Source organism: Panicum virgatum, chromosome 2N (assembly GCF_016808335.1).
Source record: "Panicum virgatum strain AP13 chromosome 2N, P.virgatum_v5, whole genome shotgun sequence".
Lineage (NCBI taxonomy): Eukaryota > Viridiplantae > Streptophyta > Magnoliopsida > Poales > Poaceae > Panicum > Panicum virgatum.
The window spans coordinates 23,955,429-24,027,517 of record NC_053146.1 but is presented as its reverse complement, the minus strand read 5'-3'; the positions used below and the strand labels follow the sequence as shown (position 1 = coordinate 24,027,517).

The 72,089-nt window shown below is 46.1% G+C and overlaps 2 protein-coding genes across 3 annotated transcripts; one reads left to right on the top strand and one right to left on the bottom strand.

Annotated features, from left to right (window-relative positions):
- The first annotated feature begins 31,089 nt into the window (after positions 1-31,089).
- On the top strand, positions 31,090-36,268 carry LOC120660097. 2 transcript variants are annotated; one of them, XM_039938446.1, is made up of 2 exons: positions 31,090-31,292; positions 33,922-36,268. In XM_039938446.1, exon 2 carries the CDS (start codon positions 34,156-34,158, stop codon positions 35,800-35,802), a length of 1,647 nt encoding a protein of 548 aa, XP_039794380.1. In that variant the 5' UTR covers positions 31,090-31,292; positions 33,922-34,155; the 3' UTR covers positions 35,803-36,268. The 2 variants fall into 2 exon arrangements, with proteins under 2 accessions (XP_039794380.1, XP_039794379.1); XM_039938445.1 differs by having other exon boundaries at positions 31,101-31,292; positions 33,909-36,268.
- Positions 36,269-57,445: 21,177 nt separating this feature from the next.
- LOC120660096 (probable LRR receptor-like serine/threonine-protein kinase At4g37250) lies at positions 57,446-60,590 on the bottom strand. The gene is made up of 2 exons (XM_039938443.1): positions 58,532-60,590; positions 57,446-58,442 (listed from the first exon to the last, which is right to left on the bottom strand). Exons 1-2 carry the CDS (start codon positions 60,270-60,272, stop codon positions 57,724-57,726), a joined length of 2,460 nt encoding a protein of 819 aa, XP_039794377.1. The 5' UTR covers positions 60,273-60,590; the 3' UTR covers positions 57,446-57,723.
- Positions 60,591-72,089: the final 11,499 nt, after the last annotated feature.

The following is a 72,089-nucleotide window of genomic DNA, read 5'->3' as shown; positions in this document are numbered from 1 at the left end:
TCAAGGATTGGATTCACTCAACCCAACTCAAGGATTCAATTTGAATCAAGCAACTCTCATAAAGAGAGGTTGGGGGGGACTCTCCAAGTGCTCACAAAGCTCTCTAATGTGTTCTGAGTGTAATGGCATCAACACCCACGAATGGGTGAAGTCATGGGGTATAAATACCCCTCTCTCAAAATTAGTCGTTGCCCCTATCAGTGTTAGACAGGTCAGATCGGTCCCCTAGACCGATCTGACCGGTCGGTTTAAAATTATAGCCGTTGGAGGCTCTGACTGCTCAAACCGGTCAGACCGGTCCCTCACTGACTTTTGCAATATTAGCTCTCTCTTAGGCTATTCTCTCTAGGGACTTGCTATGAGCACTTTTGGTGTTGTCTAAACCCACTGATGTTGCATCCCTCTTGATACTACGGCATACATATACTCAAGTGCATAAATAAAATATACAATTACCACAATCACCACTTGAGCTTCGCATTATGATCATGCTGTCCTTTCTTCGATCAATACCGTGAGGGCATCAACATCTTCATTCTTTGAGCATACCCGCTTTGAGCTAGTGACTTTGAATCTTCAATTTCATAAGCATGAAATCCATCTTGATTCACAAGTCACTTTCTTCACTTGAATAATGAAACTCTTCAACATATAGAGCTCTCCATGACTCTAGGATCTCCGGCCTTTGACCCATATCGGTTTCTTTGCTCCCCCCAAGCCGTCGCTTGCGTAGCCTCTTGAAACACGCATCTCGATCCTCTACCTTTATCCTAGCCATCCATCTTGAACTCATGTTGATTTATGTCATGCATGAAATCTTCTTTATCAATTTGAATTTCCAATTCAATCTCATATGCAAGCTTTCCAATTTGAGACATCATCTTTGCATAAACTCATGTCTCATTCTCTTTTGTCTTGCTTGCTTTTTTTGTTAACAACCATTGATCACAAGTGACAAGTTCTTCCATATTTGAGACTATGCATAAGCATATCTCATCTCATTCACAAAACCTTTACTTGTCATTTTGAATCCCATTATAAATTGAAGAAGCCTTCGCAAATATTAGAGACTTTATATCAACCATGAATACCTTGCTCTATCCTTTCTTTTCTTGTTTTGCTTGTCACATATATATTATGCCAATGGGATAATCACACTTGCTTGCAACACATGAGCCATCTCATTTAATACCAATTTCACAGTTAAATTTCTGCTCATAATCTCATGCAAACAAGTTAGCCCTTTAATCGTGTTGTCAATCAATGCTCCAAAACCCACTAGTGGCCTAGATGCTTTCAATCTCCCCCTTTTTGGTGTTGATGACAACCCGATTAAAGCTTACAAAAAGATATTCAATAAAGCTTTTGAATTCTCAGATTTAGTTGGAGCTCCCCCTCAATATGTGTAAATGAGTTGAATTCATCACAAGTTGGCCTCACATGCTGAATTACACATATTGAGCACAAATGAGACTCCCCCTAAATCTCAGCATCCGTGGGGTGCAACAAGTGTGTGTGAACATCATAAAATAACCCGTGATGCAATATGACATGTAAAGCACATAAGTAAGTCAACATGCAGTGCTGCTGCCACAGACCGGTCAGACCGGTCCACACCAGCCAGCACACCACACGGTTTAGACTGGTCAGACCGGTCCCTCTAACCGGTTAGACCGGTCAGAGACAGCCAACATAGCCCAAAGCTGAAACAAAAGCACCACATCATATAAAAATTTCACACTACCACAAATGTCTCTTATGTATTTAAAACATGATAAATACACTCAGTAGCACACAATACACATGTTCTCAAGTCCACAAGTCCTTAACTTAAAAGAGATGAATGTGTTTTTACAAGATGAGACAAGAATGACACAAACACATCCATACACCTCATTTCTTCTCTCCCAAACCATAATATCCATATATCCAGTGATAACCATACATGATAAGATCTAGATACAAGATGATCACACAACACATCACATCTACTCTCAACACAGCACACATACATAATGTCTCTAAGCTTTAATCTCATCTTCTCTCCCTTTGTCATCCATCAACAAAAAGCGCACAAGAGGAGAAGAGTGTGCTGCTGTCAGAACTCACTGTCCACCCGAAGAGAAGCCACCAGAACTACCCGGATAAGCAAAGATGGAATCACTCCAGCTGGCCATGATCGCCTCAACAGAGTCAGGAGCTGGAGAAGGTGAAAGTGTTGTCCCTGCATATCCCGTATCCGGTGAAGACAAAGTCCCTCCAACCCCAAAGTGAAGTGGAGGTGCAGAAGCTATATGAAGTGTCGCCGACGATCCTGGAACTGTCGATGAGCTGACAAGAGTCCCAAACTGAGCTCCTGCACTGAACGGTGGAATCTGCCCCATAAAACTGGAAGTGAACGGTGGGGGTCCTGAGTACGGTTCTGCAAACTGAGATCCCACAAATTGTCCTACAAACATATATGGGCCTGTAGCAAAAAGCTATGGACCTGGACGGTACTGTGGTGCAAAGTGTGGTGGAGGTCCGTGAGGAAACTGGTGAGCTAAAGAAGATCCACCTGGCTGACTCTGCTGCTCAAAGAACATCCTCTCGCCCAGGTGGTCATACTGCCCAAAGTCCACGACCTGGAAGCTCTCAATCATCTGCTCAACTGAAGGAATCACATCTACCTCGGGCTCTGGAGAGATAGGTGAGAGCGGTGGCTGGAGCTGCATAGCAGTGTGCATCCTCTTCTAGTTATCCCTCAATTTCTTGTTATTCTTCCTCTCCCCCTCCTGATTAACCAAAATGTCTCTCTGGTTCTTTATCATGATAGCAAAGGTCCGAAACATACATCTAAAGGAAGAAGAAGATTTGCGAGGAGGGGATGCATCTCTCCCCTCGTGAGGCACATAGCCTCCGTCTGGGTCCTGCTGCTGAGGCACACCCTCAGCGGTATGCTGTGCATCTGTACCCTGGTCATCCTATGGACCCTGATCCTCCTGATTCTCCTCCTGAACCTCATCATATCTGCCATCGGATGGAACTCTCACATGCTTAGGATGCTTAATCCTAAGCGGCTCATGTTTCACATCCATCCCGAAGTTCCTCCTAGTGACCTTCAGTATCACTCTCATAATATATGGTGCATACCCACATGTCTTCAAGGGAGTCTCTGATATGTCCTTGATCTCCTCCCAAATGAAGTCACTGACACTGAAGTCACTGCCCCTCGGATCTGGCTGCATTCGGCTCATCAGATTCTTGGCATGCGCTAATATGTCGCTAGGATTCCCATCTCGGGGTGTAAGTGTCTTCCTGAACAGCTTGTTCAGGACAGAGTAGTAGGTGTACAACCCCGTGACCTTGCCTGCTGTGACACCTCAGGTGTCAGTACACTTAAATACAGATCACTATACCCCATTTAAACTTAAAAGAAAAATGTGGGAAATTAAGTCAATGAGGAGAGGTCAAATAAAAGTCAAAGTATATAAAAGAAATTAAAGGAGAAAGAAAAAGGAATGAAAAGCTACTCAAATTTCAATTCAAAAATGTGCACAAAATTTTAGTTGGCTCATGAGAGGTACTTCAATTGACATGTGCTCAATTGAACTTCAGCCAAAAACCAACCAAAAACTGAGTAAACCAAAGCCTTTTTGTGCAAGTTTGAAAATTTACCAATAGTTCAAAATGTGAGTTTCAAATGAAAATTTTCATAACACAAAAGTTGTAGATCTTAAAAAGTTATGAAAAATTGGTATTCAACACTTTTTCAATTGATCCATCTAAGAAGGAGATATTTTTAGTTTACCGAGAGGTCCCTGAATTTTCAGAAATCACAAAAAGGCCATCACCTCCATCTCTCTCCTCTCGGCTGCTCTGTTTCGCCCGCCGCCCGCCGTACGCCGCTGGTGGACCTCGTCCACGGCACGTCCGCGGCCAAGTGGACCCAGGGAAGCCCTCCAGCGCCACCTAGCCTGCCCCTTGGCACCTCCCCACGCTAACACGCGTCCTTGAGGCCCTCCCGAGTCGCCGTGGACCCAATCAACCTCCCCCAGATGCCACTCCCCTCGCCCAATTGCTCTCCGGCCTATAAGTAGCCCCAGAGCCCCGCCGTCGCGCGACTTCCCCTTCTTCTCCCTCCTTCCACCGTCCGCCATGGCCGACGAGATCTAGCTCGCGTGGACCGGCCACCACAGCCCCGCATTGCTCCATCCATCCACCCCAGCAGCTTCGCCACCCTCTAGTTAAGCTCAACGCGCGCGGAATCGTGCCCAAACGCATCCCCGTCGCCGTTCCCCTTCCGCGCCGCCGCCGGCGAGCTCGGGCTCGCCGTGGACCGGCCAACCCAGAGGGAGACCGTGCACGAGAGCTACCCCAGGAGCTTCCTCATGCTCTCGCGGTGCTCGTGCGTGCGACGTTCCTCTACCCCGAGCCCTCCTTCGCCTACAATGCCGGCGGCCCGAACTTCACCTCCTCCATTGACGCCGACGAGCTTGTTTCGGTCACCGTGCACTCGAACGCCGACCTGGGTAGGTGTTCCTCGACCTCCTCTCTCTCACGCGCCTCCCCGTTGCAGCCTTGGTAAGCCCTGCCTAGCAGAACACCACCGGCAAGATGCAACGGCGGAGAAAGCCGGCGAAGGACCCGGTTGTAATTTATTTATTTTTGCTCAAGGGTGTGTTTGCAAGATTTCCAGTGTTTGTCTGTGAACTTCTAAAATGCTAAACAAATCACAGAAAAATCGTAAAAATGCAAACTCAACTGATCTGGAATCCTTGTAACAGGATCTACAAGTTTTGTAACAGTTAAATCTGCAGAAATTCTACCAAATTTAATCTAGAAAAAAGAATACGAAAATCAACCCATGCATGTTCAGGAAGTTCCACTCAACAAACGACCTTGATTTTTGAATATGTTGTCACTGATGGAATATTAAGCTCACAGTAAAAAGATGGCCCCCAACCAAACCAGTTATCATGTTGGAACAATCAAGATTCTCTAATCTATTGTTGAATTTCAAGATTTAATACTGGAAAACATATACCTAAACTTTCTCTGGAATTTCTACTGCATGCATGTGTAACTGAAACCTTGTTTATCCGAAAATTTCAGATTTATTAGAGTTCATTTGCTATATACCATGTGTAATGCTTGTTTAATAAACTTAATTCATCATATATAGTTTTTATGCTCAGAAAAATCTATATTTATTTCTAAAGTCTCACTTTAGTTCTGTGATCCTGCCTGAAAATTTTGAGCTACAGTTATTGAGTTTTGCTTTAGTTAAAAATCATGCTTCGCATCTCATGGTTAGATTTACCATTTTTGTTCTCAGTAAACTAGGCCGTATCTGATCAAGATTTTGGGACATGTTATTAGTTAGAGTTTATGCTCACTATAATAAAAAGTTCACATGCAGTACTGATCAAATGAACTTTGAAAATTTTATGCTAACTCATGATAAGTTAACTGCATAACTAATTTATCTTGATTATATAAAGCTTGATAATTTTTGTGGAATATGTTTAGCTTATGACTAGGATCTGGTAAAAATTTGAGGATCATATCCCTAGTATAACTCTCTGTAGAATTAATCTTAGTTATTGTCTTGCTAAATTTGTTCATTTTGTCACCTCTGCTGTATAAGTGAATAAAATTTGGAAAAATTACATTACTGAGTCGATGCTTTATAGATGCTCCCGTAAAATTTGTAGCACCAGAACCCATGTCAAACGTTCTGTCCAAAAAGGTGAAGTAACTAGAGTAATCTACTTACATGTTTTGTTATGGTTAATTGCTTTATGGTTAGATGCTGAAATTTATGCCATATATGCTAGAGTATCTAATCTGTGTTACTTTAATTTTTTTCTTCACTAGCTCATGAGTAGATTGTTGTTATGAAATAGTAAAAGCATGCTATGTCTAAATGATAACAATGAAAACCAAACCCACACACTCATTCATGAAGAAACATAGTTGTGTTTACTACTCCATAAATGACTGCCCATGAAATTAAATATTGAGATCATCACTGAATTAACTTTTGTTGAACTACAACTTTATCGTGAAGGAAAGAAATCGTTATCCATGAGTAACTCATAATCTTGCATTGCATATAGAAACGGTTAATCTTGCTGACGGAGAATACGAGCTGGTGCCCGTGGACTCTCGTGTTGATCAGGAAGTTAATTTGAACTGTACTAGCGTAGCTCAAGACCTGGGCCAAGCCCCAGAGGTTTTTCTGCCTGACAGTGCCCAAGAAGGCAAGCCCCGGTGCATAATCCCACAATTTTCCGAGTTATTATTCATCTAGCTTTTTATAATGTGTTGTAATAATCTTATTCCTGCATTTAAGTTTTCTAGGCGTTGATCGAAAACCATAGATGCATGATCCCTATGTACCTATGTTTGATACCCGGATCTTTTTATTGACTAGTCGCCATGCTAATTAGGTATGGTAGAAGTCGAGGGGTTTCCTGCCTCTCGCGAGCAAATAGGAATTTTACAGACTTTAATTCCTGTTGAAATATAAGGACAACGGGCGGGGTTGTGTAGTTGTGATACCCCGCTGGTGTAGTCAAAAATGGTTAAGGTCGCGGTGTGTGGCTCATTTCGTTAAGCGTTTGAAAGTACTAGCCACATGCCGAGAAAAATGGTAATCGGTAAGCTTAAGTACCTGATTGGACCGGCGAGTGGAACGACCATTCACCCTCTTGGTAGAAGTAGGTTTTATTTTTGTCCGGACGTACGGGTGCAGAGTGGTCGGACTCTGTAGTCGGGGAGGGTGACCCGGATCCACGGACTGGGCGAAAGCGGCATCGATCCCCATGCGTGTGTGTTAGGTTCCCCTGGCCAGGTTGAAATTCGATTCAGAATCGTCCGCCTCTCACGGCATGAGATTGCTTAATGTTTTCGGTCACACAGAGTAACAAGTGGAACATGATGATGATAATACTGCTGGTTGATTAAATGGTTGCTCTACCATGTTTGTGTAGAGTTAGATGCAAACTTAGAACGGTTAATCTAACTAGAAGATGGCTAGATAAAATCTGCAAATAAGGACCAACTCTTAGTGCCATGTTTTTGGCAAACAAACCCCACCAACCAAAAAGCCTTGCATGTCTAGTTATCGGACTATGTTATATCCGGTGACGGGTCAGTCTTGCTGAGTATTAGTATACTCAACCTTGCTTGTGGCACTGTTTTTCAGGTACTAACTTCGAAGATCTGTTTGTAAGTCTTACTTGGCCGTGTACCTTGCCTCCGGGCTGGTCTGTTGAGTGGGATGGCCCTTCAGCTGGTGCTGACCACCCTCCCGCTGAGTGACGTGTTTCGTATGGGCTTTATCGATACATCACTTCCTTTCGTTAGATGTTTTATTGCTTCCGCTGAGACTATGACACTTGAATAATTTGTGTAGTTTGGAACTCTGTAGTACTTCGCTACTCTGAATATGGTTTGTAATAAATTTCCTTTCTGCTGTAAACTCTGAGTTGTATGAGATGATCTGTGTTGTAATCTCTGGGCTCACCTTCGTGTGAGTGTTGTCTGCTGATCCTGAAATAGCGTGGCTTTTATCGAGGCTTCACTCGAGGAACTACCGGGGAGTGCCAAATTGGGTCAGAGATGCTTAGCAACAAAGATCAGTGCACCTGGGCCCAGTAGTTTTGGGTGGTTCCGCCACACCTGCACTACCAACCCTATCCCTCGGATACATGAATCTCACCTGATCAGCTGTCAAGGGTAGATCAAAGTGAATCTTAGGACGATCAACGTCCTGAGCATTAAGTCTCAAGTACCGACAGAAGGAAGTGTAGGAACACTGGTAGCGGTGTCCCTCTGTCATCCAGTAGATAGTCCTCTCATTGTCATTCTGTGGATCATGCCCAAAATATATTGTCACATAGAACTAGGCTATCACCTCCTTGTTCCAATCATGCTGGAACCCCATGATGTCCTTGATGTGCTTGTCCTGACACATCTGAGCCACCTCATCTCAAATTTGCCATGTGGTTCCAATCAACCCACTGAGCCTCCAAAGCAATGCCTACCTTGGCTAAGATGACTGACTGATAAAAGTCCTGCTGAAAGCGTGTATGGAATATGTAGTCAACTGTGTCCTTTGGGACATCCAAAGGACTCTGCCGCCTCAGCAAACGTGCAGCCGCTGTCATCTCGGTGTTATAGTAAATGACTAACTCAACATCAACCTGCCTAACAGGTACCTGAATAGCAGGGGTCACTAGAGGACCCTCCAAATCATCACTGTCATCATCACCATCACCACCATCATCATCTTCCTCATCCTCAACTATGTCTTTTCTCTCACTCTCATCATCACTGCCATCTCTAGGATCCCTCAGGTAAGGCTCGTCCTCCTCTGTGTTGTTACTGGACGACTCATCAACATCCATTGGCTGAGCATCTGTCCTGGCCCTTCTAGGCCTCAACTCACGCTGACTCGGACCTGCTGCAAGAGACTGTGAAGCTGACACAACTGCAGCTGCCTCGGTACCACTGCTGCTCGAGGCCCCTCCAGCTACTCATGTACCTCGATCCTCATTGAGTTTGCTTCTCTTCTCATGATTTCTCACGTATCGATTCATCATCCCAGACCAGAGATATGAAGCATTTATGCTGGGATTAGATCATGAGAAACAAACCACAAGATCTGGATAGAAAGAATTTGAAATGCACTTGAAATAGGAAATTTGAGTTTTATCAGTCACAAACCGGTCAGACCAGTCGGATGGACCGGTCAGACCGGTCCCTGACAGAATCAGCACAAGACTCGGATTTAGAAGATTGATACTAGAATGATTGCTAGATAAAGATGATGAGCAATGTAATTACCATCTAGCAACATTTAGGAACAGAGACAGACTTTAATCTGAATATTTTGGTTCTGGCCAGACCGACCGGTCTGACCGCTCGGGCGGACCGGTCAGACCGGTCGAACAGCGCCCGAACCCTAGAATTCGATTTCGAGCAATGCCGTTCATGAAACTTGTTGATCTCTTAGAGGATGGTTCCTAGGCCTAGCAGGAACTACTTGACCAAAGGAATTGAAAAGATATGCTCGGTGCTAAGCGATCGGGCAAAGGGAGCATTTGATACCTTGGGAAGAGGATGAACTCGTGAAGAACTTCAAATCCAGCCGCACAACTGGATGATTTTGCCCCTCCAAGACCCACTACATGTGAAGGAGCGATCAAATCGGACGATGAACTCAAATCTCCAAGGAAGTGGAGGATGGAGAGGGGGCGTACGGGAGAAGGAAGAGGAATGGTGCTGTCGGTGGCAAGACTGTAAAATGGTGAAGAGTTTTGACTGTTTACCCTATGGAGGAGGTAAATGAGAAGTTACCTGGTTAGACCGGTCAGACCGGTCGGGCAGACCGGTCAGACCGGTCGGCCCCTGGCAGCTGGAAAAGTGTGTTTTCTGGTGGTTCCCGAATCATCTGGAGGAACCTCGGATCATCCGGACCAAGGCCGGATCATCCGGACTTACTCAGTGTTGAAAATCATTGTTTGGCCGGATCATCTGGGGTAACCCAGGATGATCTGACCCTATACAGAAAGATTGTGCAAGAGTATTTTGTGAGTGAAAAATGTGTCTCTCAAGTATGTCATCTCAAAAGAATGTTTCTCTTAGAAGAATGGATGAGGAATAATTTTCGAGTGAGAGCTCCTTGTTACTTCCAAGGAAGATAGGATGTTTACAATATAACCAGTCTTTGGATGAGAAAAGTGATATGGATAGGGATCTATGGACTTGAGAAAATCTCACTACTTGTGACTAGCCATCAAGCAATCAATGAGAACAATAGTCACAAGTGGCTTTATACGGTCACGAAGACCAAGATCCAAATATTTCAAATTTGACACACAACCTATCATGCTAGTTGAGTTTTGGAAAATATCTATCCTTTAACACTCATAGCATGCAACAAGTCAAAGCTATCACCACACTAGAGGATTTAGCACAAACCTTACACAAATTTACATATGGTTGACACTTAGTCACAATTAGGAAGATTTTAGCTAAAAACTAGATGACAAGATGACTTGAGCTTGATGCACACAAGTGCACACACTAGCATGACAATATGGCCTAGATGCTCAAAGGTAAAACATAAGTGAGTACAAAACATACCTTTGCCATTTAGCCACTTAAACTTGTGCATAAGAAATTTCAACACAACACTAACTCTCAAGAATGAGATATAGTGTTCAATATAGCACAAGTACTAATGATTATGCTTTGTCAAATCAATATTTAATCCATGAGATGAATAGACTCTGATTAATTCACATAGGATCCATAAAGAGCATAATCTATACCATGAGAGACTATAAATTCACTCAAAGAAAATGTCAGTCCCAAAGACACAAATTGTAAAGTAATCTCCCCCTAAATAAGTGCATAAGAGTTTTAAATTTCTTTTAGATGCATTTTATCCATTTTAAAGGACTAAAAGAGATTACTTTGACAATTTGGTCACAAAGCACATAAAAAAATATTTAAGTGAAATTATGCTAGATTTTCTTACTGCCTATAGTACATGACCCCATGAGATGCTTCTTGAACATATGTACTGAGAAAGAGCCTTTGTGGATAGCTTCTTTCTCCTTTCTTCTGACTATTGCAGTTTTTCTGGTTCAGACCGGTCAGACCAGTCACACCAAGCAAAACTACAGTAGGTCTCAATTTGTCCATATCTTGTACCCTTAAATGATTTACTAGATAGATTTGCTTATCCGCACTAAAACAAGACATTTCTCTACACAAGAGCCATTAAATGCATCTCACGGCATACGAGGAGTAACTCAACAGTATAAAGTCTTAGTCACCACCTAGAGTGTCACAAGATCAACACAAGTGACATACTTGTACTCACAAGAGTTAAGTGACTAATACAATTAGAGTTTGGAAACAAGTTACCGAGATGACATTGGATGAAGATATGCAAGATTATTCCATGAACTTGGTCAATAACATTAATACACAATAAACTTCAATGAACCAAGCTCTCCAATGCATCTCCATGTATCTGTGATTCATTTAAACTTTATTTGGTGCCCAATTCTTGTTGGGCCCTACAATGTTAGCCACAATATGGTTCTCTCCTCCTAGATCTCCTCTGGGATTAACTCCTCATGGAAGGCCACGAGGATCTGCTCTGCAAGAAATTGGATTTCTCTCCTGGCAAGGCTTTTCAGGAGGATGTTCGGATCCAATTTGGCAAGTCGGTACATCATCCCTCCTCCACCCCCGATGGTTCTTTCTTTCTTCTGGCTACTTTTCGCCGTTTCACTATTCGGTTAACAGAAGATTCAGTTGCTCTCATGCTGCAATCATGTTTGGGTGGTTCGGCGGCTGGTTTTCATGTCTCTTTTCAAAGTGATAGGCATTTCCGGTTCTCTGTCTCGTGCAAAGCAGTGGGTTTTAAAGTCTATAATTTACGGCGTTTCATTGGCACCTGCTTTGAAGTCTACTTTCACCTTTGGAGCAATGGTGCTCCACGTTGGGAACGTGAAAAATTTCTCTGGGAGCAAGAACAACAGCGTGAGTGGATCACTATTCGGTCTCAGAAACAAAAGAAATCTTGTCCTGCTGGTTCTTCGCGAATTTCTCACCATGTTCATTTCTCTGAAAAATTGGTGCAAGAATCACCGATGCCGAAGCACCGCCCACAAACTCTCCCGGATTCCATTCGTATTGGAGATTTCTTGGTACCCACTACTGTTAAAATTTCTAAAGTTTTTGGGCAGATTCATTCGGATCTTGGGTCTTCTGCAATTCATTCTTCAGATCCGAAGTTCATGGGCGCTCATCCCTTCATTGATTTCGCGGATGGCAATGTTCAAATTTCAAATTCGAAGCCTACTGCACTTTGTGCTAAATGTCTGGCCAGTGGGCATTTGGCCCAGAATTGTTTGGGCCTGTGGCAATGCAAAACTTGTTTTAAGTATGGTCATAAAGCCCGCTGGTGCCTCACAAAAACAAAGGCCGAACTGGTTTGGGCCCCCAAAGAGTTTTCTGCTGTGGATGGCTCTTCTGATTCCCCTCCAGCCCAAACGGAGCCTGTTTCGGAAACCAGTACGCCAGACTTGGAGGCATCAATCTCGGTGAATCCGCACCTTCCCAGCGACTCCTCATCTTTCCCAAGCAACAGTAAACCCCGATCGCTGACTTTGTCGCCTTCGTCGTCACCATCCACCTCACCAACTCAAGCTCAGTCATCGAACACTCCAGTATCGTCAATGGCTAACTTCCCAGTCAACCCGGTGTTCTTTGTTCCTGCTGGTTTTCAAGTTGAGCATGGATGGCAGAGGCCTGCCAGGGCGAGGGTTGCTTTAGGCGGCGAACCTCCTCGTCAGCATGAATAATATGCCATCTTGACATTGGAGCCAGAGCCTCTACAAGCACAAGTGCAAGAAATCATTCAAGATGTGGTTGCCTTCCTTCAGCAAAACTTTCCGATGAGAGTTGTCTCTGCATTTCCATCACCTCTGGGCTTAGGGTTATTTCAGTTTGAGGATCCGATTCAGAGGGAGAGACTGCTTTTTGCGTCCCCGATTCAGTTTGGCCATGGCTTGCTTCGAGTGCTTAAGCATGATGAAGTTAGGAACCTTCATGCATGTCCGTACATTAGGGAAAGTTGAATTATGTTCTTGGGCTTCCCTCTTGATTACCAATTGATTGACTTTGTCAAAGCTGCTATGGCTCCTTTTGGTCGTCTGATTTCTTGGTTGGATGGCCCAAATAAGTCTAGAGTCCTCACCAAGTGTCTGCTCCTGGATCCCTCCCGTGTGCCTAGAAGTTTGGTAGTTTCTCAGGGCTCTTCGGTTGGTGGCATGGGCCGTTCTTGGTCTGTTCCAGTATTCATTTTGAATGGCCAATTCTTGGATGGTTTCCCACAGGATGAGGATCCTGTGCCCTTTGATGCAAATCCACATCCAAACAACGGTACTGTTAATGAGGTTAACCCCAATCTCCCCAAGGGTGGTAGCATAATTTGCATGGAGCTGTTCAGATTGATCATCAAGATGCAGGCCTCAATGCAGACAACATGGCTGAAGTCCAGGAAGAACTAATGCCTGAGCAAGTTGTTGTGGGTCCAAGGGATGCTAATTTGAATGGTTGGAATGATTAGCCAGAAGATAATCAAGCTGAAGCTGATAATCAACTACCACAGGAAGAGAATCAGCAGCAGGAATCAATCTCCTTTGATCAGTCAGGCTCCTCAGCTCACTACTTGAGAGCCAATGGCCCTGATATCACACTTACTGTGGAGGATGTACTAGCTGGCAATTATGATGGCTCATCTGATGGTTCCTCCTCTTCTTCAGAAGTTTCATCTGGTACAATTTTACATTTTCAACCTCAGAAATCCTTTTGGATCATAGAGTCTGCAGCATTTCAGAGAATCTTTGTTGCTCCTATCCCCTCTTTGCTGCATCTGCCTGTGATTTTGGACAAAGTTGACCTGTCAAGCTTTAACAGAGGAGTTAAGAGAGATTTTGCTGCTACTTCTGATAATGATGGAGCTATTGTTCCCTACCAACCCACACTGCATGCTGTGCTGATTCAGCTTTGGGCCTCTGCTCAGACAGGCCCAACAGCCCAAGTTGAGCAGACAGATTTAGAGAACCAGCCTGCTGACCTGGGTTTTCCACTGATTGACCAGAATGATTCTCAAACTTTCCTTAGTTCAGATTCTGAGATACCTGAAGACAGCTTAGAGGTTGCAGTTCTAGCAAAAAAATGTTTGACTCCTCTATTGGATGTTGTGTCTTCATCCACTGCTCCTCCACTGCCTCCTAGGCCTGATGGCAAGATGTCTCTGCCTCCAGTGATTTCCAAGTCCAAGCCCAATAATCCACTCTCTTCTTTGGGTAGTAGAAGAAGCCCAAGACTCAACAGCACAGAGGGATATCAGTTTGTTCAGCTTGAGGGTACCTCTCGCAAGAAAAGGAAGCAGCAGGTTCAGTCTTCGGTCTCTAGCAAGTTTTCACTGGATGACCCACCAAAACCTACAGATGAAGTAATCCCAGCTCCAGTTCCTCTTGACATCCTTTAGAGTTGGGGAATTCAGTGCAGTGTGCCTCCTAGTGAGGTCACACCTGAAGCTTTTTTGGAGAACAGGGTTCAAGATGATAATGCAGAACCCTGATACACTTAGAACTCTTCTTGCCCTCTCTTTACCATTTCTTTTGGAAGCCAAAGAATCTGGTTTATGTTGCAGAACTATGCCCTTGTTTATTGTCATGCTGGATCCCTGGCTTGTTCTACTAGGTACTTTTATTATTATTATTTTAACTATGGTGGTCGCCTTGCGTGTTCTGTTCCTTTGTTAGTTGGCTATCTATGGCTTTGGTGGTTTGTGCACCATTTATGTTTACGTCTCCTCCCATTGGGCTGTGCTGGACGCAGCTTGCTTCACTTGATCAAGTATCTACCTTATGAATACAAGAAATTGGAACATACTTTGTTGGAACATTAGGGGGCTTAATGCTGCTGAGAAGCATGATGCTGTTCGAGACAAAATTGAAGAGAGTGGTTGTGCTATTATTTGTCTATAGGAAACAAAAGTTCAACACTTTGATATTCCTTTTATTAAAAAGTTTGCACCTAGGCGCTTTGACAAATTTGATTTTGCCCCTTCTGATGGGGCTTCAGGAGGAATTCTTGTTCTCTGGAATAGTGCCATCTTCTTGGGTCACCCTATTGATAAGCTCTCTTTACGCATGACTTTGTCTTTCACCTCACAGCATAACCTCTCCTGTTGGAAGATGACAGTAGTTTATGGCCCTTGCAGAGAACCCTCTTGCACTAACTTTGTTCAATGGTTAAGATCACATAATTTGGCAGATGATGAGGATTGGCTTTTCTTGGGTGATTTCAACTTCTACAGATCGCTTGATAATAGGAATAAGCCCGGTGGTAATGTCCAGGATACCCTTCTTTTCAATGATATCATTGGCCACCTTGGGCTGGTGGAATTACCTCTAAAGGGTAGGTCCTTTACTTGGAGTAATATACAACAAGATCCCTTGATGGAACAATTAGACTGGTTTTTTACTTCGGTGAACTGGACTCTGTCCTTTCCAAACTCCATGGTTTTGCCTCTAGCTAAAATTACTTCTGATCATATTCCCTGCAAAATTGTGATTGGGACTTCCATTCCGAAATCAAATATCTTTAGATTTGAGAACAACTGGCCAGAACATCCTGGTTTTTTTGACACTGTCCAAGATGGTTGGCTAAAACAGGTCAGGAATGCAAGGGACTCAGCTTCTAGTTTAGCTGGAAAACACAAAAACACAAGATACAATTTAAAAAGGTGGAGCAGTAATCTGTCCAACTTGTCGGCTCTAGTCTCTACTTGCAACAAAGTGATCTTCTTTCTGGATTCCCTAGAGGAATGTCGGTCTCTTTTTCTACCAGAATGGAATCTTAGGCTTATAATTAAGAAGCAGTTGCAGACCTTGCTCAAATATAAGAATATCTATTGGAGGAAAAGATTTACTAACAACAAAGTGAAATTTGGGGATGAATGCACGAAATTCTTTCATGCCATGGCAACAGTCTCTTATAGGAGGAACACCATTACACAACTGAAGGATGAGCATGGTAATCTGGTCGCTAACCATGAGAGTAAGGCAGCACTCCTCCTAACAGCTTACAAAAATAGAATGGGGATTTCCTTGCAACCAAGAATGCTTTTTGACCTTCATAGTCTCATTTCTCCTTCAGTTGACTTGGGCAGTCTTGCTGCTCCTTTCACAAAAAAGGAAATAGATAAAATCATCAAGCAGCTGCCAATTGACAAGGCCCCGGGCCCTGATGAGTTCAATGGTTTATTCATGAAAAAGTGTTGGCCTCTTATCAAAGAAGATTTTTATGCTCTCTATCAGGATTTTTTCGACCGTAATATCCATCTTGAGATCATCAACTCCTCCTTTATTACTTTGGTTCCAAAAATAAGCAACCCTGAGACTGTGAATGATTTCAGGCCCATTTCTTTGCTGAATTGTAGAATTAAATTGCTGACAAACATCCTGGCTGAAAGGTTGCAGCTGATAATTTTGCAGCTGTTACATGACAACCAATATGGCTTTATTCGCTCTAGAACCATTCAAGATTGTTTAGCTTGGTGTTTTGAGTATATACACCAATGTCAGCAAAGCAAAAGAGACATAATTATTTTGAAACTAGATTTTGCTTATGCCTTTGATACAATTGAGCATACTACCATCTTAAAGGTTATGGCTACCATGGGTTTTCCTGAGAAATGGCTCAATTGGATAAATTTACTCTTTAACTCTGGGTATTCCTCCATCCTACTCAATGGAGTACCTAGAAGGCAATTTAAATGTATGAGAGGAGTCAGACAAGGAGATCCACTGTCTTCTTTGCTTTTTGTGCTTGCTGCTGAACTCCTACAATATGTGATTAATAATGCTTATCAGCAGGGTCATTTAACTTTGCCTATTCCAACTGCAAGCAATGACTTCCCAGTGATACAATATGCTGATGACACAATTATAGTCATGAGAGCAGACATAAATCAGGTTCTACATCTTAAGGACCTGCTTGATACTTTTGTTGATTCTACTGGGCTCAAGGTTAATTTTTCTAAATCTTCCATGGTACCAATCAATGTCTCAGATGAAAATATTGCAGCCCTGACTTCAGCTTTTGGCTGTCAGACAGCATCTATGCCTTTCACTTACCTTGGTTTACCAATGGGTACCACTAAGCCAAGGATGGAAGATCTCACATCATTAATGGATAAAGTGGAAAGAAGGCTGTCTGTTTTCTCAACCTACCTCTCCTACTCTGGTCAATTACAAATGATTAACTCAGTTCTCACACCCACAGTGACCTATGCTATGTGCTCACTCAAGCTGCCAGTAGGTGTGATACAAAATATCGATAGAGCTCGAAAACAGTGTCTCTAGAGAGGTAATGATGCCACTAAGAAAGGAGGAAATCTTGCAGCTTGGTCAATGGTCCAGCAGCCTAAAGATAAAGGAGGACTTGGGGTTCTTAACCTCAGGTTACAAAATGATGCTCATTTGCTGAAGCAATTACACAAGTTTTACAACAGGGAAAACATCCCTTGGGTACAACTCATCTGGAACAAGTATTATTCCACTAAAGTTCCACATGCTGCAGCTACTGTTGGTTCCTTTTGGTGGCGAGATGTACTAAAGCTTTGCACCCTTTATAGAGGAATTGCTTCCTGTAAAATTGGAGATGGGTCCAGTGTTACCTTTTGGAATGACCTCATTGATGGAGAAATCCTATCGAGCAAGTTTCCCCGGCTCTTCTCTTTTGCTAGTAACCCTGATATTTCAGTACAACAGTTTATGCTAGCAGAAGATCTGGATTCAATTTTTGACTTGCCCCTTACTCCAAATGCTTATGATGAACTGTTGGATCTAAGTCACTACATTCAGTCTATCTCTTTTAACATGGACACCAAAGATGAATGGTTTGTTTATTTGGGGGAATAAAACCTATTCTTCCCAACGATACTATAAGATGGTCTTTCAGCATGTGCACTCTTCCCCAATTTTCAAGAAGCTCAGGAAGTCAAAATGTACTCATAGATTGAAATTCTTTGCTTGGCTTTCGTTTGTCGATAGGCTGAATACAAGAAGCATGCTAGTCAGAAGGAACTTCAATGTTCATCCAAATTCTCTCTGTGTTCTCTGCTCAACTAACTTGGAGGAATTCCTGGAGCACTTGTTCTTCAGCTGCCCCTTTGCTAAGGCTTGCTGGCAAAAGCTAGGCTTTATTTGGCCATCCATTGCAGACATAAAACAACGTGTGCTGAGCTTGATGGAAACAATGGGATTACCTTTCTTCATGGAAATATTCATTATTGCAACATGGGAAATCTGGAAGCTTCGAAATTCAAAAATCTTTGATAATGGGAATCAGATGACAAGGCGATGGGTCCGAAATTTTTAGGACCAAGTATTTCTCCATCTCGTGAGAGTTAGAGAAGAACACCATTCCTGTATTACACAATGGCAAGAGACTTTTTCTTAAGTTTTGCTCTGTACATTCTTTTCTTCCTTGTGCTTTCTAAGTATCTCCAGTTTGTAACTCTCTTTTAATTTTATAAAATGATGCTATGGGGAACTCCGCCATAGTTTTTGCGTCAAAAAAAATGTTAGCCACAATAACATGGGAACCCAAATTGCCCTTATGCTAACATTGGGTGATTTGATCACCTTAGTAGCATAAGTACTCATTTTGTCCTTTCCAAGCTTAGCAAAATTATATTGAACAAGTTTTGAGTTAGACAAATTACCGTTTGGGCAATCCTTGCTCATATGACCTTTTGCTCGACAAGTGTAGCAAATATGGTGTTTAAGCCTGACGAAGGTGCTCTTGACTTTATTCTTATGCTTCTGAGCATCACAAGTCTTCTTGAGTGGAAGAGTGGGCTTTGTGGGCTTCTTGACGGGTCCTGCAGCACCACTGGACTGGACCGGTCCGACCGGTCGGGAGTGGCCGGTCTAACCGGTCTGGTCAGACCTGAACTGCTGAGGACAGCAGTGAACCATATGCCCCTTTTTCCTGCAACCAAAGCACAATCTGTTTTCTTGAAGCTTTCTTTGACTTCTTAAAAGTCGCTCTTCCTCATCGGGCTTGATTTGACAATTTTTTGCATAATGCCCTTTCTCTACGCATTTATAGCACTTGATGTGTCCTAGAGACTTCTTTCTTGGAATCTTGTGCTTGATGCTCTTTTGATTTTGTTGAGGAGTTGAGCCAGTGATGTTTGAACCCTTCTTAAGCTTCTTCACCATGGAGTCGCGGTTATCTTGAGAAGGTCTCACTTGCTCTTTGCCCTTCAACTTGATCACTTTTTCTTTGAGCCTTTTTACTTCATGCATAAGTTCATCATTTTCTTGTGCAATGAAGTCATCACAAGATTCTACAAACACTTGCTCAACGCTAGATTGGCTTGCTTGAGAACAACATGGTTTAGTGCAAGTCAAATCAATTCGAACTTGTGAGCATGTGCCAGTGTGAGATGGAGGTTCATAGGACTTTACCATTGTAACCATAACTTCATGAGCCACTTCAAGTGAGACATGTGAGTCCACAAGCTTCTCATAGGATTTTTCAAGTTCCGTATGAGTTCCTTGCAAAACCGCATGCTCACTAGTGAGCTTCTCCAACTTGGCTTTAAGCACTTGATTCTCCTTCTCTAAAGAGTCAATACGAGATAAAGAGTTAGTAGATAAGCTCTCTGATTTTCTTACCAAAGAGTCAATACGAGATAAAGAGTTAGTAGATAAGTTCTCTGATTTTCTTACCAAGGAGGCATAGATGATCTTGAGTCTATCAAGCTCTTCTTTGAATTTCATTGCTTGAAATATACAATTACCACAATCACCACTTGAGCTTTGCATAATGATCATGCCGTCCTTTCTTCGATCAATACCGTGAGGAAATCAACATCTTCATTCTTTGAGCATACCCGCTTTGAGCTAGTGCCTTTGAATCTTCAATTTCATAAGCATGAAATCCATCTTGATTCACAAGTCACTTCCTTCACTTGAATAATGACACTCTTCAACATAGGGCTCTCCATGACTCTAGAATCTCCGGCCTTTGACCCATATCGGTTTCTTTGCTCCCCCAAGCCATCGCTTGCGTAGCCTCTTGAAACACGCCTCTCGGTCCTCTACCTTTATCCTAGCCGTCCATCTTGAACTCATGTTGATTTATGTAATGCATGAAATCTTCTTTATCAATTTGAATTCCCAATTCAATCTCATATGCAAGCTTTCCAATTTGAGACATCATCTTTGCATAAACTCATGTCTCATTCTCTTTCGTCTTGCTTGCTTCTTTTGTTAACAACCATTGATCACAAGTGACAAGTTCTTCCATATTTGAGACTATGCAAAAGCATATCACATCTCATTCCCAAAATCTTTACTTGTCATTTTGAATCCCATTATAAATTGAACAAGCCTTCGCAAATATTAGAGCCTTTATATCAACCATGAATATCTTTCTCTATCCTTTCTTTTCTTGCTTTGCTTGTCACATATATATTATCCCGATGGGATAATCACGCTTGCTTGCAACACATGAGCCATCTCTTTTAATACCAATTTCACAGTTAAATTCCTGCTCATAATCTCATGCAAATAAGTTAGCCCTTTAATCGTGTTGTCAATCAATGCTCCAAAACCCACTAGGGGCCTAGATGCTTTCACGGACAGCCGACAAAATAAAGAAAAAAATTGTGGAAACAACCGGGAGGCCTCCGCACACGAGTATTGTCACATGTCATAAGTCACATGAATTTCGCATGTAATATACATGCGTGTGGTTCCTAGGATTCGAACTCACGACCTCAAGCCTCACATGACTCTTTCTTACCATCTCACCTACACAGCACATGTGATGGAGGTAGATATGCTTTCCTTTTGTAGCAACCTATGGGGAACCATTTAGTACCTGGCTAAGACACCGACTGGATGATGTTATTGGCCGGTACGAAATGGCCGTGTCATTTTAGTACTGGGCCAAAACACCAACTAGTACTAAAAGGTGACATTTAATACTGGTCGGAGCTTTGACTCAGTACTAATGTGGTTCCGTGGGTTTTCAAAATTGGACCCGGTACTAAAATGGCTCCATGCTGACTTTAGTACCAATATAAAGGTTGATGGATACTAAAGTGCAAGGATGAATGATTGTTTTTCTGTTAGTGTTTAGTCCTTGTTGGAGCCACCAACTGGGACTAAAGGCCCTTTTGGTCCGGGTTGAAGTCACCAACTAGGACTAAAGGGTCATTCATTAGTCCCGGTTGGTGTTACCACACAGGACTAAATGTCCAGGATCTTTCATCCCGGTTTGTCGGTGTTTAGCTGCCAAGCCTGCTCAGAGATACCCTTAGCAGTAGGATTGTAGAAAAAGGATCGACTAACTCTAGAACCCGATGATGCAAAGAACACAAGGATTTAGACAGATTCGGGCCGCAAGGTGCGTAATACTCTTATTACTATGCACCGTGGAGGGGGGTGACGAGAGCATTCGTCTATTCCCTGTGCGACATGTGCCTGGTTGAGACCGCGTGACGCGGGCCGTGGAATCATCGTTCAGTCCTGCTGTAGCGCGGACTCTGCTGCCGCATCGCCTCCACTGCCGCGGGTCGTCGGTCTGCGTGTGGTCCTGCTTGGTGCCACACCGCCTCCGACTGGCGTGCGCTGCCTCTGTCTCCGTTCCCCCTCTCCCCCTTTTGCGCTTTCCTTTTCCTCTTTGCGGCAGCCTAGGGTTTGGGGGCGATGGGATCTCGCCGCCGCTGCAGGAGAGGGCCAGTGCAGGAGTATTCAACCGTTGTGTGCACGGCAGCAGGCGACGTGGCGGCCAGCTGGGAGGGGGCGCCGGTGGGGGCTATCCCTGCGCGTTCCGGTGGCCGATGCGAGATCTGCGCGCGGCGAAGCAGCCCCCGGGCGGCGCCCTCTCCCTTCCCTCGGCGTTCGCGCAGGCTATCCCTCTCCGGTGGAGGATCGGGAGCTCTAGCTCCATGGCGGCTCGACAGTGACGGCGAGCTTCCCCTACCTCCCTCCTCCCTCTTCCGTCCTCCTCACGACGCCTCCGCCCACGGCCGCCACCTCCCGCCACGGCTGCGCGGCGGGGTGGAGACGGACGTGCGGAGCTGGTCGCGGTGAACGCGCGGTGGGCCGGCGGGGTGGAGGCGCGGCGGACGCGGGGCAGGCCTGCGGGGCGGAGGCGCCCCTGCTCTCCTCGGTCTCGCGGGGCAGAGCTCTTCGTCCTCAATCCTGGCCGGCGCGGCGTAGCGCGCGGTCAACCTAGTACTCTACGTCCTGTGTGGTTGCTTGTATTGTCGTAGAGGTTGATTTGATGTTGTATGTTTCGAATGGGTCCCTGTCCACTCTTATATAGTCTGGGGGACAGAGTTACATGGAAAGTCCTAGTTGAGTATTGTTGGAGTCCTACCTCAACTAGGTCGGGTAATTTTCTTGTACTACAACTAGTTCTACACCTATTTGGTTAGTTATAATAGAAGTAAGGTACACCCATAAACTATTCCTTATTCTAGAACATTCTTGCCTATGAGCAGTGCCGCTGTCCCAGATCTGACACGATTGGAGCCACCACCCGAATTAAAGGATGAGTTTAAATTTCGTTGGTGGCTCCAACCGGGACTAAAGCTCCCCGCCGCTCCCTAGTTGTTGGACATGGGACTAAAGACTTCATTGGTTCCAGATCCAATAGTGGCCAAAACTAATATGCAGGATCAAAAGCCCTTCCTATAGTAGCGGTCAGCTAAAATTCTTTCATCTGTCCTATCATAATTTGACGTCTAGTGACAGACCGTTGATGTCGACATTATTCATTTAGACCTTCTGTTGACGCCTTTTACGGGCCAACACACGATCGTGCTAGGTCGCGCGACGCGAGGAGGAGCTCCTTGCAGCACCTCCTGCGTGGAGCGGTCAAACCGGTCAGAGGGACCGGTCAGACCGGTCGCCGTGCAGAACGGCGATGATCCTACGAACGCTCGCCTGGGAGGGACCCCGTCGGGGCAAGCGCGTGTAGGGTTGCCCTAGGCTCGGCAAGCCAGCTAGGGCGTCCTCAAACGCCATGGAGACGAGAGAAGAACAGCATGTCGAGGTTGGAAAAGTAGGGTAAAGGTAAAGAAATAAAAGATATGTTTTTGATAGATTTGATTGGGTTCTCCCTTCAATCGGTCGTGACCCTTTATATTTATAGGGTGGGGAAGACTTACCCCGCAAGAAATTCTGTTTACAGATCTAAATCTATTAAGAACTCTAATTGTACTCGGACTCCTCCTAGACCGGTCAGACCGGTCGGACCTACCGGTCAGACCGGTTGGTCATGCCAGACCGTCTACAGACCCCTAGACCGGTCAGACCACCTGGACACACCGGTCAGACCGGTCTGTTCAGGTTACTGCCAATTTTGGTCATCAACATATGCCCCCTTGTTCTTTGGCAAAGCTTGCGTGCCAAAGAACACTTCTCTGGACCAAAATTGTCTAAGGGCGACGATTAACAATACGTTGGCTATACATTATATTTAAACATGCTAAAATAGCCGAACTAAGAGAACTAGCATGTAACAATTTCTAGCTTACGATCAGCAAACTGTTTTGGCTTTATATTCCTTAGCATGTTCAATAACAAAAATCTTGAGACGGCCAATGCGGCCGATTATACAAATCATAGCTCCTTGGTAAAGTATAAAACTGATAATCATAATATGGCAGCCAAGGATTATGACCAAACCATGGATTAAGCAAACCTGAATATGCAGACCATGGTTCATGCATCAACGGGATGAATGACGAAGACCAATACGATGATCGTTGATGCTTTCTTGATCTTGGTGATGAAGAACTCCTTTTTCGTTTGCCTTCCAATTGATTGCTTTGTTTTTGCACAGATATCTTCTTGTATTTATCCAGAAGCTCCTCAAAGGTCGGCTTGATCCTATTTTTTGCACCACCAGACTTTCCAGGTTTAGACCGGTCTGACCGGTCTGACGAACCGGTCAGACCGGTCCTGTCAGAACTGATATAGATGCTCTTATCTTGCCCCCTAGCTGAATTTGAACATTGTTCGACTATATTGTTTGAAGTATGGTCTCCATTTGGGACAATCTGAGCAACAGAACTAGCCGATGTTTCTTCAACGGTCGGCTTTTCTTTATCTTGTGTCAAATCTGAATTTTTATTCAATCGCCCATCTTTTTTGACACGATAAACTTGCTTGATTACCATGTGTTTCTTTTTCTGCACAGGCCGATTTTTTTGATCAAAACGGCCATTATTTGTTGGTGATGGCTTACTAATTGCCGGCTCCCTATAGGTAATATAATTTGGGCACAAATATGTAGGAAGAGACGGCATATAGGAATTAAAATACCATGACGGGTAAAAACAAGGCATGCTATAATAAGACCCGTATGGCATATGTGTAGACGACCTATGTGATGAAAACGGCACTGAATTAGGAAAATTATTCGGCTGCCGATTCCGATCATGGAATTGTTGTCTTGGAGTAGATCTTGAGTGTTTTGGATGTTTTAGCCGACTAGCATCATTATTTTGTTTTCTAGATTTAGCCGGAAGATCTCCAAGAAAGGGCTTCGGCTTTTCCTTTTGATGCTTGTGACGGCCTTTGGATTCAACAGTTTTCCAAACACCAATCTCGGGTTTTTTGGGCTTAACCATCTTAGGTTTTGATTTATTCTGCAAAACTCTAGATGAGACGGTTAGACCGGTCTTAAGACCGGTCAGACCGGTTGCAGTGCAACCAGCAGCTTTGCCTTTGTTTTGTTGCCCCCCGAGCGTTGAAGTACTAGATGTAGTTTCTGTGCTCTTGCTAGGGAATTTTGAGTCAACAAATTCGGCTTGGGACGGCCGAATTGTATCTTGACAAGCAACATCACAAGTTGGCAAATCTTTGCAAGGATTATTAGTCGGCTTTTCAATAACCGATTTTTGAATAATAGGAACTGGAATTGAACTATTTTCTTGATCAATCAAATACTGAACAAAATCAGATAGAGCATCGGATAACGTATCTGAAGATTGTACCTCTTTTAATAGATCAATCATGGATGATGGCTTCCACTCCTTTATCTTGACGACGCCTTGTTCTGTTTTACGATAACAGGATAGAAGCAACCTTTCATCCGCTTGATCGCACTCTCGCCGATACTCTTGAAGTAGTTCCTCATGTGACGATATATTGCTAGAGTTCGACGGATCAGCCTTCCTAGCCTGATTCTCGTCCCCAGTGGAGTCGCCAAAATATGTTGATGCCTTTTACGGGCCAACACACGATCGCGCTAGGTCGCGCGACGTGAGGAGGAGCTCCTTGCAGCACCTCCTGCGTGGAGCGGTCAGACCGGTCAAAGGGACCGGTCAGACCGGTCGCCGTGCAGAACGGCGACGATCCTACGAACGCTCGCCCGGGAGGGACCCCGTCGGGGCAAGCGCGTGTAGGGTTGCCCTAGGCTCGGCAGGCCAGCTAGGGCGTCCTCAAACGCCATGGAGACGAGAAAAGAATAGCATGTCGAGGTAGGAAAAGTAGGGTAAAGGTAAAGAAATAAAAGATATGTTTTTGATAGATTCGATTGGGTTCTCCCTTCAATCGGCCGTGACCCTTTATATTTATAGGGTGGGGAAGACTTACCCCGCAAGAAATCATGTTTACAGATCTAAATCTATTAAGAACTCTAATTGTACTCGGACTCCTCCTAGACCGGTCAGACCGGTCGGACCTACCGGTCAGACCGGTTGGTCATGCCAGACCGTCTACAGACACCTAGACCGGTCAGACCGCCTGGACACACCGGTCAAACCGGTCTGTTCAGGTTACTGCCAATTTTGGTCGTCAACACCTTCACTTTTCCAACAAATGAACCTGCAGTGGCGCGGGTGTGCCACAGCACTGCAGACCATGTGCCTCGCCGGCGCGCGCTTGCCATCCCGCTAACTGATGGTTGCGAGCCCACCCTTAAGCAACCACAATGTTTGCCATAAAGTAGTCCATAGCATTAAAATATTAGCTAAAAGCTAGTTGAAACATTGTAGAAGCGGTTCATATAGCAGTCTATAGCAAAAGATACTCATAGTGCTATGGACTACCCATAAGAAATAAACAAATATTACTCTATATTCCATCTTCTTCTCTCTCACTCTAGATTTCATCATGACAGATCAATATATATTGTGACAATAACAATAATTACAGACTGCTGACACAAAAACTGTTTATATACACTGTGGCTTATGCCATCGACCAGCTACACTGTGGCTTATGCCATCGACCGAGCTGGATACTGTCGACGTGCCAGACTTGGGACCCAGTCGTGTTTGGCGCTGTCATCAGGTGCTGGCTCCCGCTCCCGCGGCGAGCGGGGCTCTGGGGTTGACAGCGTGCTGGCCTTTAGAGTGACCCTTGTCGCTGTTATTCTCCCCACCACAGAATCACGGTGACGGCGGGAGGCGACGCGTGAGAGCATGGCCGGCGCGGGCGACTGCCGCGCTCGGTAGGTGCGACTTCGAGGCGCTCGGCCCCATGGCAGCTTTCACGCGCCACTGTTGTGAGCGGCGAACGGGGCAACCATTGGCTGAACGCGGCAGCTAGGGTGAGTGGCGCCGCAGGCTGGCCAAACTAGGATTTTAGGTTTTTTTTTGACAATAACTAGGATTTTAGGTTAAGTTGGTCCAATAGAACAATATCTTTGAATATTTAGTAAATAAGTCAATCTGGCTTTAGAAGCGGGAGATAATTTTCCATCATGGGACGTCTCCCACACGAGAAGAGAGAGTAACGGAGCAGCGCAAGAGCTTGCGCACCTGGCCAAGCGGACCAAGCACTCTGTAGTGTGGCGTTTTGATTCCCCGGTGTGTGTTGAGCAAATTATTGCTCGAGATTGTAACAATCTGTTTGGGCAATAAAGATCACTCTCTTCTCCTCGCAAAAAAAATAATATGATAAATATGTTATTTTCTTACTTTTCATCGTATCAATTCAATTATTAATTGTTATGCAAAATAATAATTGATAACTATATAGTTTTTCTAGTATTAATAAATAAGATTAAATATAAAAATAGAGAAGATAAAGCTCTTTAGGACAAATCTTAAATTGGGCCGGGACCCACCCAGCCCACCCTTAAATCCGCCCAAAGCAGCGGGCGACAACCTCTCCGCCAAGGGCAAGATTGTCCTCGCCGATGGCAAGGCGGCCACGGCCGGCACCCTTGCTTGCTTGCCGGACGACCTCGGGCATCAAGCGGGAAGCCCATCCCACCCTTCTTTCGACCCCTTCATTATCTTGGTAAGCGGGGCAGGCCGCTTCCCTCCCTGCGTACGCTTCTGGCGCTGCCCGGATTTTGTCATCAGCTGCCCTTCCCTGTCACAGTGGCGGAACCGGGGGTGGGGTGGGGTGGGGAGGAGGGGGCAGGTAGGGGCCATGGCCCCCTAAAATAATAATTTTTGTTAACTATCTTTTAATCTCGGTTTAATCGTAGCTCAAGTTTTCATGTACTCATTAATCTCAGCTTGATCTTAGCTATCTTAGCTCAAGTTTTCAAGTGCCTCTTAATCTCAGCTTAATTTTAGCTCAACTTTTTAAGTACATCTAAATCTTAACCCACTTCAGCACACAACAAAAGCTCACAATATCATTCAGTTCCTCGGAATTCCACAATCCACCATGATCTCTAGCCTTGGAATTTCTCTCAATTCTCCATGTGTAGCTGCTCGCTAGTCACAGTCCATCAGTGTCTTAGTAGAGGGTGCCAGCGGACTTATGTCTCATGATTGGCATCACGCGAATGCACGACAAGGCGCCGATGGCAAGCAGGCATGTGACCACAACCGAGATTGATGGCAACATCAAATCCACCGGTTCCACTAATGCGATCGTATTAGCATTAAAAGTCATAGCTTCTGTCTATATTTCTTCAATTTAAACCTATATACATACATGGAAAAAGTCTTGTTGATACGGTATGCTCTGTAAGCATTGTTGATTTCGCATCGCATAATAGAATGTTTTTTTACATTAAGCCTAATCTTTGTAGAAAACCTAAGTCAAAACTAAATTCAACAAGGTATATTGACTTCCGCTTCTATTTTGCTTTGTGAATTGTCATTGTATGACTAAATAATATATATTGTGACTAGTTAGTGCGTATCAGCGCGGTCAATAAAAAATTAATGCAAATTGCCAAATTTTTGTACCTACAAATATATCGAAGTTTGTTCAATCTCGAACTCTTTTAAATTTCTTTCCAATTCCACCACTGCCCCCACTCACACGCGGTCACGCCGTCCCTCTTGGCCGTCACTGCGGCATCCTCTCATGTGCCGCAGCTGTTAGTGCAGGCCCTTTCCGACTCCCTTCCCCTGCTGCTGGTTTGGTGAAGGGGAGATTTCCCTATGATTTTTCGTTTGTTGTCTAAATAAATCTAGATTCTTTTTTCTATTTGCGCTGGATTTGGAACCTCGATCTGTACTTACTGTTCTTGGATTGGCATTTGCCTAATGTTCATCCTCCAGGACCTCTCCTTGCTTCTGTCTGTAGGGTACGGGCAAATGTTGCTCAACTAATGTGTCAGAACTGCTGACATTTTGGTATGTTTACTTCATTTATCATCCTTTCTCATTTTTTTTTCAGTTTTCTCCTCTCATTGGGCGACCTCCTTGTATCTGCTCTCTACTTTGATTGTGAGTGTATTGGCCTTTGTGAGTGTTGTGATAGCTATAGGGCCGTCTTCATGAATTTGGTGCCCCGGTGCGAAATACAAAATAGGATCCTAAAATATTTTTAAAATTGTATATTTAATGAAATAAAGGTACACTTTCACACAATTACCTCAGTATATCTCAGTTCACATAATATTTAGAAATATATCAAGTATTAATATGAAAAATTTAAGGATATACTGACCTCACGAATCAAAGAAAAATCAGTTGAAATGAATGAAGTAATTTGGCCGCCGGTGACAGGGAACGCTGCTCACCTCACTCTAGCGTCTGGTCCTGGATGATTAGCTAACTGACGTCTGTCGCCGCCCGCCAAGGAGGTGGAAGAGATGTAGATGCGATAGTAGCAGCAACATTTTGTTTAGAAACCGCGCTGGATGAAGAATAGGAAGCGATGAGGAATAGGAAGCGTCGAAACGATTAGCAACCGTATGTGCCTTGCTTGGACAGTTAAAATTTGGGGACCCTCCGTTTATTGGGGCCCGGAGCAGTTGGGCACCTCGCTCCTGGCCTTCGACGGCCCTGGATAGCTAAGGCACTAATTCGTTCATGTCATTGCAATGTCCCGGCGAACTATGATATATATTAATCCTTTTGCCAACTAAAATTTTTGTAGTTCTTATTGGAAAGAGCACCAAGTGCATGGTCAAACCTTTCCTCAAGATAACCATGATAAAGAGTGAAAAAGTTTGAGAAGGGAGCAATAATTGTGACATTCTTCAAGTGCATGAAGGACACAAGTTCTACGGATGCCCTCAATGAGAAGAAAAAGATGAACTTCACCATGAAGAGTTCTTTCATCTATAACAAGCCCAACTAAAAGCAGCAAGAGAAGCTCCTATGTCATCAAGAACAAGAGCAATGATAAATAGGTTGCTCATAAGGTTGGGAGTGAAATTGTCCTGTTTGGGTGCCCAAGAAAGTTATAATCAATTTGGAGGGGCTCAAATACTTTAGGTTCCAAATGATATTTGAAGCCTAAAGATCGACTGCGGGGGATTTGGAAACTTAGCTCACAAGATGAACAAAGGCACTAGTATGTAATCTAAGTTCACAAGATTGATGATATATTGCCCAAGTCACTATAAAAATAAAAATTAGGTAATGGTAGTTAAAGTTTAATTCAAATCATAATGCGACATCATTGCTTTTATATAGGATACATACATCTTCTCTCAAGTCATAGTTTTTCCATTTCCTAGCTTTGTTAATCATATGGTAGATTGCTTGTCTCTCTCAATCATAACACATGAGCAAACTACATGGCTTGATAAATGTGTAGGGTTCTACATGTCAATCCTTGTCATGATGACTTTGTAGTCAATCCTTGTCATGATGACTTTGTAATTACTCGATGGTCAAATTGCTATAGCTGTAAATAGATCCTAGAGCAACTCCAGAAAATCAAATTCCTTTATTCTAGTTACAGGGAAATCCCCTTTTAAAAGTTTAGGATACCAGGGATGAGTACTCAACACATGGGAGAAGGCTACATGCGTCCCCTTCATTCATCCCAACCACATAGGTACTGGGGGGTGTTATTCGGATTGGTACTCCAAAGGAGATAAAAGTCCAGCATTAGGCTATTAATGCTGGACTCTATTAGTTCCGGTTAGAGCTAATCAATTTTTAGTCCCGCTTGGAGGCTCCATCCATAATATGTTTATTAGTAGTAATAGAAAATTTTGATGACACATACTCCCTCTGTCCCATATTGACTGCACTTAAATGGTTCAAAAAATTTCCCAAATTAAACGCCTAATATGACAGCACGTGTACAGAGCATAGGGAGTAAAATAATCTATGGGCCCATTTGTTAATAAAAAAATTAAAGTGCGCAGCTAGGCCTAAGGCCAGTCTCAGTGGGAGTTTCATGGGCACAGTTACTTAGACTGAAAACTAGGTAACTGTGCCAGATGAGTTTTATGGTGATGAAACTCTCCTCACATCACATGAAACTCCATCATTCTCTCTCATTGCCATGTCAGCAAAAGTGATAATATTTAATGTCATAAAACCCTCAATGAAACCTCTATTGAGACTGGCTTGAAAGGCAGAACGCTCTGGTTTCTTCTCCTCTTTTCTGAAGTGTATACGTGGCACATCTCGTTTTAAAGTTTACCTTTCAAACTGTATAGTACACTGCAATCATTACTGCATTCTCAGTATGTAAAACATTTAAATAGTCGTAAAATGGTTATGTACATTAATTTGCTCCCCAGTCCTTGAAATGCGCTTATATTGGCCGGAGGGAGTAATTAGCAAAAGTCAAAAATATATGATGACCAAAGCTGATTTCAATGAAAAGGGTGCATAACAAATTTGAACGAGAACTTCAAAAATTAATGTTGATGACGCTAATTTATTTTAGATTGCTAAATCGCACAAATTTTATTCTTATTGAAATCTCTATTTTTTTTAGAAAAGTGGTCTCCCCCGCTTCATTACAGAGAAGCAAAAACGTTCAGCATATAGGAGTTCAGAAAAAAAGGCAAGTCCGCCCGCTGGGAAGAAAAGCTCACAAGAGCAAAATCTCTATTTTTGTCCCTGCCGAAATCATGTGACCCCCCCCCCCCCATCTCGCTAGAGATCTTCCTCTCCCCTTTGTTCATCATGCATTTCAATGATTTGAGATTCATTTATACAATTGTAATGTGGTATGTTTGCAAAAAAAAAACGTCCATATATACCCTTTGGTTGTGCTTGATATGGACCCTGCGTCTGTATCGGACGGTACGCAGTATAAGCACACAATACTGTGATCACTGTAGCATTGATGCTCATGCCCCTCCTCGCCGGCGCCGTTGAATCCCGACCCTCCGGACAAGAACCTGCAGTTTCTTTCTTCCATCGAAGCCGCGCCTCCTCGAAGGCGGAATTGATCCTTCCTCCCGCGCTGTCCGCTCGACCTGCGTGCTGCCCCCTTCCCTCTCCGGCTCTCCGCCCCTACTCGGCCTTCTCAGCCGCTCTCCATCAGCTCGGCGAGGTAAAGAACCCCTCTTCCCCCTCGCCCCTCCGCTTGCTGCCTCTCACGGTTTCACCACCTCCCGCCTCTTCGCTCTCATCCTACCTCCCGCTTCTGTGTTCACACGATTTATGGATCTGGTTCCCTCCCGGCTCCCGTTAGGTCTTCTTGAATCTGGGCAATTCGTTGATTTTAATCTTTGGGCACACTCCAGCGTGTAAAGGGGTTTGGTAGGGTTGGGTTCGATTGGTGGGTTAGTGGGTTCTATAGGCACTGCATAATGCAAAAGACAAGCTGCAAACCAAGAGCTTGTTCATGTCAATCCCGTCCATGTATAGACATGTGCCACCTGTTCGACAAAATGCCTAACCACACCTGCGTCTTCTTTTCATGTATGCTTCGCGTGCATGTTCATACCCATGGCCTCATACGCTGATGGAGGGGTGCGCGCTGAACCACTGCAGAGCGTGTGCGTCTACACGCTGGTTCTGGGAGCTGCTTATGGTGGCACAATGAGGAGAGAAGCAAACAGCAGAGGTGGACAAGTGCAGGGTTGATGGCACAATGTGCAGTCTAATGATTTGAAGCCATTTTGACCCGATCCATGCGTCAGTTTGTTTCACAAATGGGCCTGGGACAGGTGGGTTGGGTGTCAGGGTGGACAAATTTAACCGAGAATCGATGACCAAACCGAAAGAACCGGGGATAGGAACCGAAATAACTGGAACTGAACACAGAACCGAATTCTTCGGTTCCGGTTCTTTCGGTTCCGGTTCCCGGTTCACTGAAGAACTGAGCCCATTAGCAAACAATAAGCCCAAGTTGCAAACCCTAGGTCCTAAACTCCCTTCCCGCACTACATCCATGATTCATTCAGTACCCAAGTCCCAACCCCACCGCTGCCACCACACACAACCCCGTCCCCAAGTCCCAATCCTGCCGCCGCCGGACCTAGCTAGTGCCCGTCGCCGCCGGCACCCGTTCCTAGGCCAGCGCCCGTTGCCGCCGCACCCATTCCTAGGCCAGCGCCCACCGCCGCCCAGCAGCCGCCTGCCCCCGCCCCTGGCTAGCTTACCACCGCTCCCTTTCTACCCCCGTTGTCGGTTCCGGAAATGACAGGAAGCTAAATCTACTTGTAGTGTATGTCGCGCGTTGAAATCGGAAATGGCCTAGCACACAATGACTCAAGATTTATATTGGTTCAGGAAATCGTGCCCTACGTCCAGTCCAGTTGAGGGTCGGTCGGATGTATTGCTTGAGCCCAGGTGCTTGAGAGAGTTTGGGGAGTTACAAGCTCACGAGTGGAGCACGGATGTCTCAGATTGGATCTTGTCCGGATTTTTGGTTGGGGTGACCCTCCCTTTTGTAGTCCAAAGGAAGGGCTTCCTTATAGGTGAAGTAAAGATAGAAGAGAGGGAGGGAGGGAGGGAGGGAGGGGTCCTTGCTTCGTCCTCTAGGGTGGCTAACTCTGTCAGTTGGGACTGCCAACCTTGTTAGTTGGAGTCCTGGGGCGGTCGTCACTCGTATGCTGTGTCGCAACGTGGTCGTCCTGTTCTTGTGCCTATGCGTCGTGCTCCGCCAGTCGGAATGGTAGATGTGTGATGACAGGCATGGTATGACAGTCAGGCTTCATCCTCGGCGTTACGTCCCGTCATTCCATCGTGATGGAGCCGTGTCTGCCATGTTCCGTCCGCTTGCCAGGAGGGGCAGGTGAAACAGTGCCCCCCTGCTGGTTTGAAAACAAAAGAGTTCTTTTTACAATAGCGGGGTTGGGAAAGTAAGGAAAGTCAAGCCCGATGATTCTGTTAGAAGGGAAGGATTTAAAATTCCTTTTTCCTTCCTTTTTACGCCACGTTCGCCCTTGGTCTACGTGGATCAGGGGCCTAGCTAATACGTGAAACACGCCACCCTAGGGAGTACGGTTGCAAGACCGAAACTCAAAGGAATTGACGGTGCCTGCACAAGCGTTGGATCATGTGGTTTAATTCGATACAACGTGCAAAATCTTAAAAGCCCTTGACATATGAACAACAAAACCTGTCCTTAACGGGATGGTACTGACTTCCAGTCAAGTCCCTCTATCCCCAATAAAAAGCCATTTCACTTCATAGGCGGCGAGGGGCACTATAGCTCCGTGGGGGAGTGGTTGGCTTGTACGACAAGTTGACTCCGGTGTGCATCCTTATATGCCGCACCTGCTCCCAGGGCCCGCCAGTGCGCAAGGTCTGGCTGGCCCCGGCCTTGCCGGTCGGGGATGGGCACTCCAGGATTAAGAACAGAACAGCATGCCTTATATCAAAATGTATTTATGGTTTCAATATCAAAATATTGGTCTTGTCTATGAGTAGTGCTAGTGACTGTGGGATCTAGGATTACAAGTAATTGTGATACGCAACACTAGGATTAAGCCAGGTTTTTCATGGACAGGACGGACCCCTGGGTGAGGATCCTTCAACAAGTAGACATTGCTCATGTGCCTATTCTGTAGTCACAGTAACGTTGCCATTATTTAGTGCATCGTATGGCTGTCCTTGTATGCTGCACTCGCAAGATGTGTTATTTTGGGGCTCTGCTTAAGTTAAATACCTTTTTCTCTCATACTGTGATCCTTTCACTTATCACCTGCTAACCTTTTAGGTCAATCTACCAGGTTGAGAACACTCTACACTGCAATCAACAAGCTATTGCCTCTACCACTCCATCACCAGCAATATGCATCAGTTTGAGCAACAGAAACAAAACTGATGCATGCAATGTCTCAAAGTCCAAACAGTATAACGGTAATAGTGCTCCTGGAGTTGCTGCCCATGCAACCCATCCACAGTCTCGTAGTGTTAAATTGATGAACATCAGGTCCCTCACTTTCTCAAGTTCACAAGAGTAAATGGGAGCTGATGATTTACTTCGCAAAGGCAAAAAGCGGAAGAGAACCACACAAGCCATTCAAATAAACCTCAATGATCAGCATGGAATAGAAAATACACATCTAACCGAGCTACCTTCTTCTGACAATGCCTGCCAATATGTGAAGGACAGACTAACAGGGAACATCACCTGCATGGTGTGTGGTGAAGAAGGGCATGACACTTGTGATTGCTCCATGAAGGATAAAGAGGAAAAAGTGATATGCACTCTTTGCAACAGGGTTGGCCACTGTCATTTGTGGTGTTGCCGACAGAATGTGTCGGAGAATCATGCTTGCCATCGTTGTGGTGAAAAAGGACACTACACTAAGAAGAAGCTCAGTTGTGGTCAACAGTGCGGTCATAGTAAGGATATCAGTTGCTCCAGTTGTGATATGAGCCATCAACTTGGAAAATGTCCTATGGGAGACATTACATGTTTCGTTTGTGAAGGCAAAGATCATGTGCCTGCACATTGCCACTTGAGGCCCGTGCTCACTGCAGTAACTGAGTATCATCGAGATAGTTTCCGTGCCACTCTGAAAAAGGCAATGACAGAAATGAGGAGATCATTAACACCAGTAAAACCATCCGGAGAATTTCCACATGATGAAGAGATACCCAAGGTCTCAAACTTCAGTAGTAGTGGGGATGGCCATTCGGAGAGGAATAACACCATCAGAAGTGGGGTAGCTGACTCCGACAAGACCAGCCATGCTACAATAACGGACAAGGCACTAGCACTAGTATCAAAGTCAACCTGCCTCAACTGTCATGAAGAAGGCCACTCTGCAAATAAATGCTCTAGAAAGAAGCCACTAAATGATGTCACCTGTTGCAAGAAAAAGCTATCTGAAGAATTGGGGCTCTGTGATGTCACCTGCTTCATATGTCATGATAAAGGCCACAAATCATATAGCTGCCCCGCAAAGAAACCACCTGGAGAATTGGAGCCATGTGATGATACCCATGAATGCCCATTTAAGGGAGGCAGTGAAACGGCACCTGAAGTCTCAAGATTAAGTCATGGTAAGGAAGACAATTGTTATAGCAAGAGCCCCAGCAGAAGTCAGGCACCATACTCTGACAAGGCTAGCCATTCGGCAATGAGGAACAATGAAGTAACACTAGTATCAAAACTTGCCTGCTTCAATTGCCATGAAGAAGGCCACTATAAAAATAGATGTCCTAGAAAGAAGCCTCCTAAAGAATTAGAGCTACATGATGCCATCCAAATCAATTTCCATGTGAATAGCTCTGCCAAGAAGAAAACTGGAAAATTTGAGCTATCTGATGTCACCTGCTTCAAATGTCGAGACAAAGGCCACAAATCATATAGCTGTCCCAACAAGAAGTCACTTGGAGAATTGGAGCTATCTGATGTCACCTGCTTTAAATGTCATGACAAAGGCCACAAATCATACAACTGTCCCGAGAAGAAATCACCTGGAGAATTGGACCTATCTGATTTCACCTGTTTCAATTGTCATGACAAAGGCCACAAATCATATAGCTGTCCAACAAGAAACCTCCAAGATAATAGGAGCCATATGATGATAGCTGTTAGCACCGATTTGAAGGAGGCAATGAAAGAAAGGTTACCTAATGTCACATTGTCACACGATTAAGTTGTGGTAGGCAAGATTATTTTGATAGGAACAGCCCTGTCAAGAGTCAGTTGTCAGCATCTGACAAGACCAACCCTGCAAAAAATATGGATGAGTCACTGACACAAGCGTTAAGAGTTAATTGCTATAGAACACAAAGGCGACGCAAAAGAAGCTGAAGAACAAACTGCAGAAAGCGAACAAAGGTGTTGTAGATTGAGGTCAGGCTATTGCTATCGTCACATTTATCGTATTAATTTTTGTGATCCTTATCCTAGACAAGTGCATTTTTACTCTTCCTCTGATTCTATTTTTGTAGCTTCTCTCTGGTTAGAAATGTTTTTCAGTAGCCTATTTCGCAAGTCGACGTCATGAGATAACTGTTTTGAGCACCCAAAATTTTCCTTTTCCTTTTCCTTCACCTCTTGCTGTCTTTTTGTACCTTGCATAGTGCCAATATAAACAAATTTCCTTGGGCTCATTTTCATCTCTTTTCCATTCAGTGCATCTAAATTGTTGGAAACTATGTACTTTCTTTCATGTTGACAAGCTATAGCAATTTGAGGAGCCATGGGCTCATCATCCTCTCCCCCTTGAATCAAAGCCGTCCTCGGCTTTGGCATATTTTCAGCATTGTCATTCATGATTAGGTCAACCTTTCTAGCTCTATTGTTGCACGACATGATGGCTGCGTCCTCGGCTTTGGCATATTTTCAGCATTGTCATTCATGATTAGGTCAACCTTTCTAGCTCTATTGTTGCACGACATGATGGCTGCAATATTTTTCTTATCCTTCTCCTTTTTCTCATCAACAAAGGAACCAAAATGAATAGGAGAAGGTCTTAATAATTTACCAGCTACAACTTTAAAATCCTTGCAAATACCTGTGTAAACGGTCCCTAACTGCTTAATGGATGTGTTCAGGCTGACTCTGAAAGGAGTCCGCCGTAGTTCGCGTCAAAATTGTATATGTCTTTATTTGCAGTGCTGCTATCTGATTTCTTGCTATCCTAACAATAACACTCAGCATTGTTCTGGGCCGGCCAGTCCCTCCTTGCTGATAACTGTTGTTGTTCGCCGTTGGTGGTAGTGTCGTCGGTTCGCGCTGTGACTCCGGCCATATGCTGTAGCGGGCGCTGTGGCCGCCGGTGCTCCTCGGGATTACGCCCGTGGGGATCTGTCAAGCAGCCCACCTCCTAGGATTTCGTATTTAAGATCTAAACCGATCCACATGTGTGATCTAGTCAAATTTATTGTTCGAATAGTATTTTTGTGTTCGGAATAATTTTTCAATTGTTTCGCAACAAAAAAAATTCAGCAACAAAAAAAAATTCCACCTTGTGTGATGATTTATCTACCGGTCACACATATGACTCCTAACATTCGCCTGTAGCGGTTGCTCAGCAAATACTACCAGCCACGTGCGTAGATGCATGCTGACTGGTCGCAGAAGCACCTGCATCCGTGCGTCCCGCTGTTTTTTGTTTTTTCACCGGCCCATCAGTGGTTAAGGCCCAACTTTGCTAATTCATTTTCTTCCTCGTGGAAATTAGGATGGCAAAAAATTTTTCCATTTGTTCCAATGGAATAATTTGTTTTAGTGAAATATTTTTTCTAGTGGTAAGCTTGGATCTAGCTGAACAAATTTTAATTTTTGTTCCGATGAAACTATGTTTATTCAATGAGACATTTGTTCGAGTGGAACAATTTTATTCTAGTGGAACAATTTGTTCCATAGAGGAGCTGGGGCAGTGGGCCCAAGAAAAATTAGCGGCCCGACAAAGCAAGCCTCGGTAGCGGGTGGGCAGCGGCCCGTGAATGAAATCGGGCCCGGCAAATAAAAATCATGGTGGATGGTTCCTATTCTACGATAGATTGACTGGCAGTAACGAGCGCAGTAACGAGCGCAACTAGCCATCGCTTCAGGGGATGGTTCGTGGAACCATCGCCTGAAGCCAGCAGCCCGGACTCCTCCTTCCTCATCTTCTTCTTCTACCTTCATCCCCCTCCGCCGCCGCCCAGCCCCACCTCCACCCCACCGGCGCGGGCGGGCTAGGGTCCCGCCGCCGCCGCCTCCCACCACCGTCGCCTCCGTCCACCGCCACCGTTGCCGTCGATTCCCCCGCCCCGGCGCCGGCCCAACCGCCATCTCCCACCGCCCGGCCGGCGGCGCCCTCGCCGCCCCCGCGTCCGCCTCCTCCGCCGGGCCGGCCTGCCGCCGCCGGACCTCCCTCTATGGCCGGTGGTGAGCAACCGCCCCCCCCCCCCCCCCGCAACCCGAACCCCTAACCCGGAACCCTAACCTCGCCGGAGTTCGCCGGAATCTCACCGGAGTTGGAGGAGGAGGTGATGCGCCGTTCTTGGGCCGCTTCAGGCGATGGGTGGGACTTTTGTCGCGCGCGCGATATATAGCTATTCCGGGCAGTAACTTGCATTACCACTAATAGGACCCGGCTGCTCTGCTACGATGTCTATTGGGCGCAGCGGCCTCTGTGTGATGTGGGACCACCCTACGACAGCAGCAGTTCATAGCCTTATAGCACTCTATCAGATTACTTATTCATCTCTCCAATACTAAAATATTATTCTTCTGATAATGGAAAGTGCTCCAGCAGATTAGCAATTTCATCGTCAATATCAAAAAAAATTGGAGATCGACAAAACATACCTATCTCTTACTCAAATGTAAATGATTTTCTCCTCATCTTATCCTTTAAGTAATCTGCTACGACGCTTGCTACAAAAAAATGTAAAAGTATTATTGGTGATGGAAATAGAAAATATATAAAATATGATAGATAGGTAATCTGCTGGAGATGCTTTTAGCTTCTTGGTGGTGGTGGCCGTGGCACCTTGTCTGGGTGACGTGCATGGTGGGGACGCTTTGTTGCATGTGTGGCAATGTTTGGTGATGATGGTTCTAGGCGTCGGGCATTTTTTTCTACAATGTAGAATACTGTAGTAAAAGAGTTAAATAGAGCCAGCCCAATCAGCCCATGGAGTGGCTCTAAGAGATGGACCAGCCCAGCTCCGCGCCCTGCATGCCGTTGGTCATTAGCGCGGACGGAAGGTGAAACGAACATGGCACCATTTATGCCATTTCGAGTAATTTTGGTGATCGAATGATAACACAACACTTAGACTAATATGATTGTTAAAATGACCATTATCAGTCTTTTAGGTTCAAGTGATGACAAAGAGAAAGAGAAGATAGGCGTAGCAAGGCCCGAAGGGCTGTCCCTTCGGATCAGGAGCACCGGAAGAACCGATGCCTAAGCATCAGTGCATCCGACGCTTGTCGGAAGAACCGACGCTATGATGTTTGATGCAGGAGGGAATCGAAGCCAAGTCAGCCTATAGCCACCGGTTGAACCGACGGTCCAAGAAAGGGCATCGATGCATTGGGCGTACTGTGTACCAGAGACGATGTCAAGTGCCCAGGAGAAGTTTCTTCATCACCGGTTCAACCGACGGTGCATCGGAGTATTGCGTCGGTGCATTGACGTCAGCAGAAGAGAAAAAGGCTGTGAGTGACCGGTTTAACCGACGGTCAAGCATCGGTTCAACCGGTGGTCACTGTGTCAGCAGTCAGAAGTTCAACGGCTACTTCGTGCTTAGAGTGACCGGATGAACCGACGCTACCCATGCCAGAGGCATCGGTTCATCCGATGATACGCAGATTTTCTGCTGACCGTTGGAGCAACGGCTATAAGACTTGGTGGCCTATATATACGCCTCACCCCAGCCATTTGAAGATTGCTGGAGTTGCTGGACATCCCACACACACCCAAGAACATCTCCAAGCCATACAAAAGCATCAAGATCATATCCTTAGCCCTTAGCACACTTTGAGAGTGTTGTGTAAAGTATTAGCTCTTAGTGAGTGAGATTGTAAGGCTTCAAGCCTTTGTGCTGTGGTTCATTAGCGAACCAAAACAAGAGCTTGGTGCGCCAGCACCTTGGAGCGTGAATCTCGCCGGCAACGTCATCGACCCTCCGACTTGGTGTGGAGCGGCGACGACATCTTTGTGCGGGGGACGTGGAGACCCCCATCCTTTGTGGAGAAGCTCTTTAGTGGAACCCGGGGCCAAGGTGACTGTGATTGTGTTCATGGAAGAGACTTGGTGGCCGAGTAGCAATACTCTTAGTGAGTGCTACAACAACGTGGATGTAGGTGTGCCTTTGTGGCTAACCGAACCACGGGATAAACACCCGCGTCAAGAGTTTGCTATCTCATATCCCGCTCTTTAAGCTTCCGCATTTCATACTAGCAATTTATGTGCCTTTACTTTCATAGAATAGTTTCTTGATAGGAAATGTTATAGGTTGCTAAACTCTTTTGGGATAGGGGTTTCACACTAGAACAACCTAGTTGCACATCTACATAGCATGTTTTAGTTTAAGTTTTGTGCAAACTAGTTGGAGCCATAGGTCTAAAGTAATTAGAGTGCCTAATTCACCCCCCTCCCCCCTCTTAGGCTAGAGCATCCGATCACTTTCAGAAGGGCTATGACCCCACGCATAGCGGGTTGCAGCCGTGTAGCTTGCTTGACTGTATGTTGGTTGTGGTAGGGCAAGTAAAGCTCCCACCACTCTCGAGTGGATGGTAGATCGGTTGAGGTCGAGATGAAAGCAGGAACATCGATGGCTGTAGATGCCGCTTCCTTTTTTTGAACGCGTCCTCTTTACCCTAATGCTGATTTTACCTTCACTTGTAACTTCTCTTTCCAGTGGTCGACTTTTTCGGCGGTGCTATCACGTGGCGGGGCCCACCACCCACTTGCTTTCCCTCTGATCCCGTAGCACCCCTCCCCACGCTCCTTTCTCTTCCTCCCGCATCCGCCACGCCTCTTTCTCCTTCCTCCGTCCCCCTCAGATCTATCTCCGCACACCCTTCCTCCTTCTCCTTCCTCTGGCACCCTCGGCGGTGGCGACCGCGAGGTCCGCCCGCGGCGCGGCGGCGGCGGACGGTGGCGGCGAGTAGCAGTGTTTTTTTCTTTTTATTTTGTGGATGCAAAATTTTTGTAAAGAAAATTCTCAAATTAAAAAAAATTACCGAAGTTTTTTGTTTTTTGGATGCAATTTTTTTACCTTTGAGTATTTTTTTCTTTTGAATGCAAAAATATTTTACCTAATTTTTTTGTTCTGTTCAAGACACAAATTTTTCTCAATTTGTTTCTCAAATTTCTCTCTCTGAATTTTTTCTCTATAAAATTTTCTCTCTTTTTTTCAAACTTTTTTCTTGATCAAATTACCTGAAATCAGAAAACGACAAAAAACTTACTAAAATAGGAAAAAAATGCACGGTCGGAAAATTGACTGTAGGGAATTTCTCCCTACGGTCGACCGTAAACTAGACTGCCCGCTTGTGGAAGTCGCGCTGTCGCATAAGCATTTTAGCAGGCTTCTTCTATTACTTTTGGCCCATTTATTCTTTCACAAGCCCACATTACCATGAGGTCGCACACCTTCCGAGGCCTAGACGCTCCTACTGACACCATGACAGTTCCTGCAATACAGGGGTTCTAGAGGTTACTCCCTCGTTCCTAAAATAAATTCAATTTTATGGTTTAAAATTTGTCCCACAAAGAATGTAATTTTGACCTAACAACCACAAAAGACAAGAGTCTACGGAAACTTCTCGTACAAAAGCCAATGTCTAGATTTTTGTTACAAAACATAAGGAGCAATTTAATAATTTATACCTGATATTGATTTACGTGTTCGATTCTAGAATTGCATTTATTTTAGAACGGAGAGAGTACTTCGGTTTTCTTTTATTTCCGATGCATGTTGCATGATGCACAACCATTTCATTTCTCCTGAGAAGATCATTCGGTGCGTACAGTTTTCGCATGAGGCTCCCAAGGAGATTAGATTTTCTTTTAATGTAAATGTAATTCATGCATTTTTATATTTCAATATATTTTTGATTCACGTGACATCTATATTTGTTCCACTAGTAATGTATATGTAGTTCATACTTTTTGCGTTTCAATATTTCTTTTGTTCCACATGATATCTATATTTGTTCTACCATAGGATCAGAACATTTGTTGCACATAATTCGAGTATGTGCTCTACAGACATCTACATTTGTACCACTAGCTCAAAACATTTGTTCCACATCGTCACATCTTTGTTCCACCAGATATGAGTTATATACACATATGTTCCAATGGAACAATTTTTCTATTTTTTGTTTCACAGGATTTTCAATTTCTATTCACTAAAAAAAGAGTTTATTTGTTATAATTATTATATGTTCCCTTAGAACAAGTTTTAAAATTTTATATTTATATTTTACACGTGATGCCAGCCAAAACCAGTACCATGGTTTGGCTTTTCCCGCTTGGCTGCGGATACGGCGTTTTTTTTCTTTTCTCGAGATAATAAAAAACTAGAAATGAGTGTAGCTATGGTGCCGTAGAGATGGTGTTGACATTTCTTAACGTCGCCACTGGGAGTTGTTAGTTTCCGGCAACAACACCAGAAATGTTTGTTGATTTTTCTTAGCATAATCACTAGAAACGGGTGTTAAGTCCATCCCTAGCAACTGCACCAAGAAACGTCACTCTCATGGTATAGTCTATACGATTACAGAGGGAATCCGCAAGCGCACGGATATACCATTGTAGCATTTCAACCGGAGAGTAAGGGTATCGTTATTCATATGTTTCCAAAAGATGGCAGTGGCAAATGTATTATACTAAACATTAATCATGACATTGTTTCTCAAGTAATAGACATAGCGCTAACAGGGTAAGCCATAATAAAAAAGATGGTAGTGTGACACAAGAACACAACCAACACCCAGAGAAAAAAAGAATAAAAGAACAAAAGAACGAAAGAACAAACTAAACTATCCTATGTTAAGTTAGTTGGAGCTTAGACTAGGTTAGAGGTCCTAGTGTTCTATTCAAAGCAAAGGTTATGTTAGAACATGGGTAGGCCTACAGGTGCCAGGAAAATGGAATAGCGGAGAGAAGGTCCCGCACTAGAGAACATCCAGTCCCGTTACCTCTTTGCATGAACTTCTATACCGTACCCGAACGTCGGGGAATGCACTAATCGCAACACAGCTGTTACTACGGACGGACATAGCTATCACCTCCTGCCGTCTACCCCGGTCACACCATGGAGCATGGTCTTATCCAAAGGATCCCGCATACCCGAGTACCACGCCTGTGTACGAGGTCACTACTCTAGCAACCTCGGATCTCCCACCCTTCGGATAGACAAGTGAAACACTAGAGCAAACCCAAAAGCACAATGAACCGATATCCGTATCCGGATCATCTGGCCTAACCATATCCGTAGCATAACTCATGAATAACCAAAGCATAGATTGATAAACTATCAAAATAGTAAAGCAACCATGGCATAACTCTATATTATGAATAGAAAGCTGAGAAGTTGAATACAAAGTCATACCGAGAGTCAAGGATCGCTCAACGACTCCAAGGACGACTTGCTTCACTAAGGGAAAACTAGGCTAGCTCCACTACCTAAGCAAGAGAGCAAGAGAGAGCCTCCTTGGAAGAGTGGTGAAGTGGTGTGTGTGTGTGAGAGAGAGAGAAGGGGGATGGAGAGGCCCTATTTATACTGTTGGAGGTCAGTTCCCGCCAAATGTAAGTATGGAAGGTGATCAGGTGCTTTGGCCGCGACTCCTCTTCGAAATGCACTTGGGACGGGATTGTGGCTAGGTTCGACCGACCTGTGGGGTTAGCCGCCCCTGGTCACGTCTCGTCCTTATCCTCTTCTGGCAGGCTGACACGTGGACTCTTATCCTTATCCTCTTGTGCATATTCCGCGGCGCCCCCGTTTGCTCTGCCAGGTGGGCCCTCCTTGTAAGTATGTGATGCCGGATGCGATCTTCTGTGTAGTTACGTGGTGTCTTCATCATGTTTTCTCTTTATTTCACTCTTGCTCATCTGAAATCATGGAAACTCTAAAATAACTGTGGAACTAGGTTAGTGATACAAATATGCGAGTAAGACGTATAATTTTTTTTATTATAGAGTCTAGTTGACGGTCATTTTAGCACTTAACGACCGGCAACAGATGGCATTTTAGCAGAGTGGCGGCTGGCGTGCTACGAAGTTGCTGGGCCGTCGCAGTGGTGTTGACACTACTACAAAAATGGTTAGCACTAAACAAATTTCTAACAAATCATGTGGACAACTTTCTGGTTTGAAATTGTTATTTTAATATCTCACAAATGAAGTCGAGTTTGGACAAGATATTTTACAAGGTTGTGCATCATCATAATATCTACACGTGTGATTTTTTTTTGATGAATTTAGACGATCTTTTTGTTGTGATTTGCACAATTTTTCACGAAGGTTATGGTTTCCAATTTAGATCGCTACTACCTGTGGACCAAAACTATGTCGGTGCTAATATCTGAATCCAAACGTGAGAAAACTAAAATAGCTTCCCGAATGTGATCCGTTATCTCTGATGCTAAGAGCAACTCCAACAGATTGATTTTCTCCTTTCTCCTTTCCACTTTTTAGCCATAAAAGGATTTAGAGGAAAAAATTTAGCTTGAGAAGATTGATTTTTTCCTTTTCCTCTTTCCCATTTCCCCTTTATTTTCCTCCCTTCTCCCCGTTTTAAAGGGGAATTCCACCTTCTCCCTTTTTATCCATTATTTCCTAGCCACAAAATCTACGTGTATGAAAAAAATCCTGGCCACTCATAAATTTAAGGGGAAAAGGAAAAATCAATCTGTTGGAGCACATCTCTCCAATAAACTAAAATTTTGATGGGGGATTCCCCTATATGATGAGAAAGAGAAAAAGAGAAAATCAATCTGTTGGAGTTACTCTAATACACACATACTTGATCCCTAGCTACCTGGAAAATTCCGATCTACGACTGAGAAGCCAGAGCAACCATGCCCTCGTCCTCGTCTCCGGCAACTCGTGGCCAGCACAAGAAGGCCCAGCGCCTTCCCCTCAAGGTATTCCTCTCCTTACAGCCACCGCCGGGGAGAGACTGGGCGGAGCTGCCCCGGGACTTGATCTCGTCCGTGTTCCACCAGCTAAGTTCCGTTGAGCTCCTAGTAGGTGGCGCGGCGGGGGTGTGTCGCTCGTGGCGCCGGGCAGCGCGCGAGGAGCCTGAGCTGTGGGGCGCCACGTCAACATGCTTGGCTATGGCCCCGCTGTCTCCGATCGCATGTCCCAGTCCTCGCGCTGGTGCGAGCCGCCGTGCGCCTCGGCGCCGGGCAGTGTGAGGCCTTCTTGGGCGACAAAGCCGATGACGACTTGGTCTGCTTTCTCGGCGAGGAGGAGACGAGCAAGCGGTCTGGGGGCCCCTTGTAAGAATATGGGGTAGCAAAAACAAAATTTTTCTACCGCATAAACCAGGATTACTGCAGTTATAGATCACGGGATTACCACTAGACGCACGGTTGCGGAACTTCTGTAGCGCGTCGGTGTAGTGCAGATGGAAGCTGGCAGTGCAGTTGCGCGAACCACCTCACGAACAGCTCGTCCTTGTGCAGCAGGCGCAGCACCTCCACGAAGTCTACACGTACGGGAAGAAGCGTCGCACTCTGCGTGAATAGTAGCGAGGATTAGGGTTTTAGGCGCCCCCTCCTCTGTTTATATAGCCCCTTAGGTGGGCTGCCTTGGGCCCCACCTTGGGCGCCCTCTTTTGGGCCTAAAAGGCCCATTAGTGCACCTAAGCCCAGTCTAATTTGGATCTCATCCTTATCAAGCTTTTTTCCCTTAAGTGTGTGACCCTATAGGCTCACATGCGAATAGACATGGCCCGAGTACTCTTACTCGGCCCAATAGTAGACAGTGGCCTCTAGCAAGACATGTCAACTCCTATACGCACACAAGGATCATATCAGACGAGCCGCCGCAATATCATATACATGTTGTTCCCTTTGCCTCACAATATTTGGTCTAGCTTAAAGCTAACCTATCTCTTTCTCGATGTCGTGATTCAGATCCTTGGTTAACTCTTAACCTTCGCATGGCCATGAACTTCTTGATCTGAATCACTCGAGGGGCCCAGAGATATCTCTCTCTTGCAGAGAGGGGCAAATCCCATCTTGACTGACTATGTCTCACAGCATGCTTCTTGACAGACCCGAAAGCCAACTTTATAACTACCCAGTTACGGTGTAGCGTTTGATGGCTCCTAAGTAAGTCGATTCACATCTTAAGTACATACGACGATCTCAGGTCTTAGGACACAACGTACATATTGTGTAATGAGAAGTCATCATCTCGTGTTGGGTCAATTCAGTCTCATGTCTCACATGAGCCCACATTATTAGTTTGACATCCCCATGTCCATGACTTGTGAAACGTAGTCAATCAACTAATACATGTGCTAGTCTAATATTCATGTGTGTCCTCACATGAACTCCGACTAGGAACATTTTAGAATATCCATACAGGTAAAGAGTTTCACTAATACTTCACATAAGCATTAATCAATACAAGTTGTCATCCATGGATATTCAAGAAACACTTTATTAATCATGAATACAAGGAAATATGATTGCCTCTAGGGCATATTTCCAATAGTCTCCCACTTGCACTAGAGTCAATCTAGAATGTATCTAATACCCATTGCTCTTGTGTGCCTCTCATGCTTGGGCTGTGGAAGGGGTTTTGTCAACGGATCTGAAATGTTCAGGTCCGTGTGTATTTTGCATATCTTGATTTCACACCATTTATTGTGAACACATAACCTGATTGGGACTTTGAATCATCTTTGTCAGTTTGGAAGCTAGCGTCGGTCTAACCCATTACAACGAGCTCTTCCGCACCTCCATAGACCAGGAACACATCCTTAGTTCTTCTCAAGTACTTGAGGATGTTTTTCACAGCCGTCCAGTGTCTCTCACCTGGATCTGACTGGTGCCTGCTCGTAACACTTAGAGCATAAGAAACATCTGAGCGTGTACTTATCATTGCATGCATGATAGATCCAATTGCCGAGGCATATGGAACTTTTTTCATGCGCTCTCGCTCATCAGTTGTCGTAGGACACTGAGTCTTGTTAAGATGTATGCCATGTGACATAGGCAATAACCCTTTCTTTGCCTCTTCCATGTTGAATAGCTTCAACACTTTGTCAATGTAAGTATCTTGGCTTAATCCTATAAGCCTCTTTAATCTATCTCTATAGATCTTGATGCCCAGTATGTATGCTACTTCTCCTAAATCCTTCATCGAAAAACTATTTTTAGTGAAGTCTTTGCGGACTTAAGCATAGAAATATTATTTCCAATCAGCAGTATGTCATCTACATACAGGATTAGAAATGCAACATAGCTCCCACTTTCCTTCTTGTAAACACAAGCTTCTTCTTCGTTTTTAATGAAGCCAAACCCTTTGACTACTTCATCAAAACAAATATTCCAACTCCGAGATGCTTGCTTTAATCCATAAATGGATTTTTGAAGCTTGCATATCTTTCCAACATTGGTCGGATCGACAAAACCCTCGGGCTGCATCATATACACGTCCTCGGCCAAATTTCCATTAAGGAAAGCTGTTTTGACATCCATCTGCCATATTTCATAATCGAAATATGCAACAATAGCTAGAATAATCCGAACAGATTTAAGCATCGCTACGGGCGAGAAAGTCTCGTTGTAGTCAACTCCTTGAACTTGTCTAAAACCTTTTGCGACAAGTCGAGCTTTGTAGATGTGAACATTTCCATCCATATCTTTCTTCTTCTTATAGATCCATTTGCACTCTATGGTTCTCACACCATCAGGCGGGTCTATCAAGTTCCAAACTTGATTTTCCTTCATGGATTCTATTTCGGATTTCATGGCATATTGCCATCTCTCAGAGTCAGGGTCTGCCATCGCCTCTGCATATGTCGCAAGCTCATCATTGTTCAACAATAATAATTCCCGCGCTGCGCGAAGCCTTGTTGACCTTCGTGGTTGCGGAGGTGCTTCTATTGCCATAGGCATCTCAACTTGTTCAGCTACATTAGCGTCACTTGTAGAGTCTTGTCCTATTGGCTCATCTCGAACTACTTTGAGTTGCACTGTTCTTCCACTTTTCTCTCCTTTGAGAGACTCTTTCTCTAGGAAAACTCCGTTCCGAGCGACAAACACTTTGCCCTCAGATCTATTGTAGAAGTAATACCCTAAGGTCTCCTTTGGGTATCCCACGAATATGCACTTATCCGATTTGGGTGCAAGCTTGTCAGACTGGAGTCGTTTGACAAATGCTTCACAACCCCAAAACTTTAGAAAAGACAAACTGGGAGTCTTGCCAGTCCATATCTCATATGGTGTCTTGTCTACGGATTTTGACGGCACCCTGTTCAATGTGAAAGCTGCTGTTTCTAGAGCGTAACCCCAAAATGATAACGGTAGGTCCGACTGGCTCATCATTGATCGAACCATGTCCAACAGAGTTTGATTATGTCGCTCAGACACACCATTTCTCTGAGGTGTTCCAGGCGGCGCAAGTTGTGGAACAATTCCACAACTCTTTAGATGACTGCTAAACTCGTGGCTCAGATATTCGCCTCCACGATCAGATCGTAAAGCTTTAATTTTCTTGCCACACTGATTTTCAACTTCACACTGAAATTCTTTGAACTTTTCAAAAGTTTCAGACTTATGCTTCATCAAGTAGACATAGCCATATCTACTCAAGTCATCAGTAAAAGTTATGAAGTATTGGAATCCACCTCTAGCAGTCGAGCTCATTGGTCCACATATATCAGTATGTATGAGTTCCAGTAATTCCGATACTCTCTCTGGAAAACCTGTGAATGGCGTCTTGGTCATCTTGCCCAGCAAACAAGCTTCGCATGTCTCATATGACTCAAAATCAAACAAAGTTAGAAGTCCATCCGAATGGAGCTTCTTCATGCATTTCTCGCTTATATGACCGAGACGACAATGCCACATGTAGGTAGGATTCAAATCAGTTAGCCGAGGCCTTTTAGCACTTATATTACAGACAGGAGAATCATCAAGATTTAAAATAAATAGCCCATTCTTAATGGACGACAAAGCCACAAACATATTATTCTTAGAGATCACACAACCATTGTTTTCACTCGCAAAAGAATAACCATCCTTCATCAAACATGAAGGAGACACAATGTTTCGGTTCAAACTAGGAACAAAATAACAATTACTAAGCTCCAAGACAAATCCTGACGGTAGGTGAAGTTGCATCGTCCCGACGGCCACAGCAGCAACTCTTGCATTATTGCCGACGCGGAAGTCAACTTCTCCTCTTCCAACGCTTCTACTCTTTGTTAGTCCCTGCATCGAATTGCTTATATGAGCAACCGATCCGGTATCAAATACCCAAGAATTAACATAAGAGTCAGCAAGAAATATTTCTGTAATATGAACAACAAGTGTACCTGAAGTGGAAGAACGATTCTTCAACGAAGATAGATACAGCTTGCAGTTCCTTTTCCAGTGTCCTGGCTGGTGACAATGAAAGCACTCCTTGTCTGCAGCTGGTCCAGGTTTAGCCTTGGGTGTAGGGTTTGGTTTGCGGTTCACAACCTTAGCCTTGCCCTTCTTCTTCTTCCAAGAAGAACCTTTCTTCTTGAAAGTAGGCTTATTCTGGACAGCCATCACATGGCCGCCACCTGTGCTTTTCTTGATGTCACTCTCTGCCGTTTTGAACATGCCGCACAGCTCATTCAAGCCTTCTCAGCCCCGTGCATGTGGTAGTTCGAGACGAAGTTTACATAGCTCGGAGGCAAAGATGCAAGAATAAAGTCAGTGGCCAACTCTTAGCCAAGTGGGAAGCCTAGCTTCTCCAACCTCTGTGTGTAACCAACCATCTTGATTACGTGCGGCCCTACTGGTGCTCCTTCTGCTAGCTTAGTTTCAGCAAAGGCCTTGGACACATTGAACCTTTCAGTCCTGGCCTGAGTCTGGAACATATCCCGTAGCGCCACGATCATATTGTGCGCCGCATGGTTATTCTCAAACTGCATCTGCAGTTCAGGTTCCATGCAAGCTAGCATGAGACAGCTCACTTCACGGTCTTTATCAACCGCTCTCCTGTAAGCATTCCTCTCAGTAGCAGGGGCATCTGCAACAGGCTCCTCTGGCAGTGGGTTATCTAGAACATCTTCCTTGTTCGCTGCCCTGAGAACAATTCTCAGGTTGCGGATCCAATCTGCGTAGTTTGACTCATTCAATTTGTTGCTCTCAAGTACGGAACGTAAAGCAAATGGTTGATTTTGAGCCATTGATCTACAACATAATAAATGCAAAATACTAAGACAAAAATATTCATGATGGAGTAAACGACAATAAACAATTTAATAGAATTTACTCCCACTAAAATCAATATCCCTCTGTTGATTCTTAGTGACTCAAGACCCACAACTAACACGTCCACTAGTGAGCTTTTGCATCACCGCTAGAAGACGAGTTAGATCGGTAAGCAACTCTTGCTAATCATATCTCATATGACTCTTGTTGTTGGGTGACATCTCCATATCTCGCTCCCAACCTTTATGCCCCAAGGTCCTTAACCGTTAAGATGACCTTGTCAAGCTCACCAACCCTTTATGCGTGCATGTATCCGATATAGCCTATCTAGTCAAGGAAAACCAGTGGCGCCCTAATTTCATAGACCCACCACCAATCGTACAAGACATGGGACAGTGCAAGGTTTAGTTGGTAGGGCATGGTAGCTCGAAATTTGTGAGGGATTGTTCTACTTCTACTATGACGCACGTAGTAGTAAAACGTCAAGAACGGCAAGCACATAATTGTGATTCAGTATGGCCCTAGTTCTCATGGTGATCTCCATCTCCATAGAACTTGTTCGCCAGGTAGATCTCCATATTCATGGAACTTGTTCATCATGTTGATCTCCATCTCCATGTACATGTGCACCATTCTTCATGTAATGAAAACTCTAAGAACTAGAACTTGCTATTACACCTAATAGCTAGTAAATAAAATTACATTCACGATTTGGATCACCACAAATTGGCACGCAGGCCATTACATCAAATGCAACAATTCATATGGCTCCGGCCGAATTGTCATAATCATGACACGCATGTCATGAAATAATTACACACATGCATCACATACACATAGGGGTCATACCGATCACAAAACCTGCAAAACAGAGTTATGTGATTCCGACGTTCGAACTTAAATCGCCGAAAACTCTATCTTCTAGGCCGAATTTCGCAAATCTAAATTTCGCGAAAATAAAAGGGCTATTCTAAACCAATTCTAACTTTTTCTGTAGATACAAATTGATATAAAATTCGCCTCAATCCGAGTTCGTATGCAAAAGTTATGACTGTTTTACTGTAAAACACGCTTTTGCAACAAAACGAAATTCGCAGTAGATCCAATCTACTGTCCTATGCATCTCATGCATCTGGCTTATGCCCTAAGTTTCGATTCGACCAATCACATTAATCTCCAACCGCAGCGATCGGGTTTATGTGCATCACTTAACTCCGATGGCGGAAAACCGACTGGTAGGAGTATGTCGTTGCACAACCTTCGCAGCTAGTTTACGAAACTAGGTCATACATCAATCTGAAACTACGCATATCTCCATATGCCCATATTCAAATCTATAACGAGACAGCACTGGCTCTTGATACCGCTGTAAGAATATGGGGTAGCAAAAACAAAATTTTTCTACCACATAAACCAGGATTACTGCAGTTATAGATCACGGGATTACCACTAGACGCGCAGTTGCGAAACTTCTGTAGCGCGTCGGTGTAGTGCAGATGGAAGCTGGCAGTGTAGTTGCGTGAACCACCTCACGAACAGCTCGTCCTTGTGTAGCAGGTACTATTCATGTGCGTGAATAGTAGCGAGGATTTGGGTTTTAGGCGCCCCCCTCCTCTGTTTATATAGCCCCTTAGGTGGGCTGCCTTGGGCCCCACCTTGGGCGCCCTCTTTTGGGCTTAAAAGGCCCATTAGTGCACCTAAGCCCATTCTAATTTGGATCTCATCCTTATCAGGTTTCTTTCCCTTAAGTGTGTGACCCTATGGGCTCACATACGAATAGACATGGCCCGAGTACTCTTAGTCGACCCAATAGTAGACAGTGGCCTCTAGCAAAACATGTCAACTCCTATACGCACACAAGGATCATATCAGACGAGCCGCCACAATATCATATACATGCTGTTCCCTTTGCCTCACAATATTTGGTCTAGCTTAAAGCTGACCTCTCTCTTTCTCGATGCCGTGATTCAGATCCTTGGTTAACTCTTAACCTTCGCATGGGCCATGCACTTCTTGATCTGAATCACTCGAGGGGCCCAGAGATATCTCTCTCTTGCAGAGAGGGGCAAATCTCATCTTGACCGACTATGTCTCACAGCATGCTTCTTGACAGACCCGAAAGCCACATTTATAACTACCCAGTTACGGTGTAGCGTTTGATGGCTCCTAAGTAAGTCGATTCACATCTTAAGTACATACGACGATCTCAGGTCTTAGGACACAATGTACATATTGTGTAATGAGAAGTCATCATCTCGTGTTGGGTCAATTCAGTCTCATGTCTCACATGAGCCAACATTATTAGTTTGACATCCCCATGTCCATGACTTGTGATACGTAGTCAATCAACTAATACATGTGCTAGTCTAATATTCACGTGTGTCCTCACATGAACTCCGATTAGGAACATTTTAGAATATCCATACAGGTAAAGCGTTTCACAAATACTTCACATAAGCATTAATCAATACAAGTTGTCATCCTTGGATATTCAAGGAACACTTTATTAATCATGAATACAAAGAAATATGATTGCCTCTAGGGCATATTTCCAACACCCCTCGGGCGCGCGACGGCCGCCGGCGTACCCGTGGCGGCGGCGGCTGCGGGTCGGGGATGAGGCAGAAGTGGGAGCAACGACTGCGAGGTGGGGAGGTGGCGAAGGTGGGAGTGGCGGTGATAGTGAGATGGTGCTAGGGTTTCCGGTCCACCAGTCTTTGATACATCTACGGATCGATCTGAATCGTATGATCATGAGTGGACGACCGGGAAAAGTCGTGCCCTAGCGGAAAACGGCCCTGTATAAGTTTCGGGCCATTTAACATTTTTATTTCTTTTTTATCGTATTGCACCATTGTGATGTAGCATATAAAAATAATTATCTTATATGCACCAATATAATTTTTATATGTAATACACTACATATAAGATGTCTTGTAGAAGTTTCAAAATCTTTGGAACTGATTTGGTTTTTCTATATGTTAAATGAATTTCTACATGGTTATCAAACTTAATTCTAAATTGAATTCAATGTCCATCTTATAAGATACACAAAATTGCACAAAAGTTATTTTTAGGATCATAGTTCCATTCATGTCTATTTCCTAGAGTCTAGAGATAGATGAAAAATTCAACTGTTCTAAAGGGATAATAACTTCTTTCTCCAATTTTCGACATAATAATTACAATAATATCTAAGTTTGATTAGAAAACTATACAAACTGAGATGGCAATATATTTTTGGTTCATAAGTTTTCTATAAAAAACTTAATTTTTTTTAATAAAGTTGGATCATACATTATTCTCAAAATGATACATCTCTCACATAGTTTCTTATAACTCAAATGAAACTTTGAATACCTCATAATATTTTTAAACTCGTATGCTTCTCAAATTCAGGCACAATCTTATTCTACCATAATATTAGAAAATATGAAGTTACAAGATTAATTGTTATGCAGAAACATATTTTTATATTCTCTAAAATAAGTCATGTGTAAAAGATCCAAGAACAGAAATTAACATACAAACAAACAATACTAAATGAAAGATCATAAAGGGCGTACCCAGTGTGAGTGCTCCCAGTGTGAGTGCTCCCTCGTTATGTGTGGGGTCTTGGAAAGGGCCACGGGTGTTATCTTAGTAGCCTTACTCTTGCAGTGCAAGGAGTCTGGTTCGAACCCGAGCTGCCAGGCCACAAGTGGAAAGCTCTACCACTGCGCCAGGCACGCCCTTCAAATGTAAGATCATGATTTTAGAAAACTCTAGGGAAAAGAATTATCAAATTTGGAGTTCATATGAGAGAAAAATATCAATTGTAAATTTTAATTCCAAATTAAAAAGAGAAATATGAAATATACATGTGTTCTTCACAATCTTGTTGGCGGCTTAGCCAAGCAGCCAAGGAAACACACTGCTTTCATGGCGGCTAACTAAAACAACCAACCAAACACATTAATTCCTTGGTGGTCGGCCAAACAACCAAGGAAAGGCACCGTTTCCTTGACAGCTGATGAAAACAGCGAAGGAAACACATATTTTCCTTGGCGGCTCACAAGAATAGCCAAGAAAATATTTTTTTTTGGCTGATCGTTGTTGCAGCCAAGGAAATATTATTTTCCTTAGCGGCTAAACTGCCAAGAAAAATCCAGGCCGCCAAGGTAAATATAGATTGGTGCAGTGATTGCATCCACAACTAGTTCTTTCAACCTAACCTTACAGGATCAAAACTTCTGTCCAAACAGTTACCGTATGAAATTAACATGGAACTCGCTTCTGTATTTCTTGGTAAATGATATTACTGTTATTGTTGCAGGGCACGATCGCTGAAGAGCCTTCGCCTTATCTCATGCTCTGAAATATCAAATGCACAATTTGCAGCCGTGATAAGGAAGTTTTCTTTGCTGGAGGAGCTGGAGCTTTCAGAATGTTCAGGTATAGATGGCAGTGAGTCCATTGAGGCTATTGCCAAATCATGCCCACAGCGGAACCACTTCAGGCTGATCAAGAAAAGTTTCCTACTATCCGATCCCGTGGACAACAATGACAGGGAAGCCCTCGCTATCTCAGGCATGCATGGGCTATCACAATGGCCTCACCAACAACGGACTGATAACGATCCTCGACAACTGTGGGTCTACCTAGAGTTATCATTCGAGAGTGCCCCAATGTGATCATGGATGATGCCCTTCTAGCCAAGTGCGCCAGGGTCATGACTCATGATAGTGACGCTGAGAGGAGATGACTATGCATACTATAGGACCAGGGGATGCTATTCTTATTATAGAGGATGGGGATGGGATTTGGATTGGGAGCACTGTCCTACCTGTGACCTTTTTAGGGCCATTCGTTACATGGACGACGACTACAAGTCCTACTGGTACTACTTGGAAGTTGTTCTAGATTACGAAGATTATTCTCGATACCTTAATGGAGTGTATGTGACCGATCTCGATGATGAAGAACATAGCAGGATTGTTGCCAAGAGGGCGCGTAGGTACCTGAAGATTAACACTGAAGTATGATCTGCGACATTCATTCTGTGATACAGTAGTGTTCAATTACCGCTGAATGTCATCTCTGCTGGAGTTAACTACTTGCTTCTTCAGTGTGACAAGGGCGAATTCTGCTGGAGTTAAAAATCAATAGTTCTGCTGAACTCTGAAATCTGGCTCCTAAACTATCTTGACGTACACTTGACACAACATTTTGCTGCTTCAATTTGTCAGACCAAGGTGAGGGGGCGCCAGTAGGCTCCTCAAATAAGAATGGATTTGGAAAAGCTTTTATCCACATGAATTTCCAGACAAACATGCTTTCACTACCAGAAAAAAACATTCATATGTGTTGTCTCATTCATGCCAGTGTAATTGAAGCCGGTATAGATAAGTTATCTGTGATGGCTCCTAATAGGAGCCGGCAGTGATAAGAAACCCAAGTCTTATCCATGCTGGCTCTTCTTGCGAGCTGGCACAGCTCTAGTTACCAGCCAGCGGAGAGACTTTTACCGCATATGTAATTTGAATGTTGCTTTGTTTTGGAAATCAATCTCTTTTTCATATGGATTGTTATGGAGACACGTTTTATTTTATATATTTGAAAGTTATAGGTTTCAGAGTGTTTCTTGTGCTATTCTGTACCCTAGGTATAGCTACACATAACTAATTATTGAATATTTTTTTAGTAATGAAAATTATGCATGATTAATACACCTTATTATTGGACACACAATAACTCGGTTTAGTAATTTCTAATAAATTTGGTCAGTAATTTGACTCCCGGGTGTAGAATAACCACTACATCTAGGTTGTAGAATAGTGCTATCGTCTATGAGATCTATAGCTTTATATTTATTTTTTATATGTACAAATAACTGACCAAAGTTTTTGATAATGAAGTAAACAGGAAAAAAACTCATATATCCGTACTCATATATCAGTAATGAAGTATAGGTCGTAGGTAAGCAAGAGGAGAGTTTGTGGGTTTCCAAACCTAGAAACTACATGTACGTAGGTAAGCAAGAGGAGAGTTTGTGGGTTTCCAAACCTAGAAACTGTGGTTGAAGCACGAATATTTTATATTTTGCAAATATAAAATATGGAAAGGTAAAGTTGATGAGAGGAAACAAACTCTCAACACGAAAATTTATCTGTGGTTCGGTTAGGCACAAAGCCACTCATACTCCGCGTTGTTGAAGCACTCACAAAAGAGTATTGCTTCTCAATAATCAAGTCTCTCCCAGGACTCTTCTTCACTTGCCACAAAAAGACTATGCCAAGTCACCACGGTCACCTTGATCTCGCTTTCCACTAAAGAGCTTCTCCATGAAAGATGGGGTATCGGAACTTCCGATGGTGTGGCGTCGGAACTTCCGGTCAGTCTGTTCCCTTGATGTAGCCGTTGAGCCTTCTGACAGCTGATCATCGAAACTTCCGGTACTGAAGGAAGTTGGCGCACCTGAAAAACATGCTCTCTGTGTGACGCGCCGATGCTTAGTTCGATGCTTGATGTTGAGGCTATCGGAACTTTCGGTGTACTGAGTATTTTCAGCTGAGTCAACATTGCACTAAAAATTAGCACCATGCTAAGACGTCGGAACTTCCAATGATGGGTGATCGGAACTTCCGACAGCACCGGAACTTCCGATGCTGCAGAAACTTCTTGTTTCTTCCTTGCATTTGTCCATCTCTGCTTTTTCACTGTGACTTGAGCGTCTCGATGGTGAATTGGAAATCTCAATAGGGAATTGGACATCTCGGATATGGTTTGGATCTCATCAATGGGATCTAAAAAATTCTGCAAATATGATCTTGCAAACTTATTAGTTCCATTGATTGCCTCTCGATCACCAAAATTACTGGAAATGGTCTAAATGGATCATATTCGTTACACCGTCATAACTTAATGCTCAAAAATAAATCTGCAAGCTTTCCTACCCTAATGACTAGAATAACTTTTGGCACGTACAATGCGTAGACACAGGCATAGCCGGCAGACAGGCCATGCCACGCAGTACATATGAAAACGATGGCATCTGCCGTACCGACTGGAGTGGCACTCTGCTTTGTCGCGAGTGGTTTGGCATCCAGGCGAAGCCCTGACGCTTTTTGGACTCTTCCCCTCCCCTTCCCGCGCTTGGAGCAGAGGCGAATCCCCATCAGCAATCTTTCAAATAAAAGTACCATCCGCATCACGGGCGCTGTAACTGTTGCTGTACATGCCTTCGTCCTGCTCGCCTTCGTACAGCAAGAGTTCTGAAATGTGCAAGAGTTGTCATAGCAAGTCCTATCCTGTACCCGCTGTGATTAGAAATACACAAGGGAGCCGGAACTCCTTTGATGTTATGGCTAATGGCAGTTCATACATGATGACAGATCGAGGAATGTCTTCCCCTTCGGCGACCGAGACTTGGATTTATGCTAGCTAGTTTCCGTTCCATGTCATTAATTGCCTGGACCTCTGAATGATCCGCACGCCATGGAAGTAGTAGTATGAATGGGATTGGGATGCAATGAACCAGATGCAATAATGCAAACCAAATCCTTTCAGGAACTGGGCTCACAAAACCGTGAATGGTGGTATGGTACAGAGAAGAGAACGACAAGAGACGGAAAAACACACGCATCAACAACGACCAATCCTCGCCTTCACAGGATCACACATCACAACCGTCACGACCAAAGAATCCTCTTCACCCATGCGCCGCCGTGGAGCAGGACGACGAGGAGGGCGCGGCAGCCAGGGCAGGAATCCTCTCGATGGCCTGCAGTGCGTCCCGGATGGTCGGCCTCTTGCCGGGCGCCATGGCGCAGCACGCGGCGCCCAGCCGGAGGCAGCTCGCCACCGCCTCCTCCCGCCCCTCCACCTCGCCGCGGAGCGCGGGGTCCGCCAGCCGGAGCGACTGCGCCTGCGCCTGCGCCTTCTCGTCCGCCGCGCACTGGCACAGCTCCACGCTCGTCAGCGCGCGCCCGGCCACCAGCTCCAGCAGCAGGACTCCCAAGGAGTACACGTCCCACTTGGCGCTCGGCTTCGGGCTCCGCACGGCCTCCGGCGCCCGGTAGTGCGCCGCCGTGTCGGCCGCGCCGGCGGCGACCGGGCTCGCTGGCGGCCCGCCCGCCTGGCTCGGCGGCGGCGACAGGTCGGGGAGGCTCTTCGCCGAGCGCCTGCTCCCGAACCGCCCCGCCAGCGCCGACGCCGACGGCGGCGGCTTGTGCCCGCCGCGGACCAGCCGGTCGACGCCGAGGTCGGCCAGCAGCGGCTCCATGTCCGCGTCCAGCAGGATGTTGCTCGGCTTCACGTTGCCGTGCACCCACTTCTTGTCGTGCAGGTACACGAGGCCTCTTGCCACGCCGCGCGCGATGCGGAGCCGAGCGCTCCACCCGAGGTTGATCGGCGACGACCCCGGCTTCCCTGCATACCCATCCGTAATGCGAGTTAGCAGCATGTGTAACATCAATGGCGTTTAGCATTGGGAAGCTCAGATCAGATCAGTTACGCACTTTTGACGGAGAGATTGGCGAGGTTGCCGTTGACGGCGAACTCGTGGATGATGAGCATCTCGTCGGGGCCCCAGTAGAAGCCGCGCAGCCGGAGGATGTTGCCGTGCCGCAGCTTCGCCACGGCGCGCATCTGCGCGTCCAGCTCGCTGAACCGCCGCACGCCGGTGTCGTCGCTGCCGATCCGCCGCACCGCCAGCACCGCGCCGTCGGCCAGCACGGCCTTGTACACGATGCTGCCGCCGGCCGCGCCGAGGATGTACGCCGAGGCCTTCAGCAGCGTCTCCAGCTCCAGCTCCGCGCCGACGTCCACCGTCACCAGCACCGCGCCGTCGCCGCCCATCTTCTTGCTCGCCGCTCCTGCCTTGCTGTTCTTCTCTGTGATGCCTTCCTTGGCGGCGGAGGAGGCCGACGTGTCCGTGATCTCCTCCGTGTCATTGCTGTCGTTGCCGGCCTTCTTACGCAGGCAGCAGGACAGGCTCCGGCAGACGGTGTCCGGCGACTCATCCGGCTCCGGTTTCTTGAACACGACGCCCATCCCCCGCTCTGCCACCTCCTGACGACGCTGCCTCCTCTTCCTCACCTGATACACGTACAGGATCACCACGAAGAGGACGGCGATGCCGGCCACGTCGCCGGCGGCGATGGCGATGATGGTAGCAAGGCGCATCCGGCCGCGCTGCTCGCCCGACGCCGACGTTCCGGCGGCACTGCTGGCGTCATCGCCAGGAAGCGCCTCGGTCGGGTCCCTCGGTATCGCCGCAATGGCCGGCGGCGACTTCGCCGTGCCGTTCGGGGGTTCCACGGCGGAGGAGGACGTGAAGGAGCAGAGGCTGTCCAGCGGCTTCCCGCAGAGCTCGGCGTTCCCCTCGAACGCCGTTGGCCTCTGCACCGAGAACGGCGGCACCGCCGGGATGGCGCCGGTGAGGTTGTTGTAGGACAGGTCGATGGTGACATTGACCGGCAGGTTCGACGCCATCTCCGGCGGTATGGCGCCGGCGATGCGGTTGGACGACAGGTTGACGTACCGCAGCGCGGCACCGCCAAAGTCCGACGGGAGCGTGCCGTTGAGCAGGTTTGCGCTGACGTCGAGTATCTGAAGCGCCGGGAAACCCCCGCCGGGGAGCGCGCCGGAGAAGAAGTTGTTGGCGAGCGAGACGGCGGTGAGGTTGGGAAGCAGGGTGAGGTTCTGCGGGACGGCGCCGGAGAGCGCGTTGCCGGCGAGGTTGAGCGCCCGGAGGCTGCGCAGCTGGCCGACCTGCTCCGGAAGGTCGCCGGTAATACCATTGCCGGCGAGGGAGAGCACTCGGAGCTCCGGCACGCGGAGCAGCTCGGGCGGGATGGTGCCGTTGAGCGCGTTCCCGGAGAGGTCAAGGTGTCGGAGGTGCTCGATGAGGCCGAGCTCCTTGGCCACGGGGCCGACGAGCTGCGCGTTGGGGAGGACGACGCTGACGACCCGCGAGTCCGGCGAGCAGACGACGCCGTTCCACGCGCAGGGCGTGGCGTCGGCGTAGCCCCAGCCGGAGAGGGAGCCGAGCGGGTCGGCGGCGAGCGAGAGCTTGAAGGAGAGGAGCAGTGTGCCGTCCTGGTTAAGCGCCGAGGCGAGGCACAGCAGTTGCAGCAGCCCTGCTAGCTGCAGCAGCGGCAACGAGGTGGCAGCAGTAGGGAGCCGGAGAAGGCGAGGCGCGTCATTGCCGGCCATGGCGGTGGAGGTGACTGGCGAGGCGTGCTGATGCCGTGGCATGCAGCATACATGGATGGAGGTTATGAAGAGGAGGTGCTGTGGCAATGGCGATGTCAATGGTGGTGCGGGTTTTGCTTGGATTGGTTGAGAACGTGGTTCACCAAAACGGTGGCAAAGCGAGGAAGGAGAAGACTTTTTTTTTTTTTGCGAAGGTGAGGAAGGAGAAGACTTGGGAGGAGGTGAGAATGAGAGCGAGTGGAGTGGAGACTAGGAAGCAATGGAGCAGAGTAGAGTGAAGGAGCAATGGAGAAAGAATTGGAGAGACCCCTCCCCTGCCTTTGAGGTATCAAAAGGGGCTAAAGGGAGTGGGGTGAAAGGGATATATCTATCATACTCGAGCTCGACTGGTCGTGTCGTGGTGATGAGTAGAGGGGGATCTCGCCATGGATACGGTCTACGCATGCTCTGGTGTGCGCATGGGGCCAAGCAGAAGAGGGAGGGGGGAGGTTGATGCACGCCTGAGTACTTTGGTTTTGTCAGCTTTTGGACTCCTCATGCATGATGTGGACGCATTGGTAGTAGAAAGGTCACTCTGTTAGCTCCACCTTTGGTCCTTAGGCTCTATTTGGCTGGGCTCCATGGGCGCCTTCAAAACTAGCTCCAGCTGGAGACCTGCCAAATTCTAGCGGGAGCCCTGCCAAATGGTGCAAAATGCACCAGCTCCAGGCCAGGAGCCGCCCATGGAGCACCTCGCGGCTTTCACATGTGAGGAGGAACCGGAAATTGTGGCTCCAAGCGGCTCCACTAGAAGCCTCCCCCCTTTGCCCCTGCGCGCGTGCAGCATCTCGCACCATGCGCGCGTGCAGCATCTCGCACCATGCGCGCTGGGGCAGGGCGGGATGACACCGGCGGGGGCTTGCGGCCGCAGAGATGCCGAGCCGCGGGTGCACGCGGCGGCCGGAGATGTCGGGGCATTCGGCCGTCGGCGCCGTCGGTTGGCGGCGGAGGACGCTAGCGGCCGAGGCGGGGCCCAAGGCGGCCGGCCGCGTAGAGAAGGGCGATGGCCGAGGCGGGGGCCCCGGCGGCCGACGGCGTAGAGATGGGCGGCGGCCGAGGTGGGGCCCAAGACGGCCGGCGGCGTAGAGAAGGGCGGCGGCGGGGGATGCTAGCGGCCAAGGCGGAGCTCGAGGTAGCCGGTGGCGAAGGAAGCTCGAGGCGTGGAGAAGCGAAGTGGTGGCGTAGAGAAGGAGATGAGTAAGCTGGAGGTGAGGAGAATGGCCGAATGGAGAGGAGGAAAAAAAGAAAATAAGAAGGAAAAGAAAAAGGAAAGAGAAAATATAAGGAGGGGTAATTTATATATTTTACTACTTCAATCCAATAAGTGAAGCCGTTTTGCCAAACGGTTTTCAAAACAGCTTCAGTTCCACCAGAGAAGTCGCTCCACCGGAGAAGCCAGAGCCGGAGCCCTGCTAAACAGGCTCTTAGGCTTGGCAGGGCTGCCTTCCTTCCCAGGACAACGGAGGAAAGGAAACCTACTGTTGGAACATGTGTGTGAAGAGAATATGCATTCACATAAAGCAGTAAAACTTATCTGACACAAAGGTTTTGTCTGGCTGTGATGATGTGTACCAACCACCAAGACGATAAAATGATTTGCCTATGGTTTACAGTTAACTACATGACGACTCATGGATCGGCTATTTTTCAAAAACCATTTGCTTGCTTTTGATAAAAAGTTCTAGATGCTTGATAGCACTAGATTGCATCACCAGATTTGAACATATGTCGATAAAAAACAAATTTAAAATAATTGTTCTTGATTTACTACTTGGATCTACGAGGCTGGATATAATTACCCAGCCCAGCAGCCTGTACACGGTGAATGATTAGGGTTTCAGAAACAGTAACATATACCAAAACCAGAGTAAGAATTTTTGTACTTTCTCAACAGTCCAAGGATCTTGTGTTCCTTTTCTTTCAACAAACATCATTTTTAAGGATTCTCTAAAACATGCCATTTTTTACATTGATACGGAGGTTGATTTCTACCAATACTTTTTTTTTTTTGCAGAGCAGTACAATGAAACTGCACATACCTTGACCCGTTTATTCACACGATGTGCCTTGACAATGTAAGTATGCGAGTGCGAGAGGACGATCGGTTCTCTGAATATTATTGTCGTCAGTCAGGGGTAGCAGTGTGGAGCTGGCAGGCGAGCAGCGGCACACGCATGTGGGTGGCACCAGCGATGGAGAGCTGGTGGCGTGGAGTGGAGTTGGCCTGGTGCTCTTTGTTCCGGAGCGGATAGAATACACGGGCGGCACAGCGCATCATCAGACAGACATTGAGGAATTAGGGCATGTTTGGATCCCAATTTTTTTCAGAAGTCTCTATCACATCAAAAGGAATCTTACTATTTTATAGTATTAAATAAAATCTGTTTATAAATGTTTTTTGACAGCTGAGTGCTTTTTCGCGAGACGAATCTAATGAGCCTAATTAATTCATAATTTGCTACAGTGATACTACGGTAACCATTCGCTAATCATGGATTAAAATACCTCATTAGATTCGTCTCGCAGTTTAGCCCCAGAGTTCTGCAGTTAGTTTTATAATTAATATTTATTTAATACTTTTAAATACTAAAAAGTCCCTGAGACTTTTTTTAAATCCCTATTCCAAAACACCCCCTTAGCTTTGTCGAAGCGCGCTCATAGCTACATATAAATATATATAGCATCGACGGGAGCCAGCATGCAGGACAGGAAGGACCAAGAGGAACTGCGTTCTACGGCCGCGCGTTGTACGTGCTGGATACCAAGGGTTTTATCTGCATAGGCTGAACCGCCGAAAAGTGAACTATAGTTTGGCAATGTTATGTAGAGTTAGGTTTAGCTCTAAAAGGTACTTTTTTTTTGGAAAAGAAATGTACTGCTTCCTTCTCTTTGTGTATTAGGATTTGAAAAACGGTATACGAAAAGATTCGTATCTGATAGATTTTTGACATGAAGTTGATTACTGCAGCAATTGGTAGGAACAATTCCAGCAATACTTGCTAAATCAGACCTCTAAATGTTAAAGGAGACCTGCCTCTATTTCATAAGAGCTTCTAAATTTGCTTTAACTTCAGTAATAACACTCAATTCTAATTCTAACTTATAACAGAGGGCTTTCTAGAGACCCTCTAAGAATGGAGGGCAGATGAGGAGATTTGGTGGCCTCTCAAAAATTGAGGGTTTAGTAGACGGTCTGTGATGAAGACATCAATACCAGCGATACATTCACACTTACACCAGCACCTACATCGCCAACACCACTGGTACTCATGCTCGTGCCGGCCAACTCAACCATCAGGCAAGTTCATTCCTAAGCTCTTGTCCATTATATTTTGCTTAGAAATGATAGAGAGGATGAGAAGGGCAGCGGATTCGTGAGGACTGGATTCGAACAGCACCAACTTGTGACAGGGGTCACGACTCCATTAGGACTCCAATTGAGGGTGTTCAAGGACTTCCTGAAAAGATTATCAAGTTTTCTTTCAAACGGATCTGGCCACATGACGATATTTATTTAGAGTTAGGCGCAGTCGTCGTTTCGTTACGGAAGGCCTTTTTGTCCATGGTGCTGCATCTAAGTTTGTGCCAGAAAAGCGTCTTGCGTGACGGCGAAAGAGTGAAAAAAAGAAAGAGATTCATCAGCTATGGAATCTGACAGGTATCGGTATTGAACATAGGGGGCTGTTCACAAAGCATCCCATGGTGCGCTCCGAGGGGAAAAAGTATCGGGCGGTATGGAGGGTCCCGGCTTGCCTACTGCTTTGTTACCAGAGCTAGATCGATTTCATCACTCAATGGGTTGTGTATCCAGTTGAGCCCAGTATTGGTGCGTCCTAGGGTGGAGGATGACCCCTGAACACCTGCTATAGTCGCCCTCCCATATGTAAGTAACATGGCTCCATTAGGCCATTGTTTGTGATTTTATTAATTGTGTGATAATATAATCAATGGGACTAACAAAGTTTGTAAGATCATATTTATAGTATTTCTAGGTTTCATGGATGTAGTCCAATCCATATCCAAGATGTCCAATTCGCTGTCAAGACGTCTAAATCACAGTAAAAAAACCAAAGTTGGACAAGTGTCAGCAAGAATGCATGCACCGGTTAAACTGACAGCCTATTTGTACAATGGGTCAGTGTATTGGACTAAGTATCATTTACTCAAGTGCACCTGACAACAGTACATTGGTTTAACCGATGCCATGAAGTTTAGAAGCGTCGGTGCATTGGCTTTGGTAATACAGGGGATTCACATGAAATCGTATAGCACCGGTTGAACCATTGAGGAGGAAGCTAGCGTTGGTGCATTGGACTAACTATTGACCAGAGAGGATGTTAGCCGCAGAAAAATGCCCTGTTGTGACCGGTTACACCGGTACTTTGACATTCTTAGTGTCGGTTCAACCGATGGCATGATGAGTCAGCAAGAGAGCATGTCAGAGAGGCCAACAGCTAGTTTCTGAGTTGTCGGGTGCCATAATCAGGGGCACCCTAATCTAGGGACTAAACTGCCCTTAAAAACGCAAAACATAACTAAGCAATCGGGCCCACATTGCCGGCCACCGTGTCAGACTCTACAGCCACACCGAACCAAGGCTAACAGTCTTCCTCCGATCCGAAGGGGAAGAAGGACTACTCGATGGCGATCTTAGAGAGGAAGAAGCCACCAATGATGACAACTTCGCCGTCACTCTGCACCCAGATACCATGGAGTTCCTCCAACTCTTCCACAACACCAAGATCCTCTCCAGGTCCCAAAGAGGCTCAATCCTCACTCAGCCCACGGCCCAGCTCCGCGGTACGACCCATCTAAGGCCCCCCCTCGAACCCGCAGAGCGATCTCCGCTTCGCTCGAGGCCTCCCCGTCGAGGCCCTCGACAGCGCACCGCATCTCCGCCTCGCTCGAGGCCACCCCTCAGCAGATGGAACTAGCAATCCATCTGCTCACCCGCCTGACTGACAACGGCATTAAATACCAACCACTCCACCGCAGAGCACGGGTCAGACGGCGTCAGGCCGCCATGCCGCACAGCGAGCGTGACCGGAGTCCCGTCCGCCAACTCCGGTCACTGTGCCGCCATCCCCAGCGCTGTTGCAACCCTGTGCGGACGTGCCTGACACCGGTCCTGCACTGTTCTGCCTACTCCTCGTACTTTCTCCTCTATAGGACCCTCGACTGGCATGGACACGACCCTCGAACGTGGTACGAACCTTGACCGGAGCAAGACCCCCGCCAGCAGGACCCTCGGCGCTTTGCCAGCTCAGGCCCAGAGGACGGTACCCTCAACAGCAACGACCATGACGCCCACAGGAGTCACCAGGACGCCGACGCGATCCCCGCAAGACTAAAAAGCCTCCCAGGACGACTACCACGCCCGGCGCCACGCTCTCCAGTGGCCAACAGTGTACTTCCAACAGTGATGATCCACTGCTCACCCCCGATTCGGAGAGAAGACGACGACTTCTAAACTCCCCGTACTTGTACTCCACCCCTCCTTGCGTCTATAAAAGGGGGAGGCGGGCTACTTTGAACTGGAGGGCAATATAAGGGCTTCACCCCGGGGATTCCAAGGTTGCTGGAGTTCATATGAAGCCACCTACATACTGAAGAAGTTCTCCAAGCCATCCAAGAATAAATTGATCAAATTTTTAGATTTAGCACAAGCTTTATGAGTGAGTGTGTTAGATTAGCTCTTGATTGAGTGATTAAGCAAGGTGTTGATGCCTTGTGCCTTGATTCTAGGGCGAACCAACCCTGTATCTCAGTGTGCTGGCCCCTTGGAGCTTTGGTGGCTCACTGGCTACGCCATCGTCCCTTCGGTTTGGTGTGGAGCAGCGACAATAGTTTTGTTCTGGGGACATGGAGACCCCACCCTTCGTTGAGAAGTTCCTTAGTGGAATGCGGGATCAAGATGACCGAGAACTTGGCTTGAGACTTAGTGGCCTAGCCTTTGTCGCAAGTCAAGATTCCTCAGAAGAGACTTGATGGCCGAAAAGCGATACTCTTGATTGAGTGCTTCAACAACATGGACTAGGGGTGGCGTAGTGCCTACCGATACCACGGGATACATCCTTGTGTCAAGAGTTCGCTTCCTCTCATCCCCTTTATGTTTTCGCATTTAATATTTGCAACTTTTGTGCCTTTACATTCTTAGTATAATATCAAGCTAGGATTGGCTATAGATTGCAAAACTCTTTTAAGATGAGAATTTCACACTAGTTGAACCGTAGTTGCATATTTAGATAACATGTTTTAGTCTAAGCTTTGTGCAAAATAGTTGGAGTCATAGGTTAAGGTTTTAGATTGCCTAATTCACCCCTCTCCCTCTTAGACTACGAGCACCTGATTCCTTTTACCATGTACTTATACTTCCCAGCCGCCACCATGGGGATTCGGGTTTTGGCTATATGCATGTTTGCATTCGCAACTTCCTGGAAACGCGCGTGTTGTAGAAACTGCCTGTCTTTTTTATTGGAGACCCCAACTTTGTTTAATTCAGATTCAGTTCTTCATTCCTATGTCGAGATATATGTTCATGTTTACTTGTTATTGCGAGTTCTCGATTGCTTTCAGGACAAGTGCCCTCGTGGCCGGCGTCACGCACCGCAGGTTCGTGGCAACCATCAGAGGAGGTGTATTGGTTCCTAAACATAGCATCCTTCGATTGCTGAAGTCAGACCGTCAATGTCTACTCCTTTTCTGCAAATTGAGTTACCCAGAGCTACTATCACCGAAAGTTCGGGATTTCCCCCTCGGGTTTTCATTAGTCTGCTGGGTGCACCTTTTTTTATTAGCCCTCTAAACTTGAGATAGGGGGCTCTTTAGAGGGTTAGCTTGAGTTGCTCTAACATATTTTAAGAGAAATTAATTGGGAAAAATATACTTCTCAAGACTTTTTTTTCACATAATGATACAATACATATAACATATTGTAATTATTTTAACAACATATATAGTAGAAAATTTTATATTGTTATATTATTGTAAAGCAAGTAATGAAAAGTTGTTATGAAGCAAATATGCTAAGAGTTAGTAGTTGGGGAAATCTAAATCTCACTCGAGTGATTTGGAGGGTCTCCTCACTCGAATTTTTTTCTTCCCCATCTACACCTTCTTCTCCAACTCCGGCGAGGTTAGGGTTCCGGGTGGCTGGGGGGGGGGGGCTGCTCACCATCGGCCTTAGAAGGAGGGCCGGCTGCGGCAGGGCGGCCCGGCGGTGGTGGCGCCGCCGGCCCGGGCGGCGGAGGACGGCGGTTGGGCGGGGTCGGGGTGGGGGCGACGGCTGTGGGAGGCGGCGGCAACGGCTGCGGGAGGTGGCGGCGGGAGGGGCCTGCGCGGCGGCTGGCGCGGGCGCGCTAGGGCTGCGCCGGGGGTGGCGGCGGGGCTGGGCGGCCGGCTGGGCGGCGTGGAAGGGGGAAGCTGGAGGTAGAAGATGAAGGGAGTTAGAAGATGAAGGAGAGCCCTTGGATTTTAATCCAGTGGTCCAAAAATTTGAGTGAGAAGAGGTGATATTTCACTAAGTGAGGGATAGACACTCCCTACAACACATCTCTCTCGAACGTTAGCTTTATATGTAACAACATATACAATATTTTATTCTTTAAGTTAATAACATAATGATACAATAAATCGAATCTATTAATTTTTATCTTTTTTGTGATGAATAATTTTTAATTTAATATGAAGCACATCATCTATTTTTGTGGAGTTCTTTCATATGTCCAATCAAATATTTATAAATTTTCCATCGGCTTTTACACCATTTCGCTGCAAGATCATTGGTGCTAGCAGTACCTACAGTATTAGTAATGCCTTGTTTGTCTTAATAAAAGGCTATGATCGACGTTTACTTGGCGGTTCCATGCGAAGGAGAAATCTGCACGGTTGAATTAATGCTGCTGCTTGCCACACCGAATTCAGCAACGGAAGGGACGCGTTCCACCTTGGAGAAAAATGGGTGAAACGGATCATGCACGGTGAAAAAGAAAGAAAGCGGCAGCACAGCAGCCGCATGCTGCAGGAATCTTTCTCTGGGCGTTTGGAGAAAGGAGGCACCTAACATGGGTCGTACACGGCCAAATGACCCTTTTCTATGCTGCTGCCAAGCAGACAAATGTCTTCTAGTCGGGAACAGTCGTCCTTCGCCCGTAACATCAACTGGATTTTGATTATTCGAGGCCAACGCTCACTCATCTTGAGAGAATTCTATCGATGTATGGTCATGCAAAATGATGAGAAAATTTGAAAATTTAACTCATCCTTTCTATACCATTTAATTTGGATCATCTGTTGAGTGCCACAAAAAATTTAATTCCATCCCTTACATACCACGGCTGTTATATTTAGAGGAAAACATATTGCAGTGCTATTAAAATAGATCTGTCCGTCATTCTTCCATTTTTCGCTCCCCTCCTATTTCCTCAATCACCGGGACCCATTCCACTTGGGGAAATCTATTCCTCGCGCGCGCTATTGGAGTTGGGCATATCGCAGAAGGGAGGGCGGCGCTCACTGCAGGTGGGCCTGCGCACTGTGCATCTTCAACCTTGAGCTCGCGATGGTGGTTGGCGCCGCCGGCGAGCTAGGGGTGGGGGAGGGGGTGACCGGCAAGGGGTGGGAGGTGGGCGGGGCGGCCGCCGGCGAGGTCGCCGGCGGCCGGGGTGGTGGCTGGAGGCGGCAGAGCTTTAGGTTCTGGGTTGTTGGGGGTGAGGCGGGTTCCATGGTCGCCGAACCTAGAGGAGAGGGCCGGTGGGGGCGGCGGTGGTTCGGCCGGCGGAGGGCGCGGCGGCGCGGGAGCACCGTCGGCCAGGCGGGGCCGGACAACCGGTGGCCGGTGCCGGCGACGGGGGCGAAGAGAAGGCGGCGAGGCGGTGGTGAGCTCGGTTAGTGTCGGCGGCGGTGAGCTCGGTTAGTGTCGGTGGCAGTGGACGGCGGCGGCGGAGGCGCTGCCGGAGCCGGGGAAGCGGGGGAGCAGGCTGCGGGAAGGAAGAAGAAGAAGAGTTTCTGCGATGGATTCCACTAATTTCGCCCGAGCTATGAATAGACGTCCCTATTCCATCTCTTCCTAGAATTGCCGCTGCCTGACATAACCAGCGCTTGCACCACCCCAATCCATCCCACCCATGGTGCCCCCACCCGATCGGCTCCCAGTCGAGCGCGGCTCATCGTAGGGACAGTCCGCGCCAAGCACGAGCGGGCGCGCTGGGGGGTCTATTTATCGCGCGAGCGAGGCGCGGTCAATCCATCACAGAAGAAGAAGCGCCGTCGCTGTAGGTGTTCCCACACACTGTTCATCTTCCACCTCAAGTACCAGCAGCACTGTCTTTCTTCTCCGGCGAGATCCAGCAGCCGGAGCGGAGGCGGAGGCAGAGACGGAGGCCAAGGTGGTCGGAGGTGCAGACGGAGGCGGCCAGAGGCGTAGACGGAGGCGGAGGCGGCCGGAGGCACAGGCGGTGGCGAGCGGAGACGGAGGTGGCCGGAGGCGCACGGGGGCTCTGGCTTCTGCGATTGAATCGAGAAAAATCACTTGAGCGATAAATAGACCCCCTCCCCCCGCGCGCTGCTCTCCTAGCAAATCGGGCTCCCGTACATTAGTACTGATTTTATCCTTACCAACCGGTATGGTACCTATACTCACGCTAGTCTCGAGAGTAATTTTACAATGGTTGAAATAAATGAGGATCATCCATCAGGCTAAACTTTATTTGATCAATCTTTCGGATGTATTTGCGCTTGTGGTGAGTTCATCAATTTCGAGACGTAAGTGCGCATACGTATATAGTAAAAAAATCTTTAGCTGCTTCCACATCTCTTCACAATACTATACTGCCATAATCTATACTGCAATATACATCCATGTATAGTATATTGTTGCTAGTACATATCAGGCTTTGTTTTATATCCAGAACAGATATCTTGATTGACCACGCACTACCCGTTTGGGGTGCTGTAACTGCTCAGCACTCTGACCTGCAGCTGCGGCTGATGATGCTCATTCCGTTATAGCAAAAGATGTGCTTGTAAACAAGCTGCATACTGCTAACAGCATCACATGTGAAGTGGCCAGTACCCAGTGATGCTTCCTTCTCCAGGCGCTGCCTGCATTTCTTCAGCATTCTCGTGAGCGGCATCTATAACGTGGTTACCTGGATTTGGCATGCCTATGCTGTATTGCTGTTAGCTATTTAGCTGCATTTCTTCACGCGCAAACAGGGCTACGATGGCCCCCTGTCTAGTATCATCTGTCTGCAGCCTGCCTATTGGTAGCTCTCGATCTTATATAATCAGCCAAAATAACATCAAGAGGACCACGGCCAAAATACTATATGCCCTTTGTCATTTCTTCAGCCAGGTCAGAGTAAATTGCATCCCAGGTCCCTAAACTTGTAGCGGAGTTCCGCTTAGGTCCCCAATGGGGGCGGTGGCTCGGTTCCTAAACTTGTAGCGGAGTTCCGCTTAGGCCAAAATACTAAATTGCATCCCAGGTCCCTAAACTTGCTGCGGAGGAGGCCTATTTATTGGCCGAGCGAGGGTGGGGAGGGGCGGTCGCGGTGCCCAACGGCCGGTGGGGGCAGTGGCTCGGTGGTGGCCAGTGGGGGCGGTGGCTCGGTTCTATGCTGTGCGGGCTCTGCTCGGCCGTGGCTCATCGGGGGCTTGCGCGAGTGTCGAGGCAGTAGGGAGGGGCGGTGGCGCGTAGCGGCGGCGAAGTGACGGGCGGCGGCGTGGCGGCGGCGACGGCGAATGGCGGCGCTGGCGATGGCAAACGGCGACCCGGCGAGGAAGTGGGTGCACGGCATGTTCCCAGTGCAGGAGAACGTCACCCCAGCGGCGGACGGCGAGGAACTACGGCGAAGGGGGCGGCGCGGCGAGCTCCGGAGAGGGGGGGCCTGCAAGAGGAGGAGCGACCGGGTGAGGGCCCAAATTGGCCGAGGAAAGGAAGTAGGAGGTGGTGGCGCCGTCAATTGAAGGGGAAACTCACCGGGAGGAGGAATCGACGGTCGCTGGCGGTGGCAATGGAGGTTGGGGCGGCCGGCAATGGTGGAGAGGCGGACGGGAGCGGCGGCGCACGGGCCTCCTCGCCAAGCACGCTGCCGCACTGCCTGCTGGCCGCCGCGCCCAGGGATGGGGAGGAGCGGCGTGGCGGCAGCTAGCTCTGGCAGATGAGCTGGTGAGAGGTTGGAGAGGGAGAGGGGAAGAGAGGGAGAGAAGAGTAAATGTGAGAAGATAAAAAAATTTAGGGGGGGTTTACAAATATTCATCACCATGGCGCCACGTGGCATGTCACGTCGGTTTCGGATGCACGTGTGGCACATTTGGGACCTAGAATGAACCACTTAAAGGACTTTAGGGACCTAATTAGACGATTTGAGAGTTTGGAGACCTAAGCGGAACTCCGCTACAAGTTTGGGGACCTGGGATGCAATTTACAAAGGCTCTCACAACCCAAACATGTTAAATATGAATGATATTTAATCAACATCATTATGAGCATCATTAAAACACAATGAAGCATCATGCGATTGTCATTGATCAAGAAGGAAATGAAATCCAAAAGGAACTCGAGGTGCGATCGCTCATATGTTTGCATGAATTTATTTAATTTTTATGGCTTATTTGAATGCATGATTCTGAAGAAAGTTCAAATTTTGCATGGCAGCTGTACCCCCAAATAATTTATTTAAATACTTGACTTAAAATGGTGATTTCAAAATATTTTTTAATTTTTTGACCTTTTTCCGAGGCATAAAATTCTTGGAAGTTTCAAAAACTGCTATTTTGTTTATTCAGTGATCAATTTAGAAGAGATTTTTGGTGTTT

Coding starts and splice junctions, on each gene's coding strand:
- LOC120660097 (XM_039938446.1), top strand. CDS start 34,156: ATGGGAGCTGATGATTTACTTCGCAAAGGCAAAAAGCGGAAGAGAACC.
- LOC120660096 (XM_039938443.1), bottom strand. CDS start 60,272: ATGCCACGGCATCAGCACGCCTCGCCAGTCACCTCCACCGCCATGGCC. Junction 58,443..58,531: donor CGCCAATCTCTCCGTCAAAA/GTGCGTAACTGA, acceptor ATGGGTATGCAG/GGAAGCCGGGGTCGTCGCCG.